This window comes from Salvelinus sp. IW2-2015, linkage group LG16 (assembly GCF_002910315.2).
Source record: "Salvelinus sp. IW2-2015 linkage group LG16, ASM291031v2, whole genome shotgun sequence".
In the NCBI taxonomy this organism is placed as follows: Eukaryota; Metazoa; Chordata; class Actinopteri; order Salmoniformes; family Salmonidae; genus Salvelinus; species Salvelinus sp. IW2-2015.
In genome coordinates, this window is record NC_036856.1 from 3,447,620 (window position 1) to 3,519,708 (window position 72,089).

The 72,089-nt window shown below is 42.0% G+C and overlaps 3 protein-coding genes across 4 annotated transcripts in view; 1 reads left to right on the forward strand and 2 right to left on the reverse strand.

The window, feature by feature from the left end:
• Positions 1–20,149: 20,149 nt before the first annotated feature.
• On the reverse strand, positions 20,150–38,919 carry actl6a (actin-like 6A). Of its 2 annotated transcripts, none has more exons than XM_024004169.3 (14): positions 38,741–38,919; positions 38,090–38,166; positions 36,585–36,759; positions 31,246–31,346; positions 30,729–30,826; positions 30,283–30,377; positions 28,752–28,858; positions 27,769–27,858; positions 21,786–21,847; positions 21,556–21,670; positions 21,360–21,440; positions 21,106–21,201; positions 20,919–21,005; positions 20,150–20,769 (listed from the first exon to the last, which is right to left on the reverse strand). In XM_024004169.3, the coding sequence occupies exons 1-14, from the start codon at positions 38,763–38,765 to the stop codon at positions 20,689–20,691; spliced, it is 1,290 nt and encodes a 429-aa protein (XP_023859937.1). In that variant the 5' UTR covers positions 38,766–38,919; the 3' UTR covers positions 20,150–20,688. The 2 variants fall into 2 exon arrangements, with proteins under 2 accessions (XP_023859937.1, XP_023859936.1); XM_024004168.3 differs by having other exon boundaries at positions 28,737–28,858.
• Positions 38,920–45,011: 6,092 nt separating this feature from the next.
• LOC111976144 (guanine nucleotide-binding protein subunit beta-4) lies at positions 45,012–60,616 on the forward strand. Its single transcript, XM_024004902.3, has 10 exons — positions 45,012–45,046; positions 50,515–50,648; positions 50,878–50,916; positions 52,870–52,976; positions 54,392–54,455; positions 54,944–55,106; positions 55,599–55,665; positions 57,428–57,629; positions 59,905–60,121; positions 60,409–60,616. The coding sequence occupies exons 2-10, from the start codon at positions 50,592–50,594 to the stop codon at positions 60,513–60,515; spliced, it is 1,023 nt and encodes a 340-aa protein (XP_023860670.1). The 5' UTR covers positions 45,012–45,046; positions 50,515–50,591; the 3' UTR covers positions 60,516–60,616.
• Positions 60,617–66,161: 5,545 nt separating this feature from the next.
• The window catches only part of LOC111975528 (mitofusin-1), a 28,439-nt gene continuing 22,511 nt past the window's right edge, over positions 66,162–72,089 (reverse strand). Inside the window, exons 15-18 of the mRNA XM_070447706.1 lie at positions 68,794–68,961; positions 68,255–68,451; positions 66,822–66,956; positions 66,162–66,319 (exon numbers count right to left, since the gene is read on the reverse strand). Coding sequence (XP_070303807.1) covers positions 66,250–66,319; positions 66,822–66,956; positions 68,255–68,451; positions 68,794–68,961 — 570 coding nt within the window. The 3' untranslated portion in view covers positions 66,162–66,249. The remainder of the gene's footprint in view (positions 66,320–66,821; positions 66,957–68,254; positions 68,452–68,793; positions 68,962–72,089) is intronic.

Sequence of the window (72,089 nt, forward strand, 5' to 3'; positions counted from 1 at the left end):
CCATTTGATTTCATAAACCCTGGCTCTGCTCAAAACATAACAAGCATATATATCGTGTTCAGATGAGATCCCGGACTAGGAGAACCAAAGAAAAATTAACCAACTGCTAATGCATGTTTATAGTTACAACTGTAGTTAAACGACCAAATGACTACTCCTAATCGCGCTCACGCTAGAGACAATCGCAAGTGACGAAGCAAGTCTAGATAACAGGCATGGCAGTTTCATTCCAGCACGTTTGGTCTTGGAAGCAAAAGGAGACTAATATCTTCTACAAAAATCCGACACGCACACTTATCGGGTACTATGAAACTCGGAATCTTGTGCGCGCACAAGCTAATAGAGAACGCACGCAAGAAATCAATACTTTGGTTGAATAACACTGATACGACAGCATATGCCTGTATAATCATAAAACGCTACGAATGTTTCAATCTGACGTAACACTTCATTGATTAGATTAACTGAAAATATGGGGAAACGCCATAATTTTGATATTGTTACGAGTTTCCTTCGCATGCTGTCAGCATAGGTCATCAGTGGTGATGGATTCGTCCTAATTTATATGACACAACTAGAACGGGTTACTGATTAATGACTCTAATTTCTCTCTATGAGTGTATAATATTACTGGATTCAAACTCGATCGCTCTTATCTATTATGCACCTCATAGTTGGTCAACAGCTGACCGTCTCTTGGATCACACACTGGTGCAGATGAGAAGTCACCTATGACCGATGTGTCCCTATTTCTTCTAGACCGGCAGACGTACGTTGTGGCCTTGTGCGGTGGAATAGCATACGTTGTTGTCTATGAGTGATGCTGTGTGCGTGGTGGAGTTTAAGTTGATGGTTTGTATAGATTCGTGCTCTGTGGCTGTGTGCTGTCCAGTGATAGACGTCAGGAGCCATTGCCGGTGCATATGTATGTTTCGTCTTGGTGGTATAAGAGATTCTTGGCTGTAGTGCTGGTGTGTCGATAGTGTGCTGCGCACTCATGTGTGTGTGAATTGCTTGCTCAGGGTATGATAGCTGGGTAGTACATAGACCTGCTGTCCGTCCTTTAATTCAACGGCGTCACAAACTAGATGCAGGTCATCGCGTTTCTCGTAATTGGAAGGTTCCTCTCTGAGAGCTTTTCTGCGCAGTAGGTAGGCTCTTTGTAAATTCTTCTGAGTAGTGTGCGAGTGTTGTCTTCTTTGCAAGTAACAGTGCTAGCGCTGGTGATATTCTCTGGAGGCTTATCCTTCAGTAATAATTTTCTTCTACACTACAAGTATTGCATTGCAGTTTATAACTCACCTTCCACCTTAAAGCACAGGCTCTCAAGCTAGTGTTACCTTCCTCTTTTCTGTCTCGGTTCTTCTCTCCTCCTTATCCTGCACCTGTTTGACCTGGGTCCACATATTTCCTTTTTTCCTTTAACTTGTTCCTCCTATTTGTTCCAATCCATATACCAACACCCGTATTATTCAGGTTTAAATAAACAGAGCAATATGGCCCGACGAAACTATATGGTACAGGCCGAGCCGAGCAGATCATTAGTGTTTAACGCAAGCACTTTACAAAAAACAGCTAATGGGGAGGCACCGAGGTACTCCAGAAGATTAATACCATTTGTTGGATGTGCGTCTCTTCACACGTTCTCGTGGGAAACATACGGTCAAAACCCCCAACTTCCTTCTGTGGGGGCTAGAGGTTATGTTGCGAGCATGATTTAATGTAGAGAGATGAGTTGAGAGGGCTCAGATGAGACTTTGGGACCTTCCCTGTGCTGAAAAGTGGGGAGATTGTTGCTGTGACCGGAGATATGGAATAAGGGCAGAGCTGTTATTGCACGCAAGCACAAGGCAACATTCTGTGTAATGAAAGTCATAGCAACATGCAAATGGTCATCCGGAGGCGCTTTGCCTCCCTTTCTAAGTGGTCCTTTATTTTGTTAATTCATTCTGGAACTCCTGTATAGCTCGCCATCACCCACTGCCGTCCAGTTTGATCCGGCATGCTAATATCAACCACAAGTTTATATCTGCTTGAGTTTGAGTGCCTTCTTGCTGTTTAGCATTGAAACAACCACCACAAACTTCCATCACAAAGAACAGGCTCTGAATAGTACCGTTTTTGTTTCGTTTGAAATTCAGAGTAGTTGCGTGAATTTGGTTAGTGTTTTTGTTTTTGGTAATTAGTATTCATTTGTTAATTCCAAAACAATATTTTGTTTTTGTGGTATTTTTTAACTATCCCGTACAGTAGGTGCCGGCAATCAACCTTATGAGTGGTAGACATAGTTTGAGACCCTGATATAGACCTTTTGTAATCTCTGCTTTCACCAGGATCTAACTTTTTGTTTTTGGGCAAATTGCCAGTCTAGAACCCAGGTACTGTATGTCTGCAAAAGCACATGCACGCCTACTATGGTACGTGGGCAGGGTTGGGGAATACGGATTACAAAAAACGTTAACTGTACGCGGTTACGTTACCGAGCAAAACTATTGTAATCCAGACTACAGGTACTTTTGAAAAACAAGATGAGTACTTTGAGGATGACTTTTTAAATTCAGAAAGGATGTTTGTGAAAAAAAAAATCTTTGACACTTTCTTGTTTTCTCAATGGACATTCAAATCCAATGTGTTTGATAGATTGTGGGAAAAGAGAGGAATAGGCTTTTGTAGGCTACAATCCAACTTGTGTCTTACAATGGTGTGACTGCTGTCGGCATCCAAAGATTCCCCCTTTGAATACGCTTGAGGTACGGATGACAACAGTGGTGGAACATTCTTCCCCCTAAAGTCAGGACAGAGTAGTCCTGCCCATCTTCCAAAAACGTCTGAAACCCTAACTCTTTGAAATAGTAATAACTCTCAAGGCGCCCCCGACCCCCGACCCCCCCCAAAAAAGGGCACTTGTCTTTTCCTTCTAGCACTGACTTTTGCTGATAAATAATGTTACTTGTTGAGGGAAAATTGGGGCGTTCTCCGTTGCGAAAAGTGGGGAGATGTGCGGTAGATCTGCATAATCATAGTGCGAGGTGTCTTGAGCCAGGCGGATAGGGGGTTTGCTGAGGTGGCACAGTCAATAATCTGACAAAAGAGGGGCAGTGTTGGAGAGAGAGGGTCATAGGAGAAACATCCAGGGGTCCTGGATCAGAGCGAGATGGTGGGGAATGCATTGAATGCCCCTTTTACGTGGCTGAGATGAAGAGAGCATTAGCTAAAGCTGGGGTAATATATCAAGGAAGGATAAAATGTGTTACATCATGATGGCCACATCTCAGTGCCACTGCAATGGGGAAAGTATTGGGCCTTTACGATAAGGTGTGGCAGGAAGGGAAACTGCCATGAAGTTGGAAGCAGGCTGTAGTGGTGCTGATACGGAACCAGGGAAAGACCCTACTAGTCTTCAAGCTATAGCGCCAGTGGAGACTGCTCAGAGGAGGAAGGGGAGGACCATCCTCAGTGAAATTCATAAAAATAAAAATAGTGAAACATTAAAAAAGTTATCCTTTTTAGATAAAACTATATTAATATATTCATATGTCACCAAAAATTGATAAATAACACTTTTTTGCAATGAAGGTCTATAGTCTGTAACAGACTGTCTGGGTAGCACCATGGTGCACCGGAATACCTAGCTTCCATCCTCCTCTGGCTTTATGACTTCAATACATAACCTAGGAGGCTTGTAGGCCTCACCCCTTTCCATAGACCTACATGGTAATAATGACCACTTCCGGAGGATGTCCTCTAACCAATCAAAGCTTTTGTAGTATGAACTGACATGTTGTCCATCCAATCATAGTATTAGGATCAGAGAATGAACCTATTGAGTTGTATGGGAATTTGCCACAGAGCATTATGGGGGTTCTTTTTGTTGAGAAGCTTGCTGACATTGGATAAAGATTAAGAGTGAAAAGTGATAGTTGAGCATGTTTTTGATATTATTCAATTCAAATTAGTTTTTCAAATTACAGGAGACTGAGGAGGTATATTATAAATGTTTTCTTGGTTTTAGAACTTTATTTTTGTATGTATCCAGTGCAATTTATTAAAATGTACCTTGCCTGTGTTTTTGGGCATGCAAGAATTTGCTTTTAGAGGACACGRGGAGATGGAAAGTTCCTCCGACAAGGGCAACTACAAGGAGCTTCTAGAGGTAATTGCACGTTATGATGCTTTACTTGCTGAACATATCGAACTTTGACTTTATGAATTTTGAGATGTCTGAGTTTAAGTCCATAGAGAAACTCGTTGTCCAAACCTACGATGGCGCAGCTGTAATGGAATGTATCTACTATTTGTATTTACAGCTAAGTCCCCTCCTGTTCCCTGATTAAGAGGTGATGGCCACTGGCACATTGAATGTTTCCCCTCCAGGCACTGTGAGTACCCCTATACATTTTCTCTCATTCCTGTATGTAGAGTCAATCACATACACAATCACATTATTACACATCAATGCTTTTACTCCTTGCTTGGACTAACTCGTTCTTAGCTCTTTTGTCTAACTATGTAGTGTTTAGTGTTATTGTTTTTTCTCTTCCCAGTCAAATCCTGTCCTGCACTGGTCAAGTCTCTGAACACCTAAACTCATGCCTCATACCCTCATTCAATCACTGCTGTGATCCCTTTCCCACACGGTGTAAGTAGCCCTCTCATTCCCATTCTCCATAATAGTGTACTATAAATGTATTTATTAAATGCTTTAAGTTAAAATAATTCGTCTTTGATGATTTCTCCGTGCGTTACGTGCCTGTACCGTCGGTCTCCCATCCTCCTCAATTGTTCAAGTCACCAGCCTCCACTGATAGGCTGATGGCGTTTACATATCATGTATGGAAAGTTATGGAAAGGATGATAATGGAAAGGCTGACTTACTTTCTGGAGAGGACTAAATGTCACCAGATCAAAGTGGGTACAGGAAAGGCAGAGGAACAATGGTTCCTGCACTGTGCCTTGAGTCAGTCATACGGAAGGCACAGGCAAATAAGGAGGTGGTGGTAGCCATTTTCTTTGATGTAGAGAAGGCTTATGATATGATGTGGAACGAAGGCCTACTTATCAAGCTGGATAACATGGGGGTTGAAGGAATGGTTTTTAACTGGATAAAGGATTTTATTTTTGGGCGATGAATAACTGAGGGTGGGGAGCTCGGTGTCAGAAAGCTATGAGGTAGATAATGGTACCCCCCAGAGAAGTGTCATTAGTCCTTTGTTGTTTTCCATTCTGATTGACGATGTATTCTCTCATGTGAGACCTGATATCGGGGGGTCATTGTTTGCGGATGATGGGGCACTGTGGAAGAGAGGTAGAAATATTACCCATACAGCCAGAAAATTTCAAGAAGTGATTAGTGAAGTTGAGCAATGTCCCCACAGGTGAGGCTTCAAGTTTTCAGTTGAGAACTGTTTTTTTTCTAGATGGAAGGTAGGGGAGGAAATATACTTGAAGTTGTATGGAAGGAATCTGGAGAGGGTGGGAGGATTTAGGTTCCTGGGGGTCTGATTTGACACTCGAATGACATGGGCAGAGCATATTAACAGAGTAGTTGTCAAAGGAAAGAAAATATTGAATGTGATGCATTGCTTGTCAAGAATGGGGTCAGATAGAATGCCGTTGAAAATGCAATATAAATTAGATGTAATCCAGGCCCAAGCCCTAAGAATACACTATGTTGTGGAGTACTCAGGAATACAAGCTTTGGGTGGAAAGGCAATGGCATGGTGAGAGAGATGGGGTTGTTTGTAAGGGAGTTTAGCCCCTCTGGATCTTCCTGCTATCCCACCTTGGTTTCTCCCTCAGCCACTGATAAATCTAGGATTGCTTGAGAGGGTAAGAGATGTTTAGGAAGGAGTCAATTTAGAGAACATTTAAGAACACAATACTATGCTTTCTTGAATATATTCACAGATGGATCTAAGGACCCTAAAACAGGCAGGACAGGTGCAGATTTGAGTGTTTTAAGGTGACAGTGACAAAAAGAGCAACGAATAATTGATCTGTTTACACAATGGAGTTGTTGACAATACTATTGTCTGTAGAGTGGGTGGAAGAGATGAGGCCAGACAGGGTAGTCATCTGCTCTGACTCCTGATGAGTTTAAATTAATTTGTGTCTCAGAGCAGACAGGTTGTAGTGTATGAGGTTTTGCGTTGCTTGTATAGGGTGAAACAGATGGGGGCCTTTGAGATGTTCCTCTGGGTTCCAGCTCATGTTGGAGTAGAGGGGAATAAGGGGGTGGATGTTGTCGCCAAACAGGCTATTAAACATCTTAATGTTGAGATGGAATTGTCAAGCAGAAGCCAAGGGGTTAATAAGGACACTACAGTGCCAACAGCTGCTGGGCGTGGCATTCGACACAAAGTTGGCTAGCTAAAATGTAAAATAATTGACAGCTGCAAAATGATACCGTTTGTAGGTTACCTAACTAGTTAGCTAGCGTTGACAGGATTAGACTGCCTGCAGCATTGCTGCTTCCTTTTGAATTTCGACGTGCAATTCATACCGAAATCTTGATAGTCAGAACCACCAGTAACATCGTCCAAGCTAGCTACATACAAACGGCTAGCCAAATTTATGGCACTTGTATATGTGGCCCAAACGTGAAAATGTCTTATCGTGAAACAAACCWTTCAGTTCACCTGCTGATGGTTGACATAAACATCCGGCTCGAGTTGCCTGGGAGGATGTGGTTAAAAACAAATGGCAAGAGTTGTGGAACAGGGAGAGAAAGGGAAGACACMTGTATAAGATCCAGGAAAAAGTGGGGGCTGGGAGGTCCTGAGGCCGAGAGAGAAGGGAGAAAAGTATCATCACAAAGCTGAGACTGGAACACACAAGGCTCAATAGTACATTGTAATTTGTGGGGGAACATCTGACTGGGAGGTGTGATCATTGTCAGGAGACAGTGAAACATGCTCTATTTCAGTGAAACATGGGGGGGAAAGGAAGCGATTGTTATTACATTTGAGTAGTGGGGTTTGAAGAGCCAGGATGAAGTGAACTGCTGGGGACATTTTCAGGGGATGTAATATTTARTTATGTATTTCCTTTCCTTAGGGAGACAAGAATATTGGCTAGGATTTAGACCTTCAACTGTCTCTGGTCCACACTCCAGTCCCGTTGGTGGCGGTAATCACCTTAAAGTTAGTTGCCAAACCCATATAATATCCACAGAAGAAGAATGCATCAGTGAGAAAAACTGATKTTGGCAGAGCTATGCCTCATGTTAGCGCTTTCTCTTTAGGTAGCCAACAAAGCCTGAATCTCGTGTTCTCACCTGTTTAGATTGGTCCGTATTCTTTGTAACTCCCTATCCTAGGTTCTTGAGTGTTTTTTCTTTTAGTTTGTMTTTTCTGAGGCAAATCTAGTGGGCATCCATGGTGGGTGTCTTTTAGGTCCCTTTCTAGTTCCTTTGCTGACATACAGTGGACACATTCAGAACCAGTTTGAAACCCCTTCTGTTTTGGTTTGTTTGTGTAAGTGACTTCTTTGTTCCCTTTTCTGTTGAGCGATGACATCTAGGGTTGTCTTTGGGGGGAAATAGGAAAATTATMATTTTAAATATAAGAAAACATGTTTATGCTTGAGGTCATGCATATATTTATATTTTATTTKATTKGGATCCCCATTARCCRACGCCAATGGCGACAGTTAGTCTTCCTGGGGTCCAACACAACGAAAAAGACATTACAGACAAAAAGACTATTGCATATTGTTCAAACATGATGAAGTCGTCCTGAATTAGGCTAGGAGCTCAGCGTTGTTTTTATGTGTGTCAGCCTTGACAACTGCTATAGGGCTTCTGTTTTTTTAAACATCTTTTAAGGTGGTTAAAAATGGGTAATTGCTTACACTATTTTGGAAACACAAAGATGTCTGAGGACTGGGTTTGTAAAAAATATATTTTGGGGTGTTACTGTTGACCTTCAGAAAGTAGCTACTACTTGTGCTCTACATATGTCTTTTTATACCGCTGATAATAATACTAGAGAATAATACTAGAGAAAACCAAGAGAAGTGATTGGTCCATTAAAATAAATGGTTCAGGTCACATAGTCATTTGTTTCAGTTTCAGAGATCATCCCTGGGCTTTTCCCCCTCTGCTGCAGTTGAGATGTCCCTAGAGGACATTGAACAACAAGACTAGGATGTTTGGGGGCTCTCGAGTGGCGCAGCGGTCTAAGGCACTGCATCTCAGTGCTAGAGGCGTCACTACAAACCCTGGTTCGATTCCAGGCTGTATCACAACTGGCTGTGATTGGGAGTCCCATAGGGCGGCGCACAATTGGCCCAGCGTTGTTCGGGTTTGGCCAGGGTAGGCCGTCATTGTAAATAAGAATTTGTTCTTAACTGACTTGCCTAGTTAAATAAAAAAGGAACTCTGGAGCTCCTTCAGAGTGACCATCGGGTTCTTGGTCACCTCCCTGACCAAGGCCCTGCTCATTTTGGCCGCGCGGCCAGCTCTAGGAAGAGTTGGTGGTTCCAAACTTCTTCCATTTAAGAATGATGTAGACTACTGTGTTCTTGGGGACCTTCAATGCTGCAGACATTTTTTGGTGTCCTTCCCTCAGAGCTTGGTTCCTCTCTAGGTTTCTTCCCTAGGTTCCTGCCTTTCTAGGGAGTTTTTCCTAGTCAGTGTGCTTCTACATSTGCATTGCTTGCTGTTTGGTGTTTTAGGCTGGGTTTCTGTATAGCACTTTGTGACATCTGCTGATGTAAAAAGGGTTTTATAAATACATTTGATTGATTCATAGATTATCTACCACCAGCCTAATTGTAACCAAATATTCAAACAGAGATTCAGTGAAATCTGACATTGATTGATTTATCTAGAGGAGTCCCCACCCTAATCTCAAAGCCAATCAAAATGGTGCTGAAATTATCGTTGATAACACACGGCTATTGCTTTAAATGATTTWAAATGGTTGGATGACTGGGAGTTTCAGTAAGCAACAATTTGATACATGACTTCAATGGTATTAGCTTACTTTGTTCCAATATTATGGTCATTCAGTGATATTAATTCCCACAGTAATTATTTATTGATCCATCCAGTTGYGGTTAAGACAACGTGCATGCGTAGTGGTGGGCTTTGCCAAGTGATGGGTGGATGAATGTTTGAACACATTTCAATCAGTATTCTCGAAACAATCCTACAGCATTGAGTCTGCCTCATCTGTCCAGCGCCTCCCTATTCTCTGTGTTGGTAGCTCCCTCTTGAGTTGCTGGTTGTAGCAGTGCTGGTTGTAGGCAGGGAGTAGGTACAGAGAGACCTGATCTGATTGGCCGAAATGGGAGGTGGGGGAAAGCTTTATACATGTCACGATGTTTGTCTATACACGGTCAAGCACTCTAGATCATCTTGTGGAGCAGGATACATGTTTGGGATATTATCTGATATATATTTTTTTTAGACAGGCTTTGTTAAAGTCACCCGCGACAATAAAGATTTATTCCGGGTGAGAGGGGGCAGAGCTGTTGTAGTAGGAATCATGGAACAAGAACAGGAATATTGGGACACAGAAATTTGGATTTCTGAGGAGGAATGGAGGTGGGAAAAAGGAAGAAGAGGTTGAAGAGAATGAGGAAAGCAGAGGTTGGATTTGAATCTGAGGAAAATGGCGATTACAAATGGAGCTGGGGTGTTGAAGAAGATTGATGTGAAGTGCAAACAGAGTGAGCTGTGAGCCAGGCCAGTTCTGGGGGGGAAAACGGAAGTGAATGAGGGACGAGTTAACTGAGGTGGAAGCCGAGCTTTGAATCGTTGGACATAAAGAAGAATCTGGTCCAGAAGGAGTGACATTTTTGGAGAAAGTGCCTTTTGGCAGATCCATTTGTGRTTTCAGGGTGGGCGAGAAAAGAGTTGGGTGCAGTTGAATCGGTGACGATAACCTGTAGTGGACTTGTGATATTTCTTTGYGTTTCTTCTGATCAGAGGGAGCAGGAACTCCGTGTCACRCAACTTGGGKCAAGATCTGTTTCTTGCTTTGCTCTTAGGAACAGGGCTCCATTGAAAAAGGAGTTMTTTCTGGGGTAGTGTTAAGTGTGGAGCAGAAGCRATTGGTTGAAGATTCCAGGTGTTTGTGACGCCCGCCGTTTGGTGCGTCGCAGACCTGGTGGGGAGCATGGTGAAACAGAGGAGTCACTGTCAGTCCTTTTAAGTTTTGAGTCAGCCTCTACCCGACAAAGTCATGTTAGGATATATCAGTTATCCTGTTAGACCTTTTGTGCCGAATCCACTGCATTGTTTTAGGTGCAACGTTTATGGTCATGTCGCAACAGTGTGTAGGAGGGAGACTCCAAGATGTGGGAAGAGTGCAGAATGACATGGGACAGAGGAGTGTGTAGTTTCGGTGGATAAAGTTGTGTGTCAACTGTAGGGGTGTACATGTTGCTGGGGATTGKAAGTRTCCAGTGCGAGAGAGGCAGGTTGAAGTGGCCAGAGTCAGAGTAATGCCGTGCAGAAGGTGTCGTATGCTGAGGCTGTGAAGAAAGTTGAGGGTGAGGGATCCCAAGAGGATTCCAGTGAGTAGTAGATTTGTGCCAGCCTAGAGGGATAGGCCAACGAGTGATTTATGCTTCAGTAAGGTTGGATTGGCGTTCATAGCAATGGCAATCACAGAAAATAGATGTTGTGGTGGCTGCTGCAGAGAAGTATTTGGGTATATGAGATTTGACTTCAGAGTGCCAAGGTGTGTTGAGTGGTTGGCTGTTATATTTGTCTTTAAAGAAAAGCGGGAGACTTAAGTTCATGTTTTGAGTGTCCCTATATTTCTGTTGTTACGGGGCCATCACTCTGTTTGTAGTGCGCCTGCGCAGCAGTCTCGTTGTTGATGAACCTGGCCTGAGTGCAATGGCAACCATGTAGTGTGCTAATACGGTTTAGTAAGCGTTGTTAAAACTGGAACCTTGTCGTTGTGTCATTTCGAGTGTAACAGTGGCTTCTCATCCTCGCAGGCCATTGGCATGGTGCAGGAGCAGATAGGGTCAAAGTAGTGGAATCGGGTAGTGGGTTTATATTGTGTGTAGGTGGCAGCTGCAGAGAAGTACCTGGGTACCTGGGAGATTTTATTGCCGAATAGTTATGATTTTTTTCTATTTTTATTAAAGTGGTAAATAGGTGTAGGTTTGGTTGGTGATGCAATTATATATTTTTTGTATCACAAATGTAACGTGATTGAACACGCTAMCACACAGTAGGTGGGGGCATGCACAAACAAAATGTGCGAGCGCCATGATACCAAAGAAGAAGAAGCGGGTTTCTTGCTGGCTAATCTTGTACACTTTGCTGAGTGCCGCCTTGGTGTKTGCTAGTGGTGGTATGTACACAGCTGTGATGATAATAACGTAAGTGAATTCCCTCAGCATATAGTGGGGTCAGCATTTTAGCATCAGGGACTCCAGGTTGGGTGAACAGAAGCTTTTCAACTTCGGTACATCAGGAATTGTTTATGAGGAAACATTACCCCTCCCCCCGACTCTTACCAGAAGCCGCTGTTAGATCCATTTGGAATATGGTGAAGCCATCAGGTTGAATAGCAGAGTGGAGCATRTCACTTGCCAATGTCCAATCTMTAGACAACAAGGTGAACGAAATTAGGGCACGAGTTGCCTTCCAGAGATTGTAACATTCTCTGTTTCATGGAAACATGGCTCACTCTGGATATGTTGTCAGAGTCGGTACAGCCACCTGGTTTCTTCATGCTTCGCGCCGACAGAAACAAACATCTCTCTGGTAAGAAGAAGGGCGGGAGTGTATGCCTTATGATTAACGACTCATGGTGTAATCATAACAACATACAGGAACTCAAGTCCTTTTGTTCACCTGACCTAGAATTCCTTACAATCAAATGCCGACCGCATTATCTACCAAGAGAATTCTCTTTGATTATAGTCACAGCCATGTATATCCCCCCCCCCCAAGCAGATACTGTGATGGCCCTGAAAGAACTTCACTGGACTCTATGTAAACTGGAAACCATATATCCTGAGGCTGCATTTATTGTAGCTGGGGATTTTAACAAAGCTAATCTGAGAACAATTCTTCCTAAATTCTATCAGCATATTGAATGCGTGACACGATTTGGTAGGACTCTGGATCACTGCTACTCTAACTTCCACGATGCATACAAAGCCCTCCCCCGTCCTCCATTCGGCAAATCTGATCATGACTCCATTTTATTGCTCCCCTGCTACAGGCAAACACTAAAACAGAAAACGCCCGTGCTCAGGTCCATGCAACGCTGGTCTGACCAATCGGATTCCACGCTTCAAGATTGCTTTGATCACGTGGACTGGGATATGTTCCGCATAGCCTTGGACAATAATTTTGATGTATACACTGACTCAAGTGCATCAGAGAAGTCGTACCCACTGTGACTATTAAAACATTTCCTAACCAGAAACCGTGGATTGATGGCAGTATTCGCGCTAAACTGAAAGCACGAACCATCGCTTTTAAACATGGCAAGGCGACTGGAAACATGACAGAATACAAACAGTGTAGCTATTCCCTCCGCAAGGCAATCAAACAAGCAAAGCGTCAGTATAGAGTCGCAATTCAACGGCTCAAACACGAAACGTATGTGGCAAGGTCTACAGTCAATCACGGATTACAAAAAGATAAACAGCCCCGCCATGGACACCGATGTCTTGCTCCCAGACAAATTAAACAACTTCTTTGCTCGCTTTGAGAACAATACAGTGCCACTGACACGGCCCGCTACCAAAGCCTGTGGGCTCTCCTTCTCCGTGGCCAACATGAGTAAAATATTTAAACGTGTAAACCCCCGCAAGGCCGCCGGACCAGACGGCATCCCTAGCCGCGTCCTCAGAGCATGCGCAGACCAGCTGGCTGGTGTGTTTACGGACATATTCAACCAATCCCAGTCTACTGTCCCCACATGCTTCAAGATGGCCACCATTGTTCCTGTTCCCAAGAAAGCTAAGGTAACTGATCTAAATGACTATTGCCCCGTAGCACTCACCTCTGTCATCATGAAGTGCTTTGAGAGACTAGTCAAGGATCATATCACCTCCACCCTACCTGATACCCTAGACCCACTCCAATTTGCTTACCGGCCCAATAGGTCCACTGACGATGCAATCGCCAACACACTGCACACTGCCCTATCCCATCTGGACAAGAGGAATATCTATGTAAGAAGGCTGTTCATTTACTACAGCTCAGCATTTAACACCATAGTACCCTCCAAGCCCGTCTTAAGCTCGAGACCCTAGGTCTCGACCCAGCCCTGTGCAACTGGGTCATGGACTTTCTGACGGGCCGCCCCCAGGTGCTGAAGGTAGGAAACAACATCTCCACCCCGCTGTTCCTCAACACTGGGGCTCCTCAAGGGTGTGTTCTCAGCCCTCTCCTGTACTCCCTGTTCACCCATGACTGCGTGGTCATGCACACTTCCAACTCAATCATCAAGTTTGCAGATACCACAGTGGCAGGCTTAATTACCAACAATGACGAGACGGCCTACAGGGAGGAGTTGAGGGCCCTTGGAGTGTGGTGTCAGGAAAATAACCTCTCACTCAATGTCAACAAAACAAAGGAGATGATCGTGGACTTCAGGAAACAACAGAGGGAGCACCCCCACCCTGTCCACATCGACGGGACAGTAGTGGAGAAGGTGGAAAGTTTTAAGTTCCTCGGCGTACACATCACGGACAAATTGAAATGGTCCACCCACACAGATAGCGTGGTGAGGAGGCTGGAGGCTGAAGAAATTTGTTTAGTCATCTAAATCACTCACAMACTTTTACAGATGCSCAATCGAGAGCATCCTGTCGGGCTGTATCACCACCTGGTACGGGCAACTGCACCACCCTTAACCGCAAGACTCTCCAGAGGGTAGTGCGGTCTGCACAACGCATCACCAGGGGCGAACCACCTGCCCTCCAGGACAACAACCACCCGAGCCACTGCCTGTTCACCCCGCTATCATCCAGAAGGCGAGGTCAGTACAGGTGCATCAAAGCTGGGAGCGAGAGACAGAAAAACAGCTTCTATCTCAAGGCCATCAGACTGTAAAACAGCCATCACTAACACAGTGAGGCTGCTGCCTACATACAGACTGAAATCATTGGCCACTTTAACAAATGGAACACTAGTCACTTTAATAATGCCACTTTAATAATGTTTACATGTCTTGCATTACTCATCTCATATGTATATACTGTATTTTATACCATCTGTTGCACCTTGCCTCTGCCACTGCTTGCCTCTGTCATTGCTCATYCATATATTTGTATTTTATTTTCTTATTCCATTCCTTTACTTAGATTAGTGTGTATTAGGTAGTTGTTGTGGAATTGTTAGATATTGCTGCACTGTCGGAAGTAGAAGCACAAGCTTTTCGCTTCACTCGCAATAACATCTGTTAACCATATGTATGTGACCAATGAAATAMCATTTGATTTGATTTGATTTTTTAAAGGCTATTTTTSCTGACCAGCTAGGTTTCCATCCAATTGGCGATAGATTTTCATGGAAATATTCTATATTCCGCATTTTCCCACCAGAGATGTTTCCATCCGATTTAATTGTTGAGGATTAATGGCTGTCCGTGATGATGTAGTGCACATATAAACTTCTGCGGTTAAATTTCCATGTACTGAAAAAAATGAAGATTTTATGGGTTTCCATCGCATTTTCAACTCTACTGGTTTTGTCACAAAAACAGCTCGCAGATACAGTGCAGGTATAGCCTACATGATGAGATTATTATGGACAAAATAATTTGTATTTGTCAAACTGCAGCCAAGCATCGATCATCATGTTTTATAATTTTTTTATTTCACCTTTATTTAACCAGGTAGGCTAGTTGAGAACAAGTTCTCATTTACAACTGCGATCTGGCCAAGATAAAGCAAAGCAGTTCGACACATACAACAACACAGAGTTACACATGGAATAAACTAACATACAGTCAATAATACAGTAGAAAAATTCTATATACATTGTTGTGCAAATGAGGTAAGATAAGGAGGTAAGGCAATAAATAGGCCATGGTGGCGAAGTAATTACAATATATAGCAATTAAACACTGAATGGTAGATGTGCAGAAGATGAATGTGCAGCAAGTAGAGATATGGGGTGCAAAGGAGCAGATAAATAAATAAATACAGTATGGGATGAGGTAGTTGGCATGGGTTATTACAGATGGGCTATGTACAGGTTGCAGTGATCTGTGAGGCCTGCTCTGACAGCTGGTGCTAAAGCTAGTGAGGGAGATATGTGTCTCCAGCTTCAAGATTTTGCAGTTCATTACCGTCATTGGCAGCAGAGAACTGGAAGGAAAGGCTTTGGGGGTGACCAGGAAGATATACCTGCTGGAGCGCGTGCTAGCGGTGGGTGCTGCCATGGTGACCAGTGAGCTGAGATAAGTCGCGGGCTTTACCTAGCAAAGACTTGTAGATGACCTGGAGCCAGTGGGTTTGGCGACGAGTATGAAGCGAGGGCCAGCCAACGAGAGGCTACAGGTCGCAGTGGTGGTAGTATATATGGGGCTTGGTGACAAAACAGATGGCACTGTGATAAGACTGCATCCAATTTTGTGAGTTAGAGTGTTGGAGGTATTTTGTAAATACATCACCAAGTCAAGGATCGGTTGATGGTCAGTTTTACGAGGCATGTTTGACAGCGTAGAGTGAAGGATGCTTTGTGCGAAATAGGAAGTCGATTCTAGATTTATTTTGGATTGGAGATGTTTAATGTGAGTCTGGAAGGAGAGTTTACAGTCAACCAGACAGCTAGGTATTTGTAGTTGCCCACATATTCTAGGTCAGAACCGTTCAGAGTAGTGATGCTGATGGGCGGGGCAGGTGCGAGCAGCAATCGTTGAAGAGCATGCATTTAGTTTTACTTGCATTTAAGAGCAGTTGAGGCCACGGAAGGAGAGTTTGGATTGCATTGAAGCTCGTCTGGAGGTTAGTTAACACACGTGTCCAAAGAAGGGCCAGAAGTATACAGAATGGTGTCGTCTGCGTAGAGGTGATCAGAGAACACCAGCAGCAAGAGCGACATCATTGATGTATACAGAGAAGAGAGTCGGTCCGAGATTGAACCCTGTGGCACCCCCCATAGAGACTGCCAGAGGTACAGACACACAGGCCTCCGATTTGACACACTGAACTCTATCAGACAAATAGTTGGTGAACCAGGCGAGGCAATCATTTGAGAAACCAAGGCTGTTGAGTCTGCCGATAAGAATGTGGTGATTGACAGAGGCGAAAGCCTTGGCCAGGTCGATGAATACGGCTGCACAGTATTGTATCTTATCGATGGTATCGTTTAGGACCTTGAGCGTGGCTGAGGTGCACCCATGACCAGCTCTGAAACCAGATTGCATAGCGGAGAAGGTACGGTGGAATTCGAAATGGTCGGTAATCTGTTTGTTAACTTGGTTTTCGAAGACCTTAGAAAGGCAGGGTAGGATAGATATAGGTCTGTAGCAGTTTGGGTCTAGAGTGTCTCCCCCTTTGAAGATGTCACCAGAATAAGACCATCAATATTTTTTGGAAAGGACCATCAAGCTCATCACCATGCACTTTCACCACTCTTTGAAGTTCATTGTAACCTATTTCATCTGTAGCCTAATAAACTGCATACTTTCCCGATTGTGGGAGGACCACACAACACATTGCGTGACTCACAAGATTACGTCAGAGGGTTGTACCAAGTCCTGCAGGTGTTCCACAAGTGTGTTACTAACCAGGTTTCCATCCAACCTTTTCATGCAAGTAATGTACATGTAGGATAAAAAAAAATTCACGACAGGCTTGATGGAAACAGCTAATTTGTTTATAAACTTTCGAAATGTTGACTAAACAAAATATGCTAGACCAGGTGGGATCTTTTTGTGTCTGTAAAATGTATTATGCGAGAACTGACGGTGGAAACGCMTTTATTCGCAAATATTGATATACAGTAATAATCATCATATTGAAGTAGAGTCGAGAGACCCTGACCTCTTGGAAATAGAGAGCAGGATCTGGTCTGTTACCACTAGTTTAGATAACAGCATCAAGAAGAAAAAAGGACTTCACCATTCACCAGAAGAGGTCAGACATGCAGAGCAGAATGTCCAGCCATACACCCACAGAGGACTCGAACGTCTTGGGACTGAGGAGTACCTTTGTTTGACAAGCCAAGACTTGAGGCAAGCTAGTAAGAGTGTGCCTGACCTGCCCAGTTTGAACCATGAAGTAGCGCTACATGGGTGTCAGCAAGAGTTCAAAACTTCTGAAACTGAAACAGACGAGGCTCTTCTGACCAATAATACTAAAGGCCATTTCAACAATCTTGACCTCATGTGAGGACGAGRTATCAAATTAATTACAATCTGATGTGTTMCTTGAGGTCAACGTGTTGGTAGGTGGTGTTCRGTCTCAGCTGAAGAACATCTTGTCAAGATCCCCAACAAACACGTGGTTTTAGTTACTCTGCTCAGTGGTCCTGGAAATCTCTCCAGATAATTTTTTTTGATGATCTAGTCACGTTGGTGGAGTTTAAACACTTGATCGACGTAAATATCATAGAAGAGTGTAATAGTCTTTAGAACAGCAGTTTATTTTTCATGACTTTTTTTTAAACGTAATATGTAATTGTTGTACTCTATGTGTGTCTATAGTTTTGTTTAATGTTGTGCTAGTGTATGTAAGTTGTTTGGTCTGAAACTTTGTTCCCCCTGCTGCTATTGGACCAGGTCTCTCTTGAAAAAGAGATATCTCAATGAGAAAAAACCTGTATAAATAAAGGTAAAAAAATAAAAATAATAATACTCCAGTTTATCTACTGTACATCCACCACCTCTACTGATATTATACAAACCATGGTGAAAGACCTGCAGGAGTTCACTCAGACCATCCAATCATCTGACATGGCATCTGGCACCTTCCAGCTCACCACTGGACAGATTTCTGAGAAAAGGATCTGGTCTGTTGCTTGTAACATCTATCACAGTCCGCAATGTAAAATGAAGGAGTTCCTCAGAAAATATATGCACATACAAACCTTTATAAAGCAGTTCTGCATCACAAAGAGCTAGTCTCGGCCATCTTGGGGTCAACCGGAGCAGTGTTATACCTTATGCAAAAGATAACTGGACATTCCGCATGAATTATTACCTCTGATCAAGTCCTCCGAAAAGATCTGAAYAACCACTAATCCCTTGGGATCCATGCTGAAGGATATTGACATGGTMCGTTGTAGGAGTGCTGACAGCCAAAATAAACTAATGCCCTCTTCTTCAGGCTCCTCCATCTCTCCAACACCTACTTTCAAAATCAAGACAGTCAGAATGGGACTTTGCCTTACCTGGTACTCCCATCCCCACTGAGTTACCTGCTCAGAGTGACTGCCCAATTGTAAGAAACACGATCATTTGAGGACTTGTCTCACACAGAGGACTTACTTCCCGCACCTTTTTCGGACAAAGGCAAGCTGCTGGGGTGGGAGAGAACAAGATGGTGGAAAACACACAGGAAGATGGACCGGTTGCTTCTCAACCTGACGACCTCCAATCCACAGTTAGAAAATTGAGAAGATGAATTTCCACTAGGACCATCCACATTTTCAGATAGGATAAGATCTTATCTGAAAAGGTCTTAACATTGGGAGCAGCCAAAAGTGCTTCTGACTCCATACTTTCAAGGCTGAAATGGGGAAAGGAACACAGCAGCAGCGTATATGACGGGTGTGAACGTGTGTGTGTGTGTGGCGTCAGTATACGTGTATGTGTGTGCATATACTGTGGTGTATGTACGTGTGTGTGGGTTTGTGTGAATGTCAGTGTGTGGGTAGAGTCTTTTGAGTGTGCATAGTCAGTGCAAAATAGTGTCAATACAGATAGTCCGGGTAACCAGTTGATGAACTATTTAGCCATCTTATGGCTTGGGGATAGAAACTGTCTCCGACCCTGTTGGTCCGAGACCCAATGCTCCGGTATTGCTTGCCGACGGTAGTAGAGAAAACAGTCTATGGCTTGGGTGGCTGAAGTCTTTAAAAAATGTTCAGGCCTTCCTCTGACACCGCCTGATGACACCGCTGATTAAACCGTTAGCTCATTACACAGGTGCACCTTGTGCTGGGGGCAATAAAAGGCCATTCTATAATGTACAGTTTTGTCTCACAACACAATGCCACAACAGATGTCTCAAGTTTTGAGGGAGCGCTACTATAAGCCGCRTCTAAAGTAGTTTTAGAGAATTTGGCAGTACACCCAACCGGCCTCACAACCGCAGACAACATGTAACCACGCCAGCCCAGGACCTCCACATCCGGCTAGGCAGGCCATTATTTGGGATGTACTGGACCGTCCGCACCAACCTCTGTAGGGCTTTGCGGTCRAGGGCAGTGCAGTTGCCATACCAAGCAGTGTTGCAGCCATTCAAGATGATGTCAATGGTGCAGCTGTATAACTTTGAGGATCTGAGGGCTCATGCCAAATCTTTTCAGCCTCCAGAGGGGGAAGAGGTACTGTCGAGCCCTCTTCACGACTGTACGAGTATGTGTGGACCATGTTAAGTTCTTAGTGACAGCCCAGTCGATGTGCTCACTCCCCGTTCCCTGTAGTTCACGCTCTTACTAACATTGAGGGATTGTTGTCCTGGCACCACACTGCCAGGCTATGTGCCTTTTCCCACCAACCAGGGTTTCAAGGAAGTTGACAAAGACCTCTCTCCTCAATGGTCCATAGAGAGTCTCTGAACTTCCGTGAATGTGTACTTTACAGGTAAGTCCTACTGTTGCTTAGGCTGCTGCTCAGTCAAGACTAAGATATTATCCTTTAACCAGTTCATTCGGAAAAACGTTGTACTCTCCTCTGAACTGCTGCACATCACCCATACTAGAATCTCTTTCTTTGCAGAGTCAATTAAACATTCTCAGCTCATTGGCTCCAGAGGGAGAGGCTTCAAATCAAATGATTTTCCTCATTAAATGACATCGCATGTATTTGTTCCCATTCATTTGCATTTTAGTCAGGGATTGTGTGGTGACTAACCACAACCTGTGAAATACTTTAAGCAGATGAGAATTTGTCAAATGATGCATCTGTTCTGCTGAAAAATGTAAATAAAGTGAATGTACACGAGTGTGTCAAATTAGTTGCAAGTGTTAAAACAGAATTCAAGAATATCACTTAACAAATATTCCTTTTATTTTCAAGACAGCAAATAGCCAATCAAATATCAACATGAGTGAAATGAAATACAAATTTCATTTGCAGTGAATAATTGTCTTGTCCAGCAACTCAACGACAGCGAATCAATGGCATCATTAGAGAAGCGTATTCACTAACTCAAAATGGAAAGGCTTAAAGACAAATGACATTCACYTGACACCACATTAGATAATGCATATCCACTAACACTGCCCAAGTGTTTCTTACCTGTCAAGAGGACTGATATCAAAATATCAAGTCGTTAAATATACTGAAAATTATGTGGAATCAAAAAGGAACTTAGCCTCCCCCTCCCTCTTCATAGCAATGTGGCACGGTTTGTTGTAGTCAATGTTTTCTACATAAAATTATAAAAAAGACAGACTTATCATTTTTTTTTTTTTAATCGTCAAAAACAGCAACCGTCCTTGGGTGTTCCTGAGTCCACAATAAAATGTTAAACTAGACACGTTGTTGGGAGTTCTGGAGGCAGCAGAACGTTGTTGGCGGTCAATCAAGGGCACTTTCTGTCCACACACTGCTTACCGCCCTCCTCGTACTCTTGTTTCGAGATCCACATTTGCTGGAAAGTTCCCTAGGGTAAAAGAAAACATGACACTTATTAGGCCAAAGTAATATCATGTTATAATAAAAAATCAAAAAAATCAGGCAAACACACAAATCATAGTGAGCAAGTGACCAGAAGTGTTGCAATACAGTAAAAGTATATGGAAGTGAACTCACTAGTGATGCCAGGATGGAGCCTCCTATCCARGCACTGAACCTGCGCTCCACCGTTGTGTTGTTGGCTATCAACTTCAGCCTCATGCTCTGAACAGAGGAGAGAARACAGGCACCATGATTACTAACCTTAAGAGTACCACAAATGGATGAAGTAAGCCATTGAGAAATAGTTTAGTGTAGCACTCACAGGGGGGGTCTTCTGAGAGAGTTCTCTGGTGAGTCGGTCCGTGAAGCCAGAGATGAGTGTGTTRCCGCCGGTGACCACCACACTACCATAAAGACCCTGGGACAAAGGTCAAAAGTCAGTTCTGTAGAACCTCTTTATTCAAGTGGGGAAAAAGGTCAACTGGCCTCAACCTGGCTTTAACATGTCATTCTGAATAACATAAACATACCAAGTATCACTCACAAAATACATAGGTCTTGAATGTGGGCACYTACCGGCCGAATATCAATGTCACACATTCCCACACTGGTGGTCACCACGTGGCCGACTCCCAACATGGTGTTGCCAGACAGACCCTGTGGAGGAGAACCGGAACAGACGGTTAGAACAYTGACCATTCTGAACACCACATTTCCGACAGGTCCGGTCACATAGAATSATTAATGCTTTTTGGCAATCTGTGATTCTTACCTTGGCATTGGAAGGGTCGAAAAGGCCCTCTGGAATCTTCAGCCTCTCTGCCCCAAAGTCACAGTTGTATCCATTGGGCAGCTCGTAGTGAACTGTGGGCATCTGGGCTGCAACTCTGCGGGAGAGATGATTACATTTCAAAAGAATGAGAATTAACCCTTTAAGGGACAGAACTATTCTGTGGTGGTTATTGTGAAATGTTTGAATGGAGTAGATTATGGTGGACTCACTGTTCATCGTACGGCGAGTCTGAAACCTGCAGCACGGAGGCCTGGAAATCCTGKATCACAGTCTGGAGGTAGGGCGAAAAACATAAAATATTCAAGCAGCAGGGCTTGACATTAACTTTTTTAGCCACTTGTAGGACAGATTTTTTTACTTGTCTAAAAGCTCGTCACTTATCCCACCCCCCAAAAATATCCTTTATAAATTAAGAGGGCCGATCTAAAGATGCATCAAAGAGCATGGGTAATATGACTAGGATTATGCCTTTGACTGCTGCACAATAAAATAAAGTTGATTTGAAAATTAATAGAACATAAGAAAAATTATGGTTTCAATGACAAAGTATTTTAAATAATTCTCAACATTTTCATGGTCGTATTTTGGTTAGGCTAGGCTACTTTAAAACAAGGTAAGACATGCTTCATAAAATGACATAAAACGTTCCGGTTTTAAACAATTACATTTATGGTTAAATAGTTTCCAAATGCTGACCACCTACGCTCAGATTCAAGGTGGATGATGTGCAACAGGCACTATTTTATCTGAATGAACCGTGCCTCAAGTATGTCGACAGAAACAAGCCTTTAGACGTTAATGTTAATTATCCTTCATTATATTTGTCAAATATGACTGGCATTTAGCTTATATTTATGTCATTATAAAGTCTCATTAAAGTTTGGCTACATTTTCTGGCGCCTCGCTCATGTCAGCATCGGTTTAGACATGAGGCTGTAGGCCATATGCACTTACAGTGCCTTCAGAAAGTATTTTACACCCCTTGACTTATTCCACATTTTGTTGTGTTAATTCCTGAATTTAAAAAGGATTACATTGAGATTATATGTCACTGACCTAAACACAATAACATAATTCCACTTTGACATAATGTTTTAGATTATTTACTTTTTTAAATTAATACAAAATGAAAAGCTGAAATGTCTTGAGTCAATAACTATTCAACCTCTTATGACAAGCCTAAATAAGTTCAGTAGTAAAATAGTAAAAAATTTGCTTAAGAAGTCAGATAATAAGTGGCAAGGATGTACTCTGTGCAATAGTGTTAAACCTGTCTCTTATACACATCTAGATGTGTATAAGAGACAGGGCGTAGAGGTCCATTATGAGCAACCATCACTCCTGTGTTCCAATGGCACGTTGTGTTAGCTAATCCAAGTCTATCATTTTAAAAGTCTAATTGATCATTAGAAAACCCTTTTGCTGTTATATTAGCACAGCTGAAAACTGTTGTTCTGATTAAAGAAGCAATAAAACTGGCCTTCTTTAGACCTGTCTCTTATACACATCTAGATGTGTATAAGAGACAGGATTAAAGAAGCAATAAAACTGGCCTTCTTTAGACTAGTTAACTAGAGTATCTGGAGCATCAGCATTTGTGGGTTTGATTACAGGCTCAAAATGGCCAGAAACAGAAACTCATCAGTCTATTCTTGTTCTGAGACATGAAGGCTATTCCATGTGAGAAATTGCCAAGAAACTGAAGATCTCGTACAGGCGACTCCGGGATGCTGGCCTTCTAGGCAGAGTTGCCGGAGTCGCCTCTTCACTGTTGACATTGAGACWGGKGTTTTGCGGGTACTATTTAATGAAGCTGCCAGTTGAGGACTTGTGAGACGTCTGTTTCTCAAACTAGACACTAATGTACTTGTCCTCTTGCTCAGTTGTGCACCGGGGGCTCCCACTCCTCTTTCTATTCTGGTTAGAGCCAGTTTGCACTGTTCTGTGAAGGGAGTAGTACACAGCGTTGTACGAGATCTTCAGTTTGTGACAAAACTTTTGAACGGTAGTGCATATATATATATATATTTTAAAACAGACACTGAATATCCCTCTGAGCATGGTGAAGTCATTAATTACACTGGATGGTGTATCAAAACAACCAGTCACTACAAAGATACAGGTGTCCTTCCTAACTTAGTTGCCGGARAAGAAGGAAACCACTCAGGTAATTCACCATGAGGCCAATGGTGACTTTAAAACAGTTATAGTTTAATGGCTGTGATAGGATAAAACTGAGGATGGATGAACAACATTGTAGTTACTCCTAAGGTTGCACATTTTGGGGAATATTCAGAGGTGGAAACTTTCTGTGGGAATTAACGGGAATATGGGAATTAACAGAAACGTATACAAATTAATATGAATACCATTTAAATGTAGATGCTTTTTGCATTGGATATATTTACCATATCATAAGGAGACAAACATAAACCTTTTACCTTATCATAAGTAGACATAATTGCAAATTATTAAATCCTTCCAATAGAAAAAAAAGATCGTTGCGAATTGTTCAATTAAATGAGTTGACTCTTCACATGGGACAAAAGGGAATATTGAATGATCCCCAATTATCCATCGCATCTCCCAAAAACATTTTCAACAYACATCTATAAAATTATAGTCTAGAAACTAAAGCTTTGGTTGTCTTCCTCTCAGGCTTCCATGTCTTCTCCCTGGACCTCCTCAATGTCCACCTCTTGAACATCAGACTCTGAGGCCTCATCTTCACTGTCACTTTCCAACCTTGTTGAGGATGGCTCRTKGTCAGGCTCAAAAAGCCTCAAATTTGCCCGAATGGCCACCAATTTTTCAACCCTTGTATTGGTCAGCCTGTTGCGTGCTTTGTTGTGTGTGTTCCCAAACAAGGACCAGTTGCGCTCTGAGGAGGCTGATGTTTGTTGGATTTGGAGGTTGATGGAAGCAACAGGAGAAAGAGCCTCAGATGCAAAAAGTCCCTTCCACCAGGTGGCTGATGAGATATGTTGGCACGACTGCCATATTGCATCTCCATCGCAAAGCCCTTGCTTGGAAGTGTACTTCGCCAGACTGCCAAGAAACTTGCCCTCATCCARGCCAAGGTGGCGAGACACRGTAGTGATGACACCATAGGCCTTGTTGATCTCTGCACCAGACAGGATGCTCTTGCCAGCATACTTGGKGTCCAACATGTACGCTGCGGCGTGTATGGGCTTCAGGCAGAAGTCTTCACGCTTTTTAATGCATTTCAGAACTGCGGTTTCCTCTGCTTGGAGCAACACTGAAGTGGGCAGGGCAGTACAGATTTATTCTCTTTACATCTGCAAGCATAGTCTGAACATCAGACAGAATAGCATTGTCTCCTTCAATCCGTGCAATCGCTACTGCTTTGGTTTCAGGCTGCTTACCACTCTCTCCCAAAATACATCATCCAGGAGGAWCCTCTTGATGGGGCTGTCCATATCAGCAGACTGTGATATGGACATTTCTTGGAGAGATTCCTTCCCCTCCAGCARACATGACGACAACACCACCCAACAGGTGTTGCTGSGCAGCTTCAATGTGGTGCTCTTATTCTTCTCACTTTGCTTGGTGAGGTAGATTGCTGCTATAACTTGATGACCCTTCACATATCTAACCATTTCCTTGGCTCTCTTGTAGATTGTATCCATTGTTTTCAGTGCCATGATGTCCTTGAGGAGCAGATTCAATGCATGAGCAGCACAGCCAATGGGTGTGATGTGAGGGTAGGACTCCTCCACTTTAGACCAAGCAGCCTTCATGTTCGCAGCATTGTCTGTCACCAGTGCAAATACCTTCTGTGGTCCAAGGTCATTGATGACTGTCTTCAGCTCATCTGCAATGTAGAGACCGGTGTGTCTGTTGTCCCTTGTGTTTGTGCTTTTGTAGAATACTGGTTGAGGGGTGGAGATGATGTAGTTAATTCTTCCTTGCCCACGAATATTTGACCACCCATCAGAGATGATTGAAATACAGTCTGCTTTCTCTATGATTTGCTTGACCTTCACTTGAACTCTGTTGAACTCTGCATCCAGCAAATTAGTAGATAAAGCATGTCTGGTTGGAGGGGTGTATGCTKGGCGAAGAACATTCAGGAATCTCGTCCAATACACATTGCCTGTGAGCAGAGGTGAACCAGTTGCATACACAGCTCGAGCAAGACATTCATCAGCATTTCTCTGACTACGTTCCTCCATTGAGTCAAAAAAACTTCTGATTCCAGGAGGACCATGAGCTGTTGCTATCGATAAGGTGTCTGATTCATTATTTTCACCCCAAATAGAAGTAGAGGAACTTTTGTCAGAGGAACTTTATGCACTTAGCCAGATGATTCTGCATCTTTGTTGCATTCTTCACATATGATTTGSCAYAKTATTTGCAAATGTAMACAGCWTTTCCTTCTACATTAGCTGCAGTGAAATGTCTCCACACATCAGATMGTGACCGTGGCATTTTCCTAAAAAGATTAGAAAAAAATKAGTAAAAAAACCMAAATACAATTCCATGTACAGATAAATAGTTAAGCAGTTAGATTAAACAGCTCCTTTGTAAGATAAATGTTTTAAAATGAAACGTATGGAAACAGGTGAATTAACACCCCTCAGTTAGCAGGCTCAGGCAAGCTAAAACCCACATGGTAGCAAAAACKAACTAACGGAAATTGTTGACAATTTAGAAATGATTTAAACACACTTTGCTGTAGGCTACTATTTACTAGTTAATAAAAAATCATGCATGTCATAAAATATATTCACCCCACCCAGTATTGTAATCAAAACTTACCAGAAAGCATGTAGTCCTTGGCTCAGACATTGTAGTAGTGTGGGCTCAATAKCATCTCATTAGTGTGCAAGATCTTGAGAATCAGCTGTACAYGTGATGGAAGAAAGCACTGTGCATGCAGAGGGTTGCAATTCCATTGAACTGGGGAGTTTAACCAAAATATGCCACAAGACCTAGAATTGCCTWATGTGCTTCCCACAAAAAAAGGTTCACTGTCATAAGCTAACTTTTTTGATGAATTTAAGCAAARATTTACCAGAAAGTTTCCAACCCTAGTTACTCCACAATWCTAGCCTGTAAAGAATACAACATATTCCAAAACATGTATCCTGTTTGCTATAAGGCACTAAAGTAAAACTGCAAAAAATTTGGCAAAGAAATTAACTTATGTCCTGAATTAAAAGCATTATGTTTGGGGCAAATCCAATACAACACATTACTGAGTACCACTCTATATTTTTAAGCAGAGTGGTGGCTGCATCATGTTATGGATATGCTTGTAAATTGTTAAGGACTGGGGAGTCATTCGKGATAAAAAAAAAGGGCAGAATGGCGCTAAGCACAGGCAAAATCCTAAAGGAAAATATGGTTCAGTCTGCTTTCCACCAGACACTGGGAGATGAATGAACCTTTCAGCAGGACAATAAACTAAATCACCGGGCCAAATATACACTGGGGTTGCTTACCAAAACAACATTGAGTGTTCCTGAGTGGCCTAGTTACAGTTTTGACCTAAATCAGCTTGAAAATCTATGGCAAGAATTGAAAATGGCTGTCTAGCAATGATCAACAACCAACATGACAGAGCTTGATTTTTTTTTTTTTTAAGAATAATGTGCAAATATTGTACAATCCAGGTGTTCAAAGCTCTTTGAGACTTACCCAGAAAGACTCACAGCTGTAATCATTGCCAAAGGTGATTTTAACACGTATTGACTCAGGGAGTTGAATACTTATGTAAGCTTTTTCTCATTGGTATAAAAAAAATTTGCCTTTAAAATCCATTTTAATCCTACATTGTAACAAAACATTTTGGAAAAAGTCAAGGGATRAGAATATTTTCAGAARGCACTGTATTAATAAATCCCCTACACTTTAGCTAAGCTAAAGCTAGGCTTTTTTGTTTATGTACATGAAAATTTGATTTGAATATTATTCCAATTCTGATCGGAGTAATTGTTTGATAGGCCTATTGTGATATCTATATCATCTATATTSTTCTTGTCCAACAAGAGGACAAGTGTTAACTCCGAGCCCTGTAGCAGTAATGAAAATTCACTAAGAAAATGTAAATGATGAAGACAGGTTTATTTCACGTCTATGATCCATATGATTTGGTGACGCATCACTGACCGCCTACATGGGACTGTTTATGACTTTCTGTTTATGATAGCACACATAACTACTTACATTACACATGTAGTTGTGCCAGGAACGGGTGACTTGAGGTAGTTTCTCCTTCTTCTTCCAGCTTGCTGGGGCTCCTTCACGTACTGCATCCTACAATGAGGAAACACTAAGATTACCAGTGTGCCATCTTAATGGAAGAGGAGTACCCTGCTCCCAGATCTGTTTGTGCYGTTTATGGAAATGACCATAGGAGTTGGGCGAGACAGCACAAACAGATCTGGGACCAGGCGTAMGAGAGTGTAATAATATAGAGCCAGGGATAAAAGGCTACCAAGTCTTGATGTCAAGAATATGAGGAATTCCTGATAAATTCAGAGTAATCACATCTCAGAGTGKGACAGGTGAAGACAATCACAGGACAATGAAGAATGTCACATTTTGTGGTATGAGAAATCAAAATATGAAGGATGAATGGAATTCCTGTGAAGTCTGRTTCCTATCATGTTTCTTTCCCCTAGTGCTTATTAAATTATGGATATTGCTTTAGGTTTTGTAGATTATGACTTTTTCAAGCATGCTGTGTGACATACTMATTTAAAATTCATGCTAATGCAAGTACCAGACAACAGAGAATGACAAGGGAATTTCAATTAACGAGAACAATGTAGGGCTTTTGGTATGGAGTTGATCAAACTAATTTTGTCTATACCAATTTTATGGCCCATGTCAATTTGATGCTCATGCATGCAGTGTATGGGAACCAAAGACCTGAGTTAGAGCATCACTTGTATTAATTGTTAATGGTCAATCATTAAATTACAGACAGCCTTAATATTACATGCAGATTCCCAAACAGGCCCAAGTGACTAATGAAACATTGAGTGGATGAAGGGAAATCCATGAGATAGCATGAATATGTAAAGATATTTTTAAATATCTAAGTACTTACACCACCCCACCACCGTAACTTGAGGAATAGCACCAAAAAGTGAGATGTGGAATCTCTGAAATGAGTAGTTTTGACTTACTTTAGCAGGTCTCACCTTTGAGGCAATCATGTAAGGAGGGACTATTTCAACATTTAACTCTTGAAATAGCTCTCTACATTGCATGCTCATAAAATCCCCAGCAAGGGGAGACTTGACAATGCCTGAAACAAAATATCAAAAAGGTGTCACTGATTGTTTTGGGGAAAAGATATTGAAGACAGCATCATTTTTCGTTTGTCGCCATGTCCAAAACACATATTTAGACAAAATAAATGGTGTATCATCTCTCATTTTATTTTCCCATCATTGGAACATACACTCAGTGCACAAAACATTATGAACACCTGCTCTATCCATGACAGACTGGCCAGGTGAAAACTGTGATCCTTTATTGGAGGTCACCTCTTAATCTACACTGTTTTAAGTGAATGTAAGGATTTTTAAGCCTTGAGACATGGATAGTGTGTGTGTGCCATTCAGAGGGCGAATGGGCAAGACAAAAGATTGAAGTGCCTTTGAACGGGGTATGATGGTAGGTGCCGGCACACCGGTTTGTGTCAAGAATGACAATGSTTTCTGCTTGGTTTTTCACGCTCAACATTATCCTGTGTGTATCAAGAATGGTCCACCACCCAAAGGGCACCCAGAGAACTTCACAACTGTGGGAAGCACTGGAGTCAACATGGGCCAGCATCCCTGTGGAATGCTTTCGACACCTTGTAGAGTCCATTCCCCAACGAATTGAGGCTGTTCTGGGGTCAAAGGGGGGGGGCAACTCAATATTAGGAAGGCGTTCCTAGTGTTTTGTACACTCAGTGTATACACCTGCTATGATGGCTTATAACATCTATGACATACACACGGGCCAAGAATACTGAATGACTTTGCACCATTGTGAACAGAGGCATCGTGTCCTCATGTTTGTCCTTTAATGACCCTAACCTAATACTCCTTTTCCAAATTAACATTCCCTCATATKATATCAACTAAAAAGGCTTCATTGATTTCTGGGTAACACAATCCCCTATTAATATGCCAGCCTGGACTCCTGTGCCATTCTCCTCAGTCTTGTATTTCAATGTAGCTCCGACTCAAATGCCCTCACTGCAGAAAGCCTAGACCTTGATACTTCGCCAAGATGTTGCTATAACCTAATAAAATAAAAAAGATGCATCTTTACTGTAAGGAGATGATTTGGAGGTGGATACAATGTCAAACCTCTTTCCTGCATTTCTATACTTAATCTTACTGCTACCGTACTTTCTATGGGGGTTCAATTTGTTGCAGGGAGGGACAGAAGTGTTACCCAGTTAATAGATTTTTGGGGTTTCCACAAGCTTGAAATATTCAAAACCAAATCTGTATCTATATTAATTCATTTCTACCCACATCATGAGACACAATGGCTTCAATGTGGATGGATGACATTTCTGGTCAAGTGTGTCCAAAAAGATTGTTATTGCAACTAACTCATAAGGGTAAGAGTTTATCATTCCTTTAAATTAGACAAATGTGTGGACAAGGCCCATGAAAAATAAAAACCACAAAATAGAAGAGAGGGTGGTCGGAGAAGTGTACAATTTACCTTGCTGAAGCACGTAACCGTCATGCACTGGAATGGCTGTTGTGTGTGTGGCGCCGCTGTCTAACACCAACCCTGTGGATCGTCCATTGGCAAAGCTCAGGCACTCAGAGTTAAGGAAAAGGCACATTTCTACAGAGATCAAAATGTATTTCAGCCCAAACCCTTGTGTCAAAGTCACATGAGCAATAGCTAACGGCAAAATACAAATCTACCGCGGAAGAGAGAAGTTCTCAATGAGACACACCTGGATAAATAAAAGGTTAAATAAAAGGAATTGAAAAACAAAACTGTTCGGGAGATGTTGGGGKTCATTGTCAAACAGCAGACGGATCGAACTTGACTAGTGTTTTATTACAGCGACACCGTCAAGCCACCACTTCAACCTTCCAACAACATCCMCATTTCATGTCAATCTACTCTGCAAAGCCTGGATGGCTTAAGGATACGAGGAGAGCACTGCCGTTTTACACAGGAAGAAGGCGGGAATGTTGTAATGCTCAAACATCAGCTCGGTTAGCTTCTCCCGCTTGGCTCGTGTGTTCCACTGCACAGAGATGAGAGAAAGRAGTGTTCATTAGGGCACACCATAGCAAAAACRTTTTTCAACTGAAAACGTGAACTAGCGTTTCTTACTGAACAAGTACAGATAGTACCTTCTGTTTCAGAGTGTTTTCTTAATTTGGTGCCTAAACCAGCAGGACACCATATATACTTAATAMCACAGAAAAAAAGACTATATCACAGTATAGCAACTCCATAGTGGTTTGTTGTGATTCAAAATCAGAGGTGAGCCACTTTGGACATTGATGGCACGAGTGGCAGTCAGGTGTTCACTGTCATTTCAACTTACATGGGGCTCATTCCATACTGAATGAGGTTATGACAAAACCAATGCACTATTACGGGTGTGTGTGAACAAAATGACATGAGGCTCATTCCAAACTGAAGGCGAGGCCTACTCACCGAGGCTTCTGACATGAGTACAGGATGCATGCTGGGCTCGGACTTGAAGTGCATCTTGTAGGTGTGGTCTAGGATGGCCTGGAAGCTGTCCCAGTCCTCGACTTCACMGATAAGAAAACAAAAAACRCATATGAATGAGTAAGAGGATGTCATTGGTAACCAGTGAAAAATTGSCACAAGAAAATCTATAGACAACGGGGTGGGCCAAGGKAGTTTTCCTTGAATAAAAAAAATTCATAGACCGGGCACGACATTAACACAAAAAAAATAGTCGGACAATAAGAATATAGACTTGAGTTGTCTGAATGGACATGAAAAAWTAATCACACAAATCGCAATATCAAACAATTACTCCAATCAAAATTTKATCATTGTCCTATGGATGCAATGTATTGCTGTTTTCCCAATTTCTGCAGAGCACACCGAGTAGGATTGTATTGCATTGACAGGCAGGAGCGGGCTTTCAATCATCCCCGGTTGTGCGCTTTTGAGATCAAAGCATGTAGCCACATGTGCACATTTGTTGATATTCCTTGCTAATTAGTGCGTTACTTGCACAGTTAAAGTTGTCACGATACCAGAATTTTGACAACGATGCCAGGTTCAGTCAGGCGTTGGAACTGGTTCAGGGAACAGAACTGAAAACCAGGAAATAACTAAATTATTCAAGCAACAGAATCAGAACGAAAGTGATCTGTTCTGTTCCGGAACAGAACTGTTATTTTAAAAGCATGGGACCTGGTTAAAAAAATATATATATTATGTTCCGGGCATTTTTTTCCCAGTCCCACAAAAATCGCAACAAAACGCCTATGCAAAACCCTTACCCGGTCACTCAGATACATATTCCAGTGTCTGCCTGCCAGCTGGAAATCTTTGCCGGTGGGTGTAGGGTACCTGCCCCTCTTCCTCCGAAGCCTAGGTTACAGTAGCCTACTGATGACGTAGGCTATTTAATTATAGAAGAATGGATCAACTTTTAATGATAGCCCAACTAAAGTTATCACGTTTCACATTGGATTAATTAACTACAAAAAAGGTAAGAAGTATTTTTAATTCTAGTGCTGCTCTGCACACACAAGCTAACTAGCTAACGTTTGCTCTGGTCCAACATTAAGCCAAGTTTCTGAAGTTCAAAGACTTGTCTGTCCATGGTGACTGGCAGCACAGTGCACAGTGTGTACGTTTGTTTTTTCATTATGATTAAACCATGCTTTTATGGCAAAAGACAATTTGCTCTTCACGGCTTTCCTATGAAGATTAAATAGCTTACCTGCTCTATAGCAAGCTGCTCTATCTGCACTGATTGTTGAAGTAATTTAATGTCGAGCGAAATGTACAAAAAAAAACTGATTGAGTTTCAAAAACTAACAGAGGAGCGATATGGRCCTCCCGAGAGGCGCAGCGGTCTAAGGSAMTGCATMGTAGTTCTTGAGGCGTTACTACAGACCCGGGTTTGACCCCAGGCTGTGTAACAGCCRGCCGTGACTSSGAGACCCATGAGGCGGTGCACAATTAGTTTAGCGTAGTTCGGGTTAGGGGAGGTTTTGGCCRGMTGAGATTCCCTAGTCCAATCCCGCTCTAGCGAMWCCTTGTGGCKGGCCGGGCRCCTACAAGCTGACTTCAGTTGGCAGCTGGACGGTGTTTCCTCTGACACATTGGTGCAGCTGCCTTCCAGGTTAAGCAAGCAGTGTGTCAAGAAGTAGTGTGGCTTGACAGGGCGTGTTTAGGAGGACGCATGGCTCTCGACCTTCGCCTCTCGAGTCCGTAGTGGAGTTGCAGCAATGGGACAAGACTGTAACTACCATTTGGATATCACAAAATTGGGGAGAAAAAGGGTTAAAAGTACAACAAAAATTATAATAATTATATAAAAAAGGAACGATATAAACCAATACTTTATTTGATACGAACTGGTTCAGAACTTTATTTTTCTGGTCGGAACAACAACAACACAAAAAATTATGTTCAGAACGAAACGATGGGGAAATAATTTGTTCCAATTCCTGGGTTTACTATCACGAACACAGAACAAATATATAAAACGTAACATGCAACAATTTAAGATTTTACTGAGTTACAGTTCATAAGGAAATCAGTCAACTGAAAGAAATGTATTCAACCCTAATCTATGTATTCATCAACTGGGAATACAGATATGCATGTTTTGGTCACAGATACCTTAAAAAAAAAGAAGAGGTAGGGGCGTGGATCAGAAACCAAGTCTGTATCTGGTGTGACCACCATTTTCATGCAGTGCGACACATCTCCTTTGCATATAGCTGATAATGCAAAGTTTGCTTGATATTGTCAGGAACTGGAACACGCAGTCGTACACGTCGATCCAGAGCATTCCCAATTATGCTCAATGGGTGACATGTCTGGTGAGTATGCAGGCCATGGAAGAACTGGGACATTTTCAGCATCCAGGAATTGTGTACAGATCCTTGCGACATGGGGGAGTGCATTATCATTCTGAAACATGAGGTGATGGCAGCGGATGAATAGCATGGCAATGGTACTCAGGATCTCATCACCGTATCTCTGTGCATTCAAATTACCATTGATAAAACGTGTTCGTTGTCAGTAGCTTATGCCTGCCCATACCATAACCCCACCATGGGTCACTTTGTTCACCCATCTACACACAATACCCCATAATGACAAAGTGAAAACATGTTTTTAGCAAATATTAGCACATTTATTGAAAATGAAATATAGAAATATTTCATTTACACTCAATACTTTGTAGAAACACCTTGGGCAGCGATTATGGCTGTGAGTTTTTCTGGGTAAGACTAAGAGCTTTCCACACCTGGATTGTGCAACATTTGCCCATTATTCTTTTCAAAATTYTTCAAGCTCTGTCAAATTGGTTATTGATCATTGCTAAACAACCATTTTCAGGTCTTTGCCATAGAATTTCAAGTAGATTTAAATCAAAACGGTAACTCGGCCACTCAGGAACATTCACTTTCTTCTTGGTAAGCAACTCCAGTGTATATTTGGTCTTGTGTTTTAGGTTATTGTACTGCTRAATTCATCTCCCAGTGTCTGGTGGAAAGCAGACAACCAGATTTTCCTCTAGGATTACATTCATTTGTTTTTATCCTGAAAAACTCCCCAGTCCTTAACGATTACAAGCATACCCATAACATGATGCAGCCACCATTGTGCTTGAAAATATGGAGAGTGGTACTTAGTAATGTGTTGTATTGGATTTGCCCCAAACATAACACTTTGTATTCAGGACAAAAAGTGAATTGCTTTGCCACATTTTTCGCAGTATTACTTTAGTGACTTATTGCAAAGAGGATGAATGTTTTGGAATATGTTTTATTCTATACAGGCTTCCTTCTTTAACTGTCAATTAGGTTAGTATTGTGGAGTAACAACAATGTTGTTGATTCATCCTCAGTTTTCTCCTATCACAGCCATTAAACTCATAACTGTTTTAAAGTCACCATTGGCCTCAAGGAGAAATCCCAAAATGCGGTTTACCTTTTTCTCCGGCAACTGAGTTAGGAAGGATGCCTGTATCTTTGTAGTGACTGGGTGTATTGATACACCATCCRAAGTGTGATTAATGACTTCACCATGCTSAAAAGGATATTCAATRTCTGCCTTTTTTKGGGRAAAAAGGCCAATAGCTGCCCTTCTTTGCGACGCATTGGAAAACCTCCCTGGTCTTTGTGGTTGAATCGGTGTTTGAAATTCACTGCTCGACTGAGGGACCTTACAGATAATTATATGTGGGTACAGAGAAGAGGTAGTCATTCAAAAATCATGTTAAACACTATTATTGCACACCGAGTGAGTCCATGCAACTTATGACTTTTTAAAATATAAATGTACATTTTGACTCCTGAACTTATGTAGGCTTGCCATAACAACGGGGTTGAATACTTATTGACTCAAGATGTTCCAGCTTTTCATGAATAAAAAAACGTGTCAAAACATAATTCCACTTTGACATTATGGGGTATTTTAAATTCAGGCTGTAACACAACAAAATGTGAAATAAGTCAAGGGATGTGAATAYTTTCTGAAGCCACTGCATCTCTTTGGGCAAGTCATACAGGTCATTTGCTGCTACAAATAAGGCCCGGGACTGTTGAATAATTAAGGTGTGCATGCATAGTGCATACGTCTCGTCGCACAACTGAATTTTATTAGCCTACCTCTTTCATCTCTGTTGCTGGGTCGGATACTGGAGAAGAAAAAAAAAAAGACTGATGAACTTTGCTAATTTTAGCGAAGTGTGCGAATAATGATCCAGGTCAGCACTCTAAGGAGGTCTCTGGTGCCATAGTGCTCCTCTGCGTCAATTAAGATTGCTGTCACACTTCTCTAAATAGTCCAACTCCCCTGTACTGAATTCAGATTAACGTCAGTCAGGTCATCATTACCTCCATAACGACAGCTTGAAGGACCACGTAAGCAATGTCCTAAATGGCAATCTCATAAAAATATTTAAAAATGGGGTGGACAAAACCACAACACCTCGTTTTCATTTACTTCCTATTTTCCATTTGAGATGGCTAGCCTGTTATATTTACTGGCATCAAATCAGCACCATGGAGAGTTCATGAGAAAGAAACCCAACACCTACACCATGATGGCTCTCAGTCTGACCAATGAACAACCATCATTTCTCTTTTCTAACAAAGACCATCCTCTTCACTGTTGAATGCTGATCATTTCAACATAGTGGCAAAGCATATACACAGGGGAAGCCTCTGGAAATACTGTTGTTTATGTTAATCTCACAGGAAGATTCTCAGGTCAGTAAAACACTGACCACAGACAAACAGAGCAGTCCAGATAAGGACCCTCTCCCAAAACATTGTGCAGTGTCATAGATGATGAAGGCATCACTGAGCCTGGCATTCCCACTACCATACTATCTAGAGGCAACTTCACAGGACCAGCAGCATTTGCTCCACCAACTTTGAGGATTTTCCCGGGTGGCGCAGTGGTCTAGGGCACTGCATCGCAGTGCTAGCTGCGCCACCAGAGTCAATGGGTTCGCGCCCAGGCTCTGTCGCAGCCGGCCGCAACCGGGAGATCCGTGGGGCGACGCACAATTGGCATAGCGTCGTCCGGGTTAGGGAGGGTTTGGCCGGTAGGGAGGGTTTGGCCGGTAGGGATATCCTTGTCTCAGTATGTAAAAAAATGTAATAAAAATGTATGCACTCTACTGTAAGTCGCTCTGGATAAGAGCGTCTGCTAAATGACTAAAATGTAATGTAAAATGTAAATTTTAATTTCATCAGAGCAGAATGCTGTCTATACAACTTCCACATTGCCTACGATCACGTCGGGGAAGAGAGACTCACTCATGCCGTTTTTGAGCGGTGACATGACCTCCATGTTCTCGCGGGCCACCCTCAGCTGGTTGGTGTCGATGAAGTAGTTGGTGCCCTGCTTGCCCTTGTCCCCGCCGTCTGTCTCCATCGGGGTGCTGCCATCCTCTCTGTCCAGGGTCACGCCGATCACTGTGGGGAAGTCAGCCTATGTGCAGAAAGAAATGTATATAAGTGTCCATTCCATAAGTGTCAAATCTACCTCCTTATTCAGGTCACAACATTATAACATGGGCCAACTCAGAGGAATGGAGCAGGAGCACTCAGTTGTCTTAGTAGGCAAATTCTTGGGGCAGGTCTGAGAGAATGGCATTTTAATGCATTGTTTCTATCACTACCGTCCAGAATACTGTCAGTGAAACATGACTGTATTTTCTCCAACTAAAGGTGGAACACCTTTTTGCTAGTTTGCAGAACAATGTAATTTGTTACRGCAAACAGCATCAGCAACAATGAAACAACTATAGCCTCGCCCTAGCCTCTTGGTCATGACTCTCAGTTCTATTACATTACACATGTGGCGGTCATAAAGCAACACGGAGAACACCATYGTGTTCGTGAGATTCTCATCTTTCCATATAGTGGTCATATATTAGGCTGTAGACTGTTTGGACGCTACAGACATTTTTGTGAGAAGACCAATTTTCGGRATGTTTCATGTTCTGACAAGCACTGCTGTAGCCTGGCCGCCTTCCCCCGCAGATGCGGAAGGCTGACACGGGCAGATGGATTGAGACGCAGCCTATGCAAAAAAACATATCTCTAGCTTAAACTGATTTTGATGGGGACTTTTATTTATTTATTATGTTACTTGAATTGGTCAACAGACTTCTTAATATAACATGTAAGGTCCTTGGACTAAGAAGTAATGTTAGGCTCCTATAGTCCAATATAGTGTATTCACTGGGAACCAAACGGAAGCAAACGGCCAAAACAGGGAGGGACTAACCTAAACGTGTCCAATAAGAAACAACTTTTTGTTGATTATCGTTTACCGTTGCCAGATGTTTTGGTACTGTGTGCACTAATGAATAGACTCCTAGATAGTGGCACCTTGATGTCTACTGATGACAGAGGTGTTATTTCTATTAATGGGGATGGGCAAATGGGCAATTCCACAACAACAGTGATTCTGAGACTCAGATTTTTCAAACAAAAACAATTATTGCAATATTAAATCATAAAACAATGCACAAGGACTGCTTTTAACAATTTCCACATCAAATGGTACATAAACATTTACTTGAAGAACAGTGCAGTTTCAAMGTTTGGTATGGACTGTTCTTCAAGTCTCAGCACTTTGTTACCATGGAATTGCCAAAATGCAAGTGCGACAGGAACTGACTACCTAAACCTAATYCATGCTCACTGTCATGGGTTACAGTCCTCATTTCTTGACATTGATATACCCTCTAAAAGAAAATGAATATGTAGAGGAAGATGCATAGTTAATCAGGTCACTAGACTAGGACACTTACCTTGGGACAATCTTCTCCAGCATAGCCAGCTCTCACTGTGTATGATCCTATGTCAAACACCAGGGCTCCAACCTCATCTACAGAGAAAGTAAGCACAAGTGAATAAATGACACAACAGTAAGCAATGTGTTTACTTACGTCAAGACTAGAGGCTAGCTTAATTGACCACACTAGGCAACTAACGTTAGTTACATTTCTACTAAGAAAGCTMAAGAACGTTTTAAAAAGTCACTGCATGCAATCTAAACTTGTTTTGGTCGAACTTGCCGATAGCCTAATACCGTGGCCAACAAAAAACTAGCTAGCTAAAATAGCAAGCAAGCTAGCGCGTAATTCATCTGCAGCTAGCGAGTTAGCTAGTASCATCTTTCACTCATTGTTGGCAGGCACGCTGGCAGTCATGTTCGGTAAATCACAAAGTAAGAAGTGCATGAGAGAAAAYAAATGATTATGCCAGTCATTGACAACTAGCTATTAAGCTAGCTATATGCTAAAGATAACACCAGTCTGCAGATCACCTGCTAACAGGCTAGCTAGCAAGCTAGTTGTATGTAGTTGTCTCCTACTACTGTTAGCTAGTTACTGGTAGCTAACTACGGCACAACGTGGCGAGTTCATTCATTTAATTTTGACCGCAAAAATCACACTCACCGCCTCCATACACTCCGCCACTCATCCTCTCAAATTATAAAAACAGACAAATATAACTTTGTGGATAATACGATTAAAGAAAATTTCCCGGCAGCTAGCTAAACGTTTTATCACAACAAAAGAAATTCATAAACGTGAATCAACCTAACAGGCGCCATATAGCTGTTACCAGGCAATCCAATCAAACGTTTCAACGGCATCACTAAATCCGCCTCTGTACGTGACGTCAAAGTTAAGTTACTATGAGAGGAAGAGGGGCTGTTTTAGATGACAGGGAATACAATTTGATAGAGTGGACCTAACTGTGTTTGGCATTGTGTAAAATTTGAGCACAATTCAGTCCCTATACATCAATGGTTAGAGACTTGAAGAAGGTATGGTAAATATGACCTGTCAAATTGTCCATATTAGTTCATTTGTTTTAGAGTAATGGGCATTATTATTTGACTGTCAATGGGTAGGGCAACTAACTGGTGTGTGTGTGTGTGTGGAAGCCCTCTTGTGTTGTGGGTGTGGCTGTGTGTGTGTGTGTGTGTGTGAGTGTGTGGTGTGTGTGTGTGTGTGTGTGTGGTGTGTGTGGTGTGTGTGTGTGTGTGTGTGTGTGTGTGTGTGTGTGTGTGTGTGTGTGTGTGTGTGTCGTGTCAAAGACATTCATTTATAAATCAAAATAATATTGTATTTGTCATAAACTTTGTAAACAACAGGTGTAGACAACAGTGAAATGCTTACTTACGGCCCTTCTCAACAATGCAGAAACAAAGAAAGAGAATAGAAAAATAATAACACATGGAATAAATACACAACGGTAACAATAAATTGGCTACTATTAGCAGCCATTATCATGTATTTGCATATTTTGGCCAGGTGATTAATTGAATCAGGTTGCTGTCAGCTCTGACGGTGATTGCAATTTGCATGGTATTTTAATGATTGCCATTATCAAGCTGCTCTCAGAAATAAAGTTCTATCCCTTTAAAAAAATAATACTACCTACTGTCTCTTTTGCTCATGCCGCCCTCCACCACTCACCCCCATCCACCCACCCACGCCTACCAACACACACACACACACACACACACACACACACACACACACACACACACACACACACACACACACACCACACACACACACACACACACACACACACACACACACACACACACACACACACACACACACACAACACACACACACACACACACATCCAGCCCTCAGCCTCATGCATCAGCTCTCTCTACATTACTGCTCTTCCTTGCAACATCCACAGTCACTGAGCATAGAGGAAGAACTGAAACCACACACCGTCTGTCTGCTTACAGTCTATGTACTTAAGGACGTATGTGGAAAACGACTACTTCCTCTCCCACTTATCTGCACTGAAAAAAAGGTAAAAGCTGAATGCATTTTAGTGTCAATGCTGTTTTTGTACATGTGTCTTATGTGTGTATGGCATGAGAAGTTTATGTAGTAGGCAAGTCAGACACACATCAGCTGTGAGTGTGGCTCCAAGCAAGGTGTGGTGGGTGTGTGTTTGTGTGTGTGTGTGTGTGTGTGAGTATGTGTGTGTGCATTTGTGTGTGCATCATTGCCACACAAGTCTGAGGTAATGCCTTGGTCTTTTCTTATGTCTTGAGCCTGGGGTGCACCAAAATGTCAAATCAAATTAATTGCGGGCTTATGCCTACTAATGAATTAGTAATCGGGTATCACAGGGTTTCGACTGTGAAGGGAGGTGCAGTCTTTTTTTGTGTATCATTTTTTTGATGAATAGAGAGGGGCCAAGTGGAATTCATTAAAAAAAAATATCTTGACAGTTAATAGAATCAGAACAGTTACTGTCAATTCAGATCTGGAATGACCTTTTCCTCATTTCTCAAATAGAGATGGAGAGTTGAACATTTCAGAGATTCAACAGAGACATGACTTTGTCCTGAGTCACTTCATAGGGAACATACTGCAGGTCAGCTCAAGTCTTGTATTGKTAATTACATCTCTGATTTGAGCAAGTCTTATTGGGATTCCCCTGGACTGTCACACTGTCCTTTTCTCACTTCTTCTCATAGTCCATTTCCTCTTGAGCTTCCTCCCTAAAAAACWAAACAAATACTCATGCAGTTTAAGAGGCTACATCGCCTCAATTTGGTTGTTGTCTTTGAATATGGAAACACTGCTGGTAGGTTCTTCCACAAAGTTAGAACCATTTAAAGTAAGGCACCATAGCAACTTTCCAGTGTATGTGCCTGTGTTTATCCCCTGGCAGTGTACATCTGGTGTATACTTGGCCAACTCCATYTGCATAGTACTGAGGTGCACTATTACGATCAGTGTCACGCTTCTCTAGTGTGTGACTCAGACACCGCACGAGAGGCATTATCACAGAAATGATGAGGACACTTCAGCAAGCGGCCACTGTGACAGCCTCTTATGGGCCAACAATAGCTCTGAGATAAGACAATAACCTTCCAATGGAACAGAGGTATTATTGCCTGTAGTTATGCTTTATGTTCACCAAGAGATTCAGATTGATTCATTGTTTTGGAAAACTACAGCATCAGTGGGTCCCATTGGAATAGGTTATAGGGTTTATCACGTTTAGGATAGGGAGCAAGGTTGACTATTCATCTTATTGTCTTTTCAGACTTCGTTTCAGTGAGTATACAATCACTTTATGCATACACATGTAGAAATATAGAGCAGGGCCCATATTTTCTATCACATGCAAAGTGCACCAGTGTATATATCAGCAACGCCCAAGGCGAGGCGAGACCAGCCATCGCAAAACAATGGATGCCAAATTGTATACAAGTTATAGSACTTATTTTACAGTCAGCGACACTGTTCATCAGATGGCGAGATGGTCGATGAATAGTGGTTCCRAATGGCTCGTTTCAAATGGGTCCGGCCATGCCAGGCAGTGAAAGCATGTGCAACTCTAGATGTGTCAATGTCTATTCTCCTCCACAGATGTGGAGTGGAAGAGAGGGAGGCGCTGAGCCAGAGAGGTGCGCATATTTTAAGTCACTTTAGCACTCTTCAAGAGGGCCTTTTTCAATGATCCATTATGCATACAACTCTGGCTCTCCCTGGTATTTCTCCTACCTTCTTGACGTCAGTTGCCATTTGTGAGGGTTGCCCAGGCAACGGCCAACCTCCCCTGGAGATATGTCTGGTGGCCTGATATAGCCTTTTAAGGGTTTACTGTTTGTACACGTTTTAATTGCCTTTGATACACTGGCAGTACTACATGTAGGTCATTGGAGTACATCAGGCGTGAAAAAAATGGGAACGCATATAAAAATAGCATATCAAAAGCTATTCTGGCATGATATCCCATTAGTGCTTCTCATCTCCTCTCAACTTGGGCACCTACATATTGTGTTAATGGCTGTTTTGGAGCAGTCCTCCAAGGGTTTTATGTACCCTAAAATGGTAGCAATGAAGTTCAAAGTGAGATTATGTGATCTGGTATGATTGCTTGTTGCAGGCTATTCATTTGTAACACCCTATGTGTGTTATTATAGTGTATGGTATCAAAGTAGGCATTGCCTAATTATTTTACCTACACTTGTATTATTTTTACCATAATGTAAATAATTCCAGCAATCAAGGGGAACTTTGCTAATTAAGGATATCAATGCATCATCTTCATCAGATACAGTATTTAAGCAAGCAAACTTCCCCAATCTCTAAATTKTCTCCTAAGTGTTTTACGAAGTGTTACTGTGTCTCAGTTTTAGACAGTTAACATTGCAATGGTAGGTTAGGATGTGTGAAAATGGTTATGTGTCGTGGCTGGAAGACAATAGAGATATTGTACACACAGGGTACCTGGTTCAGAGCTCTGAGGCTATTTATAGCTTCTGCAGCTTCTTTTTTTTCCAGACATCAAGCTATTGATGTTCTATTTTTACAGTGMAATTCGCTCCCTCCCTCTCCTTTTGGTTGCCAAGCGATTGACCAAGGGACCAGATAAAAGAATGATGTGCCGCTTGCTGGACACCCTGACTCTGATTTTCAGTTGGTTAATGAACTCTTTCAGTAAGGGATGGATGACACCTATGACATGGTTGGAGGGTTGATTACAAAAACGATTACAAAAAACAATGTGATTTAAGATAATAAATGCCATTGCTATTTTACCCTTCACATCTAATYACCAAGCCTGAGAGAAAGAAAGCCACTGAGATGCATTTCAGTTAATTTACTTGATAGTTTACTGACTTGATTGTTGCGGCCTTGCTTTTATTGGAAATAAAATCTGAATTTGATTATTGGCTACAAAGCTACTAACATTATTGTGTAGTTGTCAAGGTGAGCCAGGTTTTGTCTCTACAACATTTATTTCCGGCAATATTAGGGCTGCACAGGCCAGAATATTGCATTTAGCCACACCTAGGTAAAAGRGTTACAAAACAAAACATGACTAAATGTAATTTGCCCTGTGTTGTGTTACAGGGGATGTGACAAACACCTCTCTTTTTCAGAGAAACTAGAGAGATATCAGCTAATATTGGAATATATGACGTTGATATAAAACTGCGAGAGTACTGCCAAAATTTGACAGGAATAGATTATGTTCTGTCTTGTTGTGGTGATGTTCACACCTCAGAATAGTTAAATGTTACATAATTTCAGACATGAATTGGCAAAATCGTTCGGTTGCATTTAAAGTTATGACATCCTGGGATTTTCATCAGTCTTTTTGATTTATGTTAATGGCCTCCACAGCATATCAAACCCTGCAACATAGGCCTACATCCTCGAATCAACAACATGTGACTCTCTACTAGCTATTATTTTAATCCTAATCCCCATAATGCATTTAGGAAAAGGGATCGACTGAGGTAATCTACTGCTGTGTGAATTCAATTAGACTTAATCTGACCCCATGCTATTCCAAAAGGAAACCAAGGACTGTGCAACTTTCATCTCCCCTTCATTGATTATAGCTCTCGCAGAGATGAGGAAAAGCCTATCCCACTGCTCTCTTTCATTGGCCCCATAAAAAATTCAGCGTGTCCTAATGGAGAGAAATCCTGTTCTACTATTTACCCCCTTTACACTGGAACCAGACCAGACACACCTTTCCCTGGTGCTATCAAAAATGATCAGAAATTAATAAACACATAGATAATGAATCATTTGATACAGGTTCAGAACACCAGAAACATATAGCTACATTTAACTGGCACTTTTAGTGTATGCACAATGTGAGAGGTCTCCAGGATTGGATGAATGSGCAGGCCTATAGGTAGTCTGTATAAGTATGCCCTAAGTGTGTATAATGGTTATCCCAATAATCCTTTTATTTCAGTACTACAAGATATCTAGATAATTAATTGGTACTTGCCTACATAAGCCAAAACCTTTAGYCTATTACAGTAAGAACTAAATGTTTTGTATTGTAAGAACATAGTATTAAATATGGCAATTCGTGTTTTGGTTACATTTTGCATATCAAGAGAAAAATGGTGAAGGCCTAATCACACAGAACTGACAAAGTCTTCAAAACAACTTGCATTGATAATCACTTATGAACATTTAGAAAACACTGAATTACATTGTGATTCTGAACCTATGATACAGGTTCAGAAGCACTCTGTCATCCCCTTCCTGCACACTTTAGCTTACTTCCCAATGCTAAATCCACTGTATGGCTCACAAGCCACAACTGTAACCATACAACATGGTGAAGGAAGGAATAACACATGTAGTTGACGTTACAAGCTCCTTAAACCAAGAATAATATTTTAAAACAATATCGTATCGTTCAGACCTCTGCGATAGCTGTTCACCTACACTGTAACAATTTGTTTCCTGTACTCCGTTCTTTCTTTTTGTTGAGGGAGCTGACAGTCAATACCATTTTCCTGTGGGTGAAACAAAGCTATTGCGACACGATTGATTTGGTCCTTATTGTACAAGAAAACAGGACACTTCTCTAAGTGGAGAAAAATCACTGATATAAATSAAGATATTGTCTTCAGAATACGTTTAAACATGTTTTAGGAATGAGTAAGATGAAAATGTACGACATCTCCGTGAGTGCACCCCTCGGCGTAGGCTGTTGCCATGTTCCCAGTTTCTTCATGGGTGTGGTGATTAGATTGCTTGGTGAACGTTCAGTCTAATCCTGCCAGAGTTGCGCGAGTGGCTGGCCCTTTAAATCTGTTAAATTGTCTTAAAACTAATACCGCTATCTTGACATTTCTTTCACAGCTGGGACCATGTATGCCATTTGAAAACGGACTACTGTGACACAGATTGGAACGACGTGGAAATTCCCCAAAAATCCAGTTTCAGGTAATAACGTGTGCTGGAGAGCTGTATCTCTTKGCATTTTCTTGCCTTTATTTCCTGCTTTGGGTAAACCCTAGGCTATAGCCTACAATACGGCTTGATGTCGGCCTTTGTTTTGCATTGAGGTTGCAAAACATTAGGGGAGCAATTGATACATTAAAAAGCGATGTGTTGAGTAGTGGTCATCTTAATAGCTAATTATATCTATTCCAAGGCTTGCTGTTTTTCTCGATTAAGCTTTTATTGGTGAAAATTCGGTGTTATCGAAACGCGGCCTTTTACTGTCAAATCACCGTCGGACGGAAATTAACTAGCCTCCTGTAGGCTATAGGATACAAATCTATATCCACGAATATAACGAAGCCTTATTCAGATACGTAGAGCAAGATACCGGGAGTAGTATATATATATATATACATTTACATTAATCAATTATAGATGACATTCTGCCTTCATTCGAGCGGCAATTTGTAGCAAGGCTGCCAATGTAACGGCGCGCATATTGCTTAATTTCATAGTCTTGAAAATGCATGCAACCATCAATGATATTGTTTGGAGATTATATAAAAATCTAATATATCTCAATATTTAATATTGTCAAAGCAACACGTGTTCAAGATTCTGTCAGAACACTGAGAACAGATAACCTTCCAGTTCTCTCTGTGTGTGTGTGTGTGTGTTGTGGTGCTGTTACAATGTAACAATATTGTAACAACATTGTAACAGTATTGTAACAAAGTTGGAACTTTCATGAATGTGCTAACGTTATCTGTCTAATATTATCCACAATCCGCATTAAAATTACAGCCATTTTTTTAATAGTTATAGTCTAGGCCTATAACTAGCCCAGTGTTTGTTTTAGCTGTAAGCCTATCAGTTATTGTTATACTTCTGCAGTGTTATAGAGTTTTAAGCAATATCCTGACATGACGGGTTTAATGAGTCCTCCAACAAGATCAGTGAGGTACAGATGTAGGACCTTAATTTGATCACCCTGTTGCAGGAGAACTTGCCTGCAATGCAGGACATTTAAAACTTGTAGTGGATTTGAGGTTTTAAAAGGCTTCTGAAGTTTGTAATTTCAACTTTGACATTTCAGACTTGATTTTCCCTTACGAAAATTGATCAACCCTTCCAAAAATGTCCATTAATTATAATTCACATAATAATTCACATTTCCTTATAATTTTTCTGCTGTAGCAAACTGGCTCAAATTAAGATCCTACATCTGTAGTGAAGTGTTGTAAAGAGTAAACAGCATTACAACTGCTGTTATCATAGTATGCAAACTTTGACCAGTAATACTGTAGCTCTTTGTGCACAGGTAGGCTGTAGAAAACACATACTGGGCAAATATTTTCGTGGTCACGATTACAGTGGATTTGTGGTAGGCCTAAGTGGCAAATGATTTATTCGAGAACATATGAAGATCATGATTGATATCCATATGCGTCTGTCATACATTCAGTATATTTAATGTATTTCCATATGGCTGCACTTGACCAATGTAAATACTCAGCTTGTCCAGCAAATAATTTGGGAAGTCAAGTCACCTGATATTTCCGTCATTCTCCAGATGTTTGAATGTTCTGTGAACTGAACAAGTCGTCACCTGGTGGGGCTGCCCTGCCTCCTTTTGCTTTCACTCAATGTTTAGGCCACCTCCACCTCTCTGCAGAGATGTGTCACCTTATTGGAGTTAGAAGAACATACACATGTGCATACGATTTCATCCCAAGAACATGTGCACCTACACCCGCTCAAACACAACACACACACACACACGTGTACGCACACAATGTTGTTTAATTCTCCCAAGACATTTCATACTCATATCACACTTTTTCATTGCATGATATGACCAAAATCTACCACTCCAAACATTAACAATAACAATTTCTACAAACATGGCTTTAGCCTATTACAGGGGGTTTAACATGAAATAACACACATATCAGACCAAACCCACGCATTGCACGTTAATGAATCCTATTCAGCCAGCAATACCTATTCAMCAGAGACAATGTTACTTGGAAAATCAATCCACTTATTCAATATAAAGCTGGATACATTACACAAATATGAAACCATGGTAATCCCTAGGATTAGGTTACAGACAAGTCTAACATGGTGACCTTCCCAGGAGAGGTGAAGTTAATGGCCTTTTGATCAGACACAATATTCCCAATAGTATTACAGTTCAAAATTGTAACTAAAAGTGGGTGTGCTAATTTCAGATGCAAGTGTAACGGTACAAATAAAAAATCTATTACTGCTCGGGCGACGTTGTCTAAATGGAGCGGATGTCAGGGAAGATGCAGCCTGGTAGTAGTATGTGCTTTGAGGTCATCTAGGTGAATTCTTCTTTACCCCAGCAGACATAGCGTCTGTGTGGTGTGTGTGTGTGGTGTGTGTGTGTGTGTGTGTGTGTTGTGTGTGTGTGTGTGTGTGTGTGTGGTGTGTGTGTGTGTGTGTTTGAGAGAGAGTGATATGCACGTATTTATGTATTTCACGTTGATTTGTGAATGCATTATGCGCGTGTGTGTGTGTGTCTCGGCGTTGGTTACATTTGTGCTGAACAGGGCGGGCGGGCGGTGGCTGTCTTCACTGGGTAGAGTGGAGAGCTTCCCAACCATGGCCAGTCTTAGGGCCTGCCTGCTGAGGTGGTGCCAAGCAGCACTGCCACACACTAAACAATAGGGAGCCAGCGCAGAGCTCCCCTTTGTCATCCCTGTCTCTGTGCCATTCTCTGGGCCTACCAATCAACCACCACCACTGGAGGAAAGCTACTCGGCCAGTCTGTATCCCACACACCACTAAATATGGGCAATTCGATTCTGGAACGGGGCATAAGTGTGTCATTTGACCACCAACTTAAGTTTTAGAGTAGTTTACAAAATGCGAGAACAATTCAGATTGAACCATTAGGGCCAACTTTTAAAGTCTGTCRTTGTAGAAATGTAGTACCTACCTATTGGGGATTGTTGTTTTCCATTTGCATTATTTTGCATGTCATATGCGCAAATAGGTTTAATTAAGCTTTTGTGCATAGTCTTCTGCCTAATAGTTGAACAGTTTATTTTTGATTTTTATTCTCAATGGCGGCCTAGGAACAGTGGGTTAATTGCCTTGTTTAGGGGCAGAACGACAGATTTTTACCTTGTCAGCTCGGGGATTTGATCTTGCAACCTTCCGGTTACTAGCCCAATGCTCTAACCACTAGGCTACCTGCCGCCCCTAAAAATGTTAGCTAACAGGTTACCAATTAGCATGTTTGACATATCAGTGGAAATACTACTACTATCAGCTTTTTGGTAAGCGGTTTAGCAACAAAAATACTTCCCGTATTATCGGCAGTTATTGGCTACCTTACTATTTTGTTCAATTACAAGATATATCTGTTTAATTTTGTTCAAAAAAGAGACACCAACCTCGTATCCGAAGTGTTTACTTGATAGTTGACTAACGTTAGTTGCCTAGCCTTCCAGTAAAAAAAAAAAGTGTTGTAACCAAATAATATCTCATTATTTATTTTACAGATTAATYTTATGTTTTGAGAAAGTAGATAACAGTTTAATACTAACATATAAATGAGTATGAATAATTTTGGTAAAAAAATTGATATTAAATKATGTGTAGTCTGTCGCGCAGTCGAATTTTACAATATGTCCCACAAAATGTGCATATATATTACTTATTTGAAGACTCTCAAAACCTAACTTAACTTACATACACTGCAATGAAATTGGTGGTCAGCTAGCTAGAAGGGTGTCTTTAGTCGCAAAATGTACCATTATTTTCCCACGCCATTTAACTGTTGAGCTCAAAGTGATTTAATCCTCCAGCCGCTWGAGAGTGTCCGAAATTAGGGGGTGTCCGATGTTGGGGGGAAATTAGCTAGTGGATTATTTCTTCAAGGAGCAGATTGCAGTAAGGCACCAGCAGCAGCACGTCACTGGTAAACTGACGTCAGGGGCTCTGCAGGTGGCTTGCGTCAGCAGGTGTCATGAAGGAAACGTAATTCCCAGGCAAAAGTGTTTCTTTCTCCCACTGTCTTACTTTTGTCAGTGCGCTTCCTACCTGACGCCGAAAGGATGCAGATATCTTTTTTGTAATTCTGCAGTCGGAAAAAATGGCAAACAGTCTCGACCGAAGCCCTAAATAGTGTTGATTTTGAATGAAGTTGTACAATAGCATTCAAGTGCATGTGCATTATGTAGGCTATATTGGAGGAGTATGCTGTTATGTAAATTAARATTATTTAAAACTGGGCAACCTGACCAAATTCACATAGAAATGTGTGTTAGATCTGTCATTCTAAGAAKTCTAAGAAGTGGTAAATCTGTTCTATGTGCTCAATTTCTGTGCTTCCCGTTCTTAAGTTTAGTTTTTAAGTTTAGTTCTTCAGTTTAGTTTTTCCGTCTGTTAATTTTGGTTTTGGACACCAGCTTCAAACAGCTGAAAATACAATATTTTTGGTWATGAAAAATATATTTCACAGCGGTTTAGATGATACAATGATTCTCTACACTATACTTGCTTGTTGTGTCACATAAACTGAAATTAGGCGAACTATTAGAATTTTAGCTTCCAGGAAATAGCGGAGCGAACACGGTTTAACATGGTTAATAGCGAAAAGGCCATTAACGCTTGGTTATTAAWGCTTATTTAACACTTATTTGTTAACCTTATTTCATAAAGTATCATACACCCATGGGCATTCAATAAACAGAAATACCACCTGCTATGAATGCTTTGACGAGCGCTATTAAATGTGTAGCAAATCTTTTTTTTTACTACATCATGAACGTTATTTGTTTTCCAATGTGGAACAAAAAATACATCTTACAGGCCTGCTGCCCTAGCTGCTAATTATAGAAATRGAACTAAAACATTAATCCAGGGCTGCATTCTGGACAGCAGGCTGCAAAATGTCCTGGAAAATGAGGGGGGCCCGGCGCTCCAAAAATTTCTGAAGAGTGTGTAAGTGCTCCGTGACCCACATTCAGAATCCCCTAGGTAAAGGATGTGGCGACACACACACAGCCCAGTGTGTGTATGTACAGTATGTGTGCGTGCGAGCGTGGGTGTGTGTATAAACCCAATCCACTCAATAGAGCTACAGTACAATTACAGTACAGTTACACCCCTCATTTGCACGTCAAATTATATTCAAACAGAATCAATTGCAGGACAGGGAGCTAAAACAGCACAATGCAAAACACCCCGCCTGATTGAGTGGAAAAGGTCAGAGACTCAGAGACTCAGAGCCTTGTGCGTTTAAATGGCCTTTTGAACCAGACTGGAGGTGATTGGTGCCTGTGTCTGGGTACAGGCCGGCGCCCCACGATTCAGGCCAAAGCAGCCCTATCCGCAGGATGTCCGTGTTTGTTACAGCCCAGGGAAGTGCTCCTCTGAAAGTGTGTCTGTCCGTCTGACTGACTGTCTATCTATCTGTCTGTGTTTTTCAGGTGTCAGCTGGTCTGTGTGATTTTTACAAACCCAGTTTTCCAAGTGGAGCGTGGCCTGAACACATCACAGAGGGACAATGAGCGAGCTGGAACAGTTACGGCAGGAAGCGGAGCAACTACGCAATCAAATCCGGGTATGGGGCATGTGTGTGTTTGAGTGTGTGTGTGTGTGTGTCTGGAGTGAATCGTTGACTCAAGAAATCTGAACAGTAAAGTTTCAGGTGATCATTTGATAGCATTGCTTGGCATTTTCAATCAGCCATTTAAATCATATTATAATATCAACACCGGACCACTTTCTGCAATATACTCTTTCAGTCTCTCGCAAACTCTGAACATTGCCATTTTGCTGTTGTGTTACAGGATGCTAGGAAAGCCTGTAGTGACTCCACTCTTTCGCAGGTAAGGGATTCAACAAATTAAGATTACACATTTACTTACAATACATATAAATGCCGGTTATAGCTTGGATCAAGCTATCATGTGTGCTCGATATAAAATACAGCCAAACATTTACCATTTTCTACATAAACAGGACCCCTTTAGGCTCTCTCCAATCACAACCAGTGAGCAGGTTTTCTTGTTACACTTGGATTTTATCCTCTTTTGACCACCGGAAATCCCAAGGTCTTTGTAGTCTTACCATGTACCATGTACCAGGGTGATTGATTGGATAGGGACCACTACGCTAAGACATTAATAGCTATGAAACAAACATACAGTGCATTCGGAGAGTATTCAGACCCCTTGACTTACTCCACATTTTGTTACTTTACAGCCTTATTGTTACGTTACAGCCTTTTYCCCCCTCATCAATCTACACACAATACCCCAAAATAACAAAGCAAAAACAGGTTTTTAGAACATTTTCCACATTAAGAATAAAAAACAGAAATATCACATTTCCATAAGTATTCAGACCCTTTACTCAGTACTTTGTTGAAGTAACAAAGTGATTACAGAATCGAGTCTTCTTGGGTATGACATTACAAGCCTGGCACACCTGAATTTGGGGAGTTTCTCCCATTCTTCTCTGCAGATCCTCTCAAGCTCTGTCAGGTTAGATGGGGAGCGTCGCTGCACAGCTATTTTCAGGTCTCTCCAGAGATGTTAGATCGGGTTCAAGTCCGGGCTCTGGCTGAGCCACTGAAGGACATTCAGAGACTTGTCCCGAAGCCAGTYCTGCGTTGTCTTGGCTGTGTGCTTAGGGTAATTTTCCTGTTGGAAGGTGAACCTTCTCCACAGTCTGAGATCTTGAGCTCTCTGGAGCAGGTTTTCATTAAGGATCTCGCTGTACTTTGCTACGTCGATCTTTCCCTTGATCCTGACTATTCTTCCAGTCCCTACCGCTGAAAAAGATCCCCACATCATGATGCTGCCACCATTATGCTTCACCGTAGGGATGGTGCCATGTTTCCTCCAGATTTAACGCATGGCATTCGGGCCAAAGAGTTCAGTCTTGGTTTCATCAGTCCAGAGAATCTTGTCTCTCATGGTCTTGGAGTCATTTAGGTGCCTTTTGGCAAACTCCAAGCGGGCTGTCATGTGGCTTTTACTGAGGAGTGCCTTCTGTCTGGCCACTCTATCATAAAGGCCTGATTGGTGGAGTGCTGCAGAGATGGCTGTCCTTCTGGAAGGTTCTCCCATCTCCACAGAGAAACTCTGGAGCTCTGTCAGAGTGACCATCGGGTTCTTGCTCACCTTCCTGACCAAGGCCCTTCTCCCCCGATTGTTCAATTTGGCCGGGCGGCCAGCTCTAGGAAGAGTCTTGGTGGTTCCAAACTTCTTCCATTTAAGAATGATGGAAGCCACTGTGTTCTTGGGGACCTTCAATGCTGCAGAAATGTTTTGGTACCCTTCCCAGATCTGTGCCTCGACACAATCCTGTCTCGGAGCTCTACGGACAATTCCTTCAACCTCATGGCTTGGTTTTTGCTCTGACATACACTGTCAACTGTGGGACCTTATATAGACAGGTGTGTGCCTTTCCAAATCATGTCCAATCAATTGAATTTACCACAGGTGGTCTCCAATCAAATTGTAGAAACATCTCAAGGCTGATCAATGGAAACAATTTCAAAAACTTGTTTTTGCTTTGTCATTATAGAGCATTGTGTGTAGATTGATTAGGGRAAAAAGCAATGKAATCCATTTTAGAATAAGGCTGTAACGTAACAAAATGTGAACAAATTTGAGGGGTCTGAATAGCTTCCGAATGCACTGTAGGTATAAAGCAAATAGCCTAGCAATTAGTCTGTGAAACTAACATGTACATATTTGGACTAGCGTGAAGTTTATGAATGACCATGCTGGGTTATGCTGATGTTGTTTCCTTTGGGCCTGGCGTATTGGCAGATCACAGCTGGTCTGGACTCAGTGGGCCGGATACAGATGAGAACGCGGCGCACTCTCAGGGGCCACCTTGCCAAGATCTATGCAATGCACTGGGGCACCGACTCCAGGTCTGACAATACTACTGTTACTACTACTACTACTGCAATACTACTACTGCAATACTTCTACTGCTAATATACTTCTACTTCTGCTGTTGTTATTTTACCCCCCTTGATTCTAAATTATTTTTTATTGTCTTTTTATTGTTGCATAAGTCCTATGAGGTAACTCTAATGAAAAGTACTATACAAATGAAATGTATTATTATTAGTACTACTACTAGTTAGTACCACTACTACTAGTACTACTACTGCTACTATCCTACTAATATACTACTACTACTACTACCACTACTGCTGCAATACTACACAACTACTACTACTACTACTATTACTACTACTACTACTAAACCTCCATATTCTTAAGCACTGGCTGCTTGTGTCCTGTGGGTTTTGGACAGAAACTTTGTCCCAAACCAAAGCCATTAACATTTAAATTACAAAAAAGTCCATAGACTGTTAGAAAAGATTTAACCCATAGCTAGCTATGTGCTACTAGTTCAATACTACAGCCACAGAGCAGTGGCACATTTGTACCAGTCAGTGTACTGTTGCCAGTCACACTAGTACAGTTGGACCGACTGATTTCCAATTGAGGCTCGATTTATATGTGAGCCATGGGACTACAAGTATGTATGCTTACCAGCTCATTCTTACTGCTCCCAAATACTTCTGAGTGTGCGTCTGCACTCTGGGTGAACCACCTGGAGGACAAACAGCCTGTGTTTATTTTATATACAGCAGTTGACATTTCAGCGGCACAGCTCTCCCTTTATTGTGTGCTTGGCTCGCTACAGATGGGTGCCAACCCACTTCCTATCACTGGAGAGACGGAAACACAAGCAGTTGGGGGCAGGGGGATGGGGGGGTGGGGCAGGCTCTCTGTTTATCTTTCTCCCTCTCTCTTTCTTTCCTTCATTCTCTATCACCTCCCCTCTCTATTCTTCCTCCCTCTTTCTCTCTATTGTTTCCTCCCCCCCTTCTCGCCACTTTTCTCCTGCTCTCCATCCCCCTCCTCTATCCTTCTCTCGTTCTATCTCCCTCTGTCTCTCCCTGCCCCCCTCTCGACTGTAGAGCCTTTCAGATGACTGAGGCAATGAATATTACATGAAATGGCTCATCCAAAGTGGTCGCTATCCTGGACGGTTCACACTGCGATCCTGGCATGTGGGGTGTCCCACCAGAGAGAGGGAGGGAGGGAGGGAGAGAGGGAGGGAGGGAGGGAGGGGGCTCTGGAGTTCACACCACACTTAAACTGCTTTGGAAGCAGCAGCTTTTCTGTCTACATTAGTTATGCATGCATTAGGTATGCTCTAACTAGTTCCATGGCTTTTTTGTTCCTGTGAATATATGCCAGTGTGCTGTGCTGACAGGTCAAACTCTTCAATATATTGAAACCATACTCTTTTTTAAATGGCGTCTAGGTTACTTGTAAGTGCCTCCCAGGATGGCAAATTGATCATTTGGGACAGCTACACAACAAACAAGGTGAGACCTACATTAAACTGCACCTGTGTGACCTTTCTCAAATAACATCAAAGACAAACAATCACCAGTAAAGTATCCTCTATATCTCCCCTCACACTGTAGCAAACAGTGCCATCCTCGTTGTCCTTGATTCTCCTCTGTATACTGCATCACATTCCACTCCCCTGGGTGATTGAGCTAAGCACGTTTGGGGTCAATTCAATTACCATTTAGGTTATATTAGGAAGTGAATTCGCCTGAAAATAATTTCCTCCTATTTTCTACCAGGATATTTCTATTCCCGAATTGAATGTCAATTCACTTCCGGAAGGTTCCTAACATAAGATCTGCACGCGTAACTTGTACTTGGAATTTGGAAGCCAATATACAGTTTATGCATTCAGATCTCAAGTTAGGATCTGGTCCTTCCTTTCAAGTCTTAACGCTTTTTGAATTTTGATTGCAACCCTGGAGGTAACAGACGTTGATCGTGTGTGTGTATTCCGTAGATGCATGCCATCCCGCTGCGCTCCTCCTGGGTGATGACCTGTGCATACGCGCCCTCTGGGAACTATGTGGCGTGCGGAGGCCTGGACAACATCTGCTCCATCTACAGCCTGAAGACCCGTGAGGGCAACGTGCGCGTCACCCGCGAGCTGCCCGGACACACAGGTACACACTGGAGAAGGCTCTTTTTAAGAGGCGGAATACTGCAATTTTAGAAAGGAAATAGCACAATTTCACCTCATCAACTTCTTTGATTGGTTTAAACCCAGATAACCTTCTTTCATTCTAAAAAGCTGCCGTCATTCCTCACCTCTGACCTTATTCAATATCCCCTGCAGATCTTGGCCCGTTTCATAAAGCATCTCGGAGTAGGAGTGCTGATCTAGGATCAGTTACACCCGTAATTAATATAATCTTATTCATTATGATCTAAAAGGGAAAAACTATATTAGATCAGCACTCCTACTATGAGATAATTTATGAATACGGGTGAGACTAGTTCTTCTCCATATTGTTTACACCTGTCCACTACTGTCAAATATRTGGGGTGAACAAGGGCAGTGGATGCACTAAGGACCACAGGGATGGCTTGTTATGGTATTGATGTGAATCGTGTGGATTAAGCCTGCATGGTTATTTTCAACCTTTCTTTTTCAGGCTATTTGTCTTGCTGTCGTTTCCTGGATGACAACCAGATTGTGACGAGTTCCGGGGACACCACCTGGTGAGTTTGTTGATCTAGTGTGGGAGGAACACTTATTTGGGGAACAGAACTTGTGCCTAGATGATATCCTTTGTCCAATAGCTTTGCATCCACCGCTCTTATAAGGCTTTGTCTTGGTTTTGTTCTGGGTCCGGTGCTACAAAAGCCCTCTCTAAGCCAGCTCCCGTGAATACTACTCACACAGACTATTAGGGTTATGATAATACGATAGCATCGTCTATTGACGATGATTGACATCCATCGTCAATGGTGACGACATCGTGATGTGACCGACAATGGTTTAGCCTATTTGAACTTGACTGGCGCCCCGCAGTAAAGAACGGAGTCTCCAGCGCACAGCAGGGCAGCACACAAGTGACATTCCGAGTAATTTGCCTATTCCTATTTGCTATAGCCTATTTCAATAAAGATGTGATACAGAACTCAAGAGAGGAATGTAGGGTAGACAGAGCAGAGAATTCCACCAGAACAGTACAAAAGGTCCAATATTCTCTCTCTCTCTCTGTCGGATGCATCGGCTTTTAATCTATAGCCTGAAACTATTAATTTAAAAAAAAAATTAGACACTCCTTATTAACTATCTTGTGTTTAGCTGTTTTAAAAGAACGTAGCCTATATTCCCTTCTCTYTCCATTCGATAGGCTATGCTTCATCRTTTTATGCATGGCTTTCTCCCGATAAAACAATGAATGTAACGGCATTCCATCTCAAAAAGTAATTTGAGCCTAAAAACATAAAGGTAGCCAGGGGACTAATAATGAGAGAGAACAAACAATATCGATAGCCTATAGAAAAATTGTTATGACAAGTTTAATCAAGTTTAAGTTTATTAAGAAAGAAATGATCCATACGGGCCGGGAAAATCCCTCCAAACGAGATTAAAAACCAAATGGCTAATAACTTATCCTCATTCCTCTTACTGGCCTTTCATAAAAGCTTTAAGGCCAATTCAAGTTATGAACACCAGTTTATTTCCCAAATATTCTAGCCTACGAAGGCGTTGTCCTAAAGTTGTGGCTTTCAAGAATGAAAGTCTACACCTGCATTGCTTGCTGTTTGGGGTTTTAGGCTGGGTTTCTGTACAGCACTTCGAGATATTAGCTGATGTACGAAGGGCTATATAAAATAAACTTGATTTGATTTGATTTATAGCCTAAGCATTTATGATAGATTTATGATAGATAGAACAACCAATATTATTTATTTTTTTGATTATTTTACGAGGCAAAATAAAGCAATTATTATCCAGTTTTGAAGACTGTAGACTGTTTCTATCCAGCCAATGATGTCACTACGTTAAGACAGCCCATTCCTCAGACAATCACGGCTCCATCACAGCGCGCCACACAGACACACAAACACACAAACCTGYTCCATGCTGAAGCTCCTCCACCAGAATGGAATATGAGGAAAAGATTTGCCTGCACTTAGCCTCTGCCCAGGATTTCGTTGTGATCCATCCAGTTGCATTCGGTTTCACTCTATAGCCCAACTTATTTTCAATAAAAAACTAAATCAAATTGGGTTGGCCAATATGGGGCGATAGCATCGTATATCACAATGTTTTATGGGTACATAATCACGACAGGACAAAGGTTGACATCGCTCAACCCTACAGACTACACTGACACACACACACACACACACACAGAGGAGAACCCAGTGCACCTCCCCATTCATCATCAATTCATTTCAAGTCTTAACATTTCCACTGTACACTCATACCTCCTCTCATTCTCGTTCCCCCCACTCTCGCTCTCAGCGCTTTATGGGACATCGAGACTGGCCAGATGGCCACCAGCTTCACGGGCCACACGGGGGACGTGATGAGCCTGTCCCTCAGCCCTGACTTCAAGACTTTTGTGTCGGGGGCCTGTGACGCGTCCTCCAAGCTGTGGGATGTCCGGGACGGCATGTGCAGGCAGTCCTTCACTGGCCACGTGTCCGACATCAACGCCGTTTGCGTGAGTAGGAGGCACAGGAAATATACGTATCGTTTTGTTATGAAGAACCTTACATTGTAGGACGGTACTGTAAAGCAGACAAACATCTGTTACCAGACCGGTTACCAAACTAGATATKCACTTTCTTTGCTAATACTGCAAGAATTTGACACAGATTTGTCTGACCTTGTAATGTTAATCCTGAAAAGAGAAACTGAGCCTCAATTCGTTGGTCGTATGGACGCTACAAGGTGTCGAAAGCATTCCACAGGGATGCTGGCCATTGTTGACTCCAATGCTTCCCACAGTTGTGTCAAGTTGGCTGGATGTTCTTTGGGTAGTGGACCATTCTTGATACACACAGGAAACTGTTCAGGGTGAAATAGCACTGTTGCAGCTTGACACAAACTGGTGCGCCTCTCACCTACTACCATACCCCTACAGTGCCTTCCGAAAGTGTTCAGACCCTTTGACTTTTTCCACAATTTGTTTTTAGGTTACAGCCGTATTTTAAAATTGATTAAATATTTTTTTCCCCCTCATCAATCTACACCCAATACCCCATAATGACAAAGCAAAAACAGATTTTTCTAATAAAAAATGAAATATGACATTTACATAAGTATTCAGACCCTTTACTCAGTACTTTGTTGAAGCACCTTTGGCAGCCATTACAGCGTCGAGTCTCCTTGGGTATGATGCTACAAGTTTGGCACACCTGTATTTGGGGAGTTTCTCCCATTCTTTTCTGCAGATTCTCTCAAACTCTGTCAGGTTGGATGGGGAGTGTTGCTACACAGCTATTTCCAGGTCACTCTAGAGATGTTTGATCGGGTTCAAGTTCGGGCTCTGGCTGGGCTACTGAAGGACATTCAGAGACTTGTCCCGAAGCCAGTCCTGTGTCGTCTTGGCTGTGTGCTTACGGTCGTTGTCCTGTTGGAAGGTGAACCTTCGCCCCAGTCTGAGGTCTTGAGCACTCTGGAGCAGGTTTTCATTAAGGATCTCGCTGTACTTTGCTCCATTCATCTTTGTCTCGATCCTGACTAGTCTCCATGTCAATGCCGCTGAAAAACATCCCCACAACATGATGCTGGCACCACCATGCCTCACGGTAGGGATGGTGCCAGGTTTCCCCCAGACGTGACGATTGGTATTCAGGCCAAAGAGTTTAATCTTGGTTTCATCAGACCTTTTACTGAGGAGTGGCTTTCGTCTGTCCATAAAGGCCTGATTGGTGGAGTGCTGCAGAGATGGTTGTCCTTCTGAAAGTGTCTTCCATCTCCACAGAGGAACTCTAGAGCTCTGTCAGAGTGACCATCGGGTTCTTGGTCACCTCCCTGACCAAGGCCCTTCTCCCCCGATTGCTCAGTTTGGCCGGGCGGCCAGCTCTAGGAAGAGTCTTGGTGRTTCCAAACTTCTTCCATTTAAGAATGATGGAGGCCACAATGTTYTTGGGGACCTTCAATGGTGCAGAAATGTTTTGGTACCCTTCCCCAGATCTGTGCCTCGACACAATCCTGTCTCAGAGCTCTAAGGACAATTCCTTTGACCTCATGGCTTGGTTTTTGTTCGGACATGCACTGTCAACTGCGGGACCTTATATAGACAGGTGTGTGCCTTTCCAAATCATATCCAGTCAATTTARTTTACCACAGGTAGACTCCAATCAAGTTGTAAAAACATCTCAAGGATGATCAATGGAAACAGGATACACCTGAGCTCAATTTCGAGTCTGATAGCAAAGGGGCTGAATACTTATGTAATTAAGGTATTTCAGTTTTTTTCTAAACCTGTTTTTGCTTTGTCATTATGGGGTATTGTGTGTAGATTGCTGAGTATTTTTAATCCATTTTAAAATACATCTGTAACAAAATGTGGAAAAAGTCAAGGGGTCTGAATACTTTCCGAAGGCACTGTACAATCCATTTCTCAATTGGTTTAATTAATTCTGACTATTTTGAGGAAGAGTATACTGGCTACGGTGTCTCAAAATGGACAAACAGTACTATTGCCGCTTTTTTGCCRTTTTTCAAGCTAAGGTCTTTTAAGGGAGTATGCAAGAACGCTTGTTCGTTTCGGCTAGCCGAGTTCGCTTRGCGCCAGCTGAGCTGAAGCATGCTGACGCCTTTAAAAAGGAACACCATAGAATATGACTGTCTATGATACAGTAACACACATTATTACAAAACATCATGTCATAGACATTAGATTAAACAGTGAGTATGACACAATACACTATAACAAAAATAACTTAATTCAATACACCTAACCCATTCTCTCTGTCTCTGTGGTGCAGTTCTTCCCCAACGGCAACGCCTTTACCACGGGCTCGGACGAYGCCACCTGCCGACTGTTCGACCTGCGTGCTGACCAAGAGCTGATGATGTACTCGCACGACAACATCATCTGCGGCATCACCTCGGTGGCCTTCTCCAAGAGTGGCCGCCTGCTGCTGGCTGGCTACGACGACTTCAACTGCAACGTGTGGGACACCCTCAAGGCCGAGCGCGCAGGTACAGTGGGGAGAGCGGAGGGAGCTAGTGCACTGATTCAAATCCTTTCTAATTCCAATMCCTTTTTTTAAATGCAACCTTTTCTTGTTACCTCCCTTGAGGTTAGAGGAAGGGACATAATGCGGATTTTTGTGCTAGGCACTCATTTGGCAGTCACACTTATGGACAGCAACTTACAGTCAGTACATACAGTAATTGGTGAAACATTGTCTGTACAATGACTCACAATGCCTCCTAATCACCCTTATATTGTTTCTCTTTCCCTTYCCCCCCCTCTCTCTTTCTAGGTGTCCTGGCCGGTCACGACAACAGGGTGAGCTGTTTAGGCGTGACAGACGACGGCATGGCCGTAGCTACGGGCTCATGGGACAGTTTCCTCCGGATCTGGAACTAAACCCTCCACATCACCTCCACCTCCTCCTCTATCCCTCCCTCCCTCCCTCCACCAACCCACCCACCCACACCACTGGGCTGGACTTGAGGGTGAACACTGTGTCTTCTCCCACCAACCCACCACCAACTCCACAACACAGGCAAAGTCCCCCCCCCCTGTCCAACTCCTCCCCTCACCCAACCGCCCACGCCACAGCCAGCGCCGCTGTGAGGAAGTAACAACTCTTTCTACCTTTCCAAGTGACGTTTTTTTACCCACCTATTACACAGAGGTTTTCAAGTACGTACAGTTAGTGTCCAATAAAAAAATCAATGATGAGACGAGATTTTAAAACGTTTACACAAAAAAAATACAAAAAAAACAAACCCTGGCATCCCCTCTTCTTTTCAGACAGGGGGGATAGAGCGCGCATGTTACCGTGGTTACCGCCAAATTAGAGGACAGTCTGTGTGTAATATGTAAATGTATATATAAATACAGTATATATGTATAGCATTATGTGTGTATATATGCATCATATATGCACATATAATGTGTATGTATATATTTTTGTAGTTTATTTCCCACCCTTGAGTTTTTTTGTTTTGTTTCGKTTTTTTGCCTTATGTTTTACTTGTTTAATGTATATAATATTCACAGTACTACACGATAACACAATTCCGATTTTGTCACTTGCCCCATGTGCAACATAATGTACATGTCAGTATGCATGTGTGTGTGAGTGTGTGTATGTGCGTGTGATGGTCTACTGGCAAAGGTATACACACGTTCGATAACTATAATACTGTATAATACATATGTTGATGATTGCGGTAAAGATAGGMGTTGTGATTGACTGTTGGCATTCCTCTAAACAAACATGGCTTTCTTTTCTAAACAGAGCCGTTGTGGTCGTTTGTAGAGACAGCTTCTAGACTACAAAGGTTGGGTTTTAGTCTTGGCGGCGTTTTAACCCAATCCCTTTTTTAGAAACTGGTTTAACTAGGATTTGATACACGGCTCCCGTAGTTGTTTGGAGGCGCAGTCTCGCTAAGCCCCTCTAACAAACTCAAACAGTGTGAAACGACGGCCTAGAGACACTCGCAGGGGTACTCGGGCTGCGTTCAAAACCGCTGTTGTATGGCGAGTAGTATAACATCACTCCCACGCCTTGCAAATCAACAACAGTGTGATATGAAATAAATATGTTGCGATCATTCACTAATAGAGACTTTACTGCATATACCCCAAAGCCTTTACGTCTCCACTGCGGATGGAGACGGGGGCCGGTCTGAAACCTAGGGCCAAAAGGTCTGAAACATAAGGCCCCAAACTGACAGGGGGGGGGGGGGTTTAACTAGGAATGTGATCCTGGAGCTACTGGGAGCTAGCTCAAGCCTGTATCGTAAGACTAAATAAGTACTGAGAACCAGAAATGCTGGCAGTCTATACAATCTCTACCAGAGGCTGGTCAGTAAAAGCATTGTGAAAAGATGTGAAAAGGAATGACTGCTCACTATTTGAGCAGTGAGTGACTCGTAATTCCTTCCCTATGAGTGGACATGAGGGAAGATGCCTGTAATAGCTTCTTGYTATGTCCTCTTCAATTCTAGGGATTTAAAAAAATTCTTGATGACCATCAATAGGGTGGTTTAGTTGAGTGTGGAATGTAACGCTCTTGGTTCAGAAATCTCGTCAGCCACTCAAAATCACACTAGTGCCACCACGAGCCTGTAAAAAAAGAAATGCTTTTTAAAAAATTGTCTGTATTTAACACGTAACGTTTCTTCTCACCAAAACAAATGTTATGAACAGTTTTAAGTATTGCTAGCGAAGAAAGTTCATTCGGTGGAAGAAAGTACACTTGGTAGAGAGCTAGATAATGCACACATACACAACAAACTGTAGTCCAAATGTAAGCAAAGAGCACATGCAACATACTCACCAATAGAGGAGAGGGGGTATCTCTCACAATACTTTGTTAGTTTGTGCATCAGTCATTTTCCGTTTTCCTTGCAAGATAACTTTGGTTGTGGAGGCAACACTTCAATAAGGGTGCCTATTTTTGAGTTATACACCCTAACATCCTAAAATAACTAGATAACAGTACATGGATTGGATCCATGTGGAATGGATTAGAATGGTCTGTGGCTTGAGATCAGTTAAATCTCCATTCTGCCTTACTGTACATGCTACGAAGCCAATCCYATTGCCAACATTGACCAGAACTGGTCAGGAACTCAAATGTTGGGCCTGCTTGGTCAAGACTTCCGCTTTTTCATCTCCACCTGTAGGCAGTTCCACTTGACCTCAATCACCCAGTCGCCTAATGAGGCTCCACTATTTCAAGTGGGCCCAAGAGAATGTGAAAGTAATTGTCCAGTGAAAATCTTATTTTTAAAACTTCATATTATGTCAACTCATACCCAAATCATGTTATTGACTCATCCTATACTCGTATTTGTGGCCAAAGCTTAACTTGGAGACAAAACACTTAAAAAAACAAACATCAAAAACATTTCCTCATAGAGGATGAGCTGGCCAATCAGCGGTCTTAATCTTTTTCATGACCGGTCAATGCCCACACAGTTCTGTTGTTGGGGTATGCCCACACCATTCCAACACAGAAAAGCTGCTTTTTAACATACAATAAAAYAAGTGATTATAGGTCATATTTCATAGAAATCTGSAAACACTGGACAGTTACTTTAAAAGATAATTGTCTCCTTTTCAAATATTGGCACTGGGTAAAGAATGAGGCAGGCCATAACCTGCTATAACAAAGTCAAATGATTTGCTGAAATCAAGCAATTGTGAAGCACAGAGACTCGTCAGTACTATAGTAAACACTAAAAGCCACAGCTTACAGATGACCACAACCGAWGACCTGCAAACAGCATGCATCTTCCAATAGCTTCTCGAAAGTGCTGTACATTATTTTATACAATTCTGCTTTCTATCGTACAATTTGTTGTATTTATTGATTACAAAGAAAACCCTTTGATCATTTAGTGATTTATAGTAGCCGTTTATTTGGTTGTACGTTTTTAGCTGTTTTACCTGGCTTTGCATTAATTCATTTGAGAATAAATGTAAAAGAAATGGCTGGCGGTTTATTAAGCCCCAAAAACACAAAAACACATCCTTGAGCTGACTTGAGATGTAAAATGTATTCCATATCAGTGTTGAAATTCTCACTGATCTGTGTGGGTAACATACATGCCGGTTATAAGTGTTACTTTTCGCATTTGTGCCAATGTTACCCACTGACCCTGAGCTGTGAACTGAAAACATGTCATAATTGACAACTCATTGTGTTTCTTCGCTTGCTTACAGAAAGTGCCAGCTTTTTCCCCCTGAATCAAAATCTAATCAGTGTCATTTTTTACACTTGGCCTGTAACAAGGTCCTCTGTTGACTTCATAAGGTGCCCAATAAAAAGAAGTGTCCAGAACGTATGGATATTCCTTCAATGTTATTGAATCACTTTCTGTTTTGCTTTCACTTCCCCATATGAAATGAATCTACCCATGAGGATCCAATGAGAGAAACGTAGCCCTTTTAAGACAGGAAATACAGATGGCAGATAAAAAGGCAGGATGAAGTTTGGTCATTTTACACCAACATGGCTGCCAGGGAAACCATACCCAAACTCCTGAAAGCAACTTTGAAGTTGGTTGTGTTGATTCCTAAGCTCAGACATCATCTGTGACAATACAGCACCACAGCCCTTACTAGCCAAAACATGTATATTCTATAACACAACGAACACCCCAGAGGCTTGACCACAGTGCTCAATAAGATGCAACAGTACTATTACTAAAATAGTGCCCGCATTAAAATGTGCCTGTGCAGTCCCAATGATCAGGTTAGTTAGCTGGGACCAATGGTTTCTAGGCATCAAGAGTCAAAAGGTGCTCAATCTCCCTGTATTTGACCATGTCATTGTATTTCCTTTGTCTCCTTTGGTTGTATTCATCATATGAAACAACTATGTCATAAAGAGCAGTCGTGACAGCATGTGCTCTACCGGATGGGATGCTGAGACATAGTCTGCAACGAACACAGCGTGTGTTGGTTTTCAAGTCTCCTTGACATACATAGCCAAAGTAATTGAAAAGCCTGAGCGTGTACTTGCCTGGATTTACAGGTGTAAGGAAAAGTAAGCAAGCAAATCAGCATGCGCTGCGTTTACATGTGAACTGTTTACTCGTGGACWGAGGTGGAATATTATCCATGCATCAAAGCAGTGTTTTAGAGGGTTTCTTTAAACATGGCTGAGTTTGGCGAAAAATCGGAAACCGGAGTAGCGCATATCAAGAGAAACAAACACAAGAGAATCCAACGTTGAAGTTGTAGCCCAGCTGTCCTTTTGATAATTAGCGTTACATTTAGCGATCACCACAAACACAAATTAATGCACTGCCTTTTGGCTCTGATCTATTCTGACAGTCTTATTTATTTTTTTGTGTTTTAAGCCAGTGAATACCAGGGACATGGTGCCATGATTTCTCTTACAGTGCTATTGTGTGAAATTATAATCACTTGTTATGGAATAATTTTTTATAGTCTTTTTCACACCAATTCTTTTTGTGTATTTGTACAGTGGCTTGGTGATACTGATATGTTGCCATGAGTTGATATTGTAACCAATAAAAAAAGCTTTAACCAAGGGTTTCTGTGTTGAAGCCTATTATGTAAAAGAAAAAAAAAGAAACTGTTATAATTTGAGGTTAACAAATTACTTTTCAAACATAGTTGCTTGAATGCTGACCATCTACCATTCAGTWAAAGCTTTTATTTTTGAGGGCAGTTGTTAAATCCTCTTTCCACTTCTAAGAATGCAAGTCTTCAGTTTAATGTTGTTTCCATTAGAGATTCTACAGCAAACGCTGCCCGTGCAAAAAAACAAACAGAATCAATGACATAGAATATTATTTTAATAGATTCAGATAAATCAGGATGTATTTCAATTCAAATTCATCATGAAAGGAAAACTTTTTTACAAAGTGGAGATTGTTCAAATRTATTCTCATGACATGTCAAATTAGTTGAAACGGCAGATGAAGTTACGCAATGCTTCTATTTATCAAAACACTATCAGCCGGACATTAGTAATTTTGATAGTTTTTTTCTGAAGTCAAATGGATTTCCTCTGAGTTTATGTAGGTCCTTCACAAAAAACACACACACACAATTCTATTTTAAGATTATTATTATTATTTTTTTTTATTTATTTTTTTACAATGGGGTAAACCAGAACAAATTCAGATCTGAATGAAAATCACATGCCTACATTTGTCTACCTACACACACACAATTACTTCAGGAGTTAATGAAAGGCATATTCACAGTTATAAGAGCAGTAGTGTCAATGTACAGGCTACAGCACCCAACCTTCAATCTCATGCCAACCAAGTTTTTATGTCCTGACCTTCGGAACTGTATTCACACGACTGAATCACACAGTTACACAGAGTTTGTATTTGTGTTACAGGCAGTTTGGTTTGTTGAACTAATGGGCAGTTTGTTCTCTGAAAAGTCCTTTTCTAAAGTGTGTGGAAGACTGGACACACTTCAACAAATCTCTTGGAGAAACATCTGTTCGGAGGTGGGGGAATCCCGGGAGCAATATTGTCGAGGGTGGACCTATTTTCTCTGAGTGGAGGGGAGGTCCGGGGGGGAGAGTCAATGACATTTGCTAGGACTGAGTCGCTAGGGGAGCCAGTAGAGCCAGAGCGAGAAACCCAGTCCATCATTTATGGGGATTCAGATACTGGTCTGTAAAAGTCTCCAATTGCCTCTCAAACTCTGTGGCTTTGTGCCTGAAAATATATAGAAAAAGATGTTTACACATAGACCAACATCTATTGGCACACTAATGATGTACAACCAATTATAATGAGGTGAAAATGCCTATCCAAATGAACCATGTTGAGGTTTACTGACAAATGAATACTGTTTACCTCAAGTGAAGAAAAAAAAACTACACACATTCAGTTCAAAGGGCATATCTCTGACCTTGAACCCTCAATACAACCAATAGTGAAGTAACCTATCGGAGCAGGCTTATAAAGATGCCCAAGCAGAGTTGCCACTTCTCTTTTTCAGGGGAAACAGAAGTTAGGTTGAAAATATGCCAATGGTGAATAAATGCCAAAATGTGACAATATATTTTTCTATGAAAGACAAAGACTACCAAATCACCAAAATGTTAAATCAAATGCATTGGGGATGTAAATGTTTTAAGGGGGGGGGGGGGCAATAGAGCTATGTAAGGGGAAAAGGTATGGGGTAACACTGGACATTGGAGGTAGCTAGACTGACCGGAGGGTCTTGGAGTGGCTCTGGACGGTCTCCAGAGTCTGGACCTTAGCGGTCAGTCGGCTGATCTCTCCCTCCAGCTCCCTCTGTGTCAGGTCCACCTGCTGACACAACCTCGCAAAGGTCGTGGCCATCTCCCTGGGCAACAAAGGTCAAAGCGCTCTATCACTTAGTTATTCACCACTTCACAGAAAAGAGGGGAACGGGAGGGACGTAAAGGTAGCAGAGGTGCATAGATTTGGCTTTCAGCAGATTTTGCACTTAATACATCAGTGGTGAATCGGTTCATAAAGCAAGAGTGTTTAGAAACATCTACGTACGAGGCTCAAACATTAGTTACTGTACTGGGATTGAGGCCTGTAGATGTGTCCTAATGCAGGGAGCAGGGACCCACGCTCCCAGGCAAACCGGCGACCCATCAAATGTTAGCAAAATAAATACAAACGTCATCTCTTATCATTAGGTGAATGATAATGGCAAGTAAAAGTAGGCTAATCAACGTTTTAAAATGAATCGATTTGGTAGACAGTGTCATTATTTTGACCTCCCCAGAGTTCATTGGAAGAGGAAGTGTAAACTTAGAAATGTATCTTGGCACCGTAGATAAAATGTTTGTTGTAAACACATTTTTCAGCAATTCTACAAATTGTTTCATTCAACTGAGAGAATATTTTGCAGCTTTGAAGCAAATTCCCAGCAATTCTACACAGTTTAGCTGTAAATAGCTCCAATGACTAATTTCCTCCATATTAAAATGGAGTTTGAGATTTTGGCAGTGAAGCCATTTATCTACTTCCCCAGAGTCGGATGAACAGTCAKTGTGCTAACGCTAGTTAACTACTTCTAACTTCCTTCATACTGGACGCAGAGACATAAAAATAGTATTCACGATGGTATTCTGTTRCAGTTACGCAAGTCATGAAAAACTATTTTTCACATAAAATGTCCAAAAACTTCCAAGAGRGAATGCCAAGAGTGTGCAAAAATGTMATCAAGGCAAAGGGTGGCTACTTTGAAGARTCTCAAATATAAAATATATTTTGATTTATTTAACACTTTTTTTGGTGACTACATGATTCCATATGTGTTATTTCATAGTTTTGATGTCTCACTATTATTCTACAATGTAGAAAATAGTAAAAAKAAAAKAAAAACCCTGGAATGAGTAGGTGTGTCCGAACTTTGGACTGGTACTGTATATTCTTTTTGTTTATAATATAAATTGGCGGACCACCTGCAGTAACTGACCCCAGTTTTAAAACTCCTGTCCTAATGCACACAAAAGGATCTGATAACATGGAAATACTGATTGTCAGCCACTTTCGATAACTCAAAACTGGTTTAAAATAGAAAACAAATTTTATAGTGAACTTCCCCCTTTAAGCTTATCCTTATTCCCAGAAATGGCATTTATACAGAATACAGCCTGTACTTACTGCTGGACCTGGTGGCTGCAGTTGGCACTGGTGAAGCTGACGATGAGTTGTAGTTTCTCTGTGGCGTAGTCCACAAACTGGCGCTTGAGCGCATGCTCCTTGGCCTTGGTGGTCCACGTGAGCTTCTCCCACAGGTAGAGCAGGCCGTACATGGAGGCCGACAGGGCTATGAGCCGCCAGCCCACCGTCCGGCACACCTAACACACACACGGGTAAGAGAGAGGTGGGTTTMATTTTTTTGTAGTGTAACTCTGTATGGAAAGCAGCACCCATATTAATCAGCTACATCTGTCGTGTTGGTTACACATCTGTATAGATCCGTACATATACAATATACCAGGACTCTCGTAGAAAAATATTTTAGTGTGTGCTAAATATATCTAGACTATAAATCAAATAGTCTAGATAAGTGATTTATTTGCCACTTAATTTAAGATGGATTSAGATGTATGGATGCATGTATAGAGCCTGGACCGTACTGTATAGCCCATTATAATGACAAACGGGTTGCCAGATAAGGTGGGAGTACTATTACGCACCACTCCTCCAACGATGACCACAGTCATGGAGGTGCGGGAGGTGAKGGAGGCCAGGTTGGTGGCCATGGACATCATCAGCTCCTCTTGGGAGAGCGCTGCGTCCTGGGGATGTGCTACAGCCACGCTGGAGGGGCCACTGGAGGGCGTGGTGGACAGGGAGCGTGTCATCTTTAACAGGACAGGAAGGAGGGACACAGTAATGACAAAGTAGACATTTGACATTTTAGAAAATGTATTAATAAWAAAAAAAACWGAAATATCATATTTACATAAGTATTCAGACCCTTTACTCAGTACTTTGTTGAAGCACCTTTGGCAGCGATTACAGCCGAGTCTTCTTGGGTATGACACTACAAGTTTGGCACACTTGTATTYGGGGACTTTCTCCCATTCTTCTCTGCAGATCCTCTCAAACTCTGCCAGGTTGGATGTGGAGCGTTGCTGCGCAATTATTTCAAGTCTCTCCAGAGATGTTCGATCAGGTTCAAGTCCGGGCTTTAGCTGGGCCACTCAAGGACATTCAGAGACTTGTCCTGAAGCCACTCCTGCATTGTCTTGGCTRTGTGCTTAGGGTCGTTGTTCTGTTGGAAGGTGAACCTTAACCTGCTCAGGACCTCAGACTGGGGTGTTCATCAAGGATCTCTGTACTTTGCTCCATCCATTTATCCCTCGATCCTGATTAGTCTCCCAGTCCAGGCCGCTGAAAAACATCACCACAGCATGAGGCTGCCACCACCATGCTTCTCCGTAGGGATGGTGCCAGGTTTCCTCTAGACATTCCTCTGGCCAAAGAGTTCAATCTTGGTTTCATCAGACCAGAGAATCTTGTATCTCATGGTCTGAGAGTCCTTAAGGTGCCTTTTGGCAAACTCCAAGTGGGCTGTCATCTGCCTTTTACTGCGGAGTGGCTTCCGTCTGGCCACTCTATCATAAAGGCCTGATTTGTGAAATGCCTGCAGAGATGTTTGTCCTTCTGGAAGGTTCTCCCATCTCCACAGAGGAACTCTGGAGCTCTGTCAGAGTGACCATCGGGTTCTTGGTCACCTCCCTGACCAAGGCCCTTCTCCCCGATTGCTCAGTTGGCTGGGCGGCCAGCTCTAGGAAGAGTCTTGGTGGTTCCAAACTTCTTCCATTTAAGAATGATGGGGGTCAGTATGTTCTTGGGGACCATCAACGCTGCAGAAATGTTTTGGTACCCTTRCCAGAGCTGTGCCTCGACACAATCCTGTCTCTGGGCTCTACGGACAATTCCTTCGACCTCATRGCTTGGTTTTTGCTCTGACATGCACTGTTAACTGTGGGACCTTATATAGACAGGTGTGTGCCTTTCTAAATCATGTCCAATCAATTGAATTTACCACAGGTGCACTCCAATCAAGTTGTAGAAACATCTCAGATGATCAATGGAAACAGGATGCACCTGAGCTCAATTTCGAATCGCATAGCAAAGGGTCTGAATACTTATGTAAATAAGGTATTTCTGTTTTACATTTTTTATATATTTGCAAAAACATTTTTTTTACACTGTTTGTCCTTTGTCATTATGAGGTATTGTGTGTAGATTGTTGAGGGAAAAATATCATTTAATACATTTTAGAATAAGGCTGTAATGTAACAAGATGTGGAAAAAGTCTAGGGTCTGAATAGTTTCTGAATGCACTGTATCCTATACCAGGGATGTTACTGGGACAATGTACTGTAGGAAAGAAGGTACCAGTTAATTTGAATTTCTCCATTGTTTAACTGGTGAACTATCAGTGTGTATGTATGTATGTATGTATGTATGTATGTATGTATGTATGTATGTATGTATGTATGTATGTTTGAATTCAAAATATACAAATATCAGCATATCAGTTAGTTGGCCAGAATATGAAAGGGGAAAATAAGTTCACAGGCCTAATTTTGGAGAATGACAGGTTTGGTTGAAACTGTATTTTAAAAGTGGTATCGACATCATGTCTATTCTAGATCTTCATTTCCCTAAAACATATATTAGTGTGTATTATATCTAACCCATGTGTTTCAACTGTGGTTACCTGAAAGTTCTTGTCGACCAGCATCAAGACTATTAACGATCTATTAGTCATATAACATGCCTATATGACATACCCATTTCATRTCTTTAACATGTTACACTACAGCTATGACATACACATGACCAAAAGTATGTGGACATCTGCTCGTCAAACATCTCATTCCAAAATCATGGCCATTAATATGGCGTTGGTCCCCCGTTTGCTGCTAACAGCCACCACTCTTCTGGGAAGGCTTTCCACTAAATGTTCGAACATTGCTGCGGGGACTTGCTGCCATTCAGCCACAAGAGCACTAGTGAGGTCGAGCACTCATGTTGGGCGATTAGGCCTTGCTCGCAGTCTGGCGTTCCAATTCATCCCAAAGGTTTTCGATGGGGTTGAGGTCAGGGCTCTGTGCAGGCCAGTCAAGTTCTTCCACACCGATCAACAATCCATTTCTGTATGCACCTTGCTTTGTGCACGGGAGCATTGTCATGCTTAAAAAGGAAAGAGCCTTCCCCAAACTGTTGCCACAAWGKTGGAGGCACAGAATCATCTAGAAAGTCATTGGATGCTGTATCATTAAGATTTCCCTTCACTGGAACTAAGGGGCCTGGCCAGAACCATGAAAAACACCCCAAGACCATTATTCCACCTCCACCAAACTTTACAGTTGGCACTATGCATTGGGGCAAGTAAAGTTCTGCTGGCATCCTCCAAACCCAGATTAGTCCGTCGGACTGCCAGATGGTGAAGCGTGATTCATCACTCCAGTTTCCACTGCTCCAGAGTCCAATGGCCGCAAGCTTTACACCACACCAGCCGACGCTTGGCATTGCGCATGGTTATCTTAGGGTTATGCTCGGCCATGGAAACYCATTTCATGAAGCTCCTGACAAACAGTTTTTGTGCTGACATAGCTTCCAGGGGCAGTTTGGAACTCGGTAGTAAGTGTTGTAACCGAGGACAGACTATTTTTATTTGCTACCCACTTCAGCACTTGACTGTCCCGTTCTGTGAGCTTGTGTGGCCTACCACTTCGTGGCTGAGCCATTGTTGCTCCTAGATGTTTCCACTTCACAATAACAGCACTTACAATTGACCGGGGCAGTTCTAGCAGGATAGATATTTGACAAACTAACTTGTTGGAAAGGTGGCATCCTATGACGGTGATACGTTGAAAGTCACTGAGCTCTTCAGTAAGGCCATTCTACTGCCAATATTTGTCTGTGGAGATTGTATGGTGTRTGCTCGACTTTATACACCGGTCAGAAACGG